This window comes from Pempheris klunzingeri, chromosome 17 (genome assembly GCF_042242105.1).
Source record: "Pempheris klunzingeri isolate RE-2024b chromosome 17, fPemKlu1.hap1, whole genome shotgun sequence".
Classification (NCBI taxonomy): domain Eukaryota; kingdom Metazoa; phylum Chordata; class Actinopteri; order Acropomatiformes; family Pempheridae; genus Pempheris; species Pempheris klunzingeri.
Genome location: NC_092028.1, coordinates 10,631,018 through 10,685,473, shown reverse-complemented (window position 1 = coordinate 10,685,473; position 54,456 = coordinate 10,631,018). Strand labels below are relative to the sequence as shown.

Genomic DNA, 54,456 nt, shown 5'->3' with positions numbered 1-54,456 from the left:
TTGTACAGTATTCTCTGTTTTCATTATCCACTTTGTACTGTTTTAGTAGGTTCATTTACTTTAACTACTTGAGGTTGTGCTGCCTGTAAATGCTGTTAGATAACAGTAAATGTGCCCAGTGAATGGTAGTAATGCTACTCTGTGGGGAGCTTTGACAGTGCTCTCACTGGATTGTGTTTCACTGTCCTCTAAGTGTGATTAGTTATCACCTACCTTAACAGTTCCGCTTCAGATCTTGCATGAACCATGAAATAAAAGATCCCCTCAGGTATTCATTCTGAGCCGCTGCTCTGTGCTTACACCTGTCTCAAGTAATGCAGCCTCATTGCCAGACTCAACAGGCTTTTTTTTTTTTTTATTCTCAAGAAGACTAATAGCCTTGCTTTGCTCTTCTTTCATCTCAACACTTGTGGAAGATGCTCTGCAGCTTTTGGAAGATATATGTCTTTTTGCACATCAGCACATAACACTGCTATACTTGCTTTAAAGAGGGCTACACATTTTTAAGGGTAAAGTCACTGCAGATTTCTTCCATTTATACTTAGAAGAGTTTGTGCTATTAGTGCTTGTTTTATTTTTTATAATGAAACTGCTTCTTATCCCCCTTGCTGTTCTTTTCTCTGCAGGATGAGATGATTGTGCAGGTTTCCCCCTCTGGACTCACCATGCCCCTCTCCGGCGATGAGCCCATCTGCCCCAAGTTCCAGCCCAACATATTCGACCCCTCCCGCTGCCACGACTGCCTGCGCCAGAGGCACCTGCACGCCGGCGCAGGGGAGATCACTGAGGCGGCACCACAGGAGAAATCCACAGCAGAGACTGGAAATGAGGCTAAAACTGGGATTGGCATTGGGGCTGGATCAGGCAAAGGAGTGCTGTTAACGCCGATCCCATCCCAGGCAGAGGAAAGAGACACCAGCAGTAAGGTAAGAAGAGAGAAGAGAGGGGAGGAGATGAACAGAGCAGCTAGGTAACAGCATAGAGATGGGAACAAGAGCAGAATGAGTGCTGGGTGATGGGATTAGCTGGACCGCAAGACAGGCAGGGAGGTGAGCACATTAGAGGTCACAGGTGAAGTCAGCAAGACACTGATATTACGTGTTAAGTAAAGGTAAACAGAGTGAGGTGCTACTTGTATTGTTTGACTCATTTTCACCTTTCCTGCAGATCAGAAATGATGCACAAAGTTTCATGACATAATTGAGAATAGAAAATAATCTATTAAAAATGTTTCTTATACAAAAGAACTTCTCACTTGACTTAAAAGTCATGGTTTCTGCCAGTGAGTAAAAAAAAATCACAAAGCTGCTCCCAATTTAACACAGTCCACATGTAAACACAGTTCATGAGATCATGTAATTGTCGTCGTTGCTTGTGAGTAAATTAAGAAAAGGTCAGAGACGGAGAATGGGAGGTAAGGGAGAGAGGAGCAGGTCAGTAGCGGTGGCTCTTATAATTAATTAACGAAGCTGGATCACTTACTACCCTCTTGGGAATCACTTGTAATAGTAGACAGAGAGACAATGTACAGAAAGGATGGAAAGAGTCTATACTGTATCAAAACTGTGACAACTAAGTTTTTTCCTATTCATCCTGCTTCAATGACACAACAGCAGTTGTCTTGTGACAGTGATTCAGTTCATTACATAATCTACGCTGAATATTCCCACTACACTCCCTTTGCAGTACCTTACCTGTAGTTTCCTGGAGGTTAAAGGGATCAGTGCCCATCTCTGGCATTTACATGCAGTTTAAGATTCTTTTTAAGACAATCTATTTTAAGAGATTGGCTTATGGCAGGAAAAAAAGCAATGAAATATTAATGAGGAAAAGCCACAAGGCAGGTCGAGTTACAGTGGTGTAACCCTAATCGAACAGTAGGCTGAACATGTGTGTGTCAGGGAGGACAGAGGGGACAGACGCTGTTCAGCTAACCCTGCACTCGAGGAGACGGAGCCAGACGGACACATCTAGGATTTTAGATGCATGTGCCTTCTTACTCTGATGCAAAGTCACTGTGTATTTTCAGAGAACCTATATGCTCAAAAAGCCGTGACATCTTAAGGGTGTCATATTGGCATTTTGGGGAGCGTTGCCTTTGGGTGGAGGTACAGTCATCTGGGCCTCTTCCTGACTGAGGCCTCTGTGACTTGGAGAGAGATGGAGGTTGGTGTGATGTTGTGATTGGCCTATGTCTTACCTTGTGATCCTATCAGGAGGATTCTGACGGTCTGTCTGTGGTGAGCAGCTACTGTGATGTTAACGGAGGCCGTCGGGGTTATGACGAGAGCTCTTTGTACATCCTGAGCCCCGACTGTGAGCTTTACATCTGTGACGGCGACGACGACGACGACAGCACTGACAGGTAGGCGTGCTGGATGGTGGTACTGATCATATAGGAGAGCTTGAAAGTGGAATTAGAGGCTTCTATGGGAAATGTTTTAGTAATTGTGATTACAGTACTGTACAGCACTGTAGTGTGTAATCAGATATTTTTAGTCTCACCAGTTCTGTTTACCGTGCTCTCTGACCCAAAGATTTCATATTGCTACTCTCTGAAATTCATATTATACTGATTTGTTTTCTCTCTTCCTTCTTTTGCCTCTTACTTTTCTCCCCTGCTCCCTTGCCCTCCCAATCTTACCTTTCCATTTCTACTCTCGTCACCCCTCTCCCATCTCCTCTTCCACGTAGCTGTCGTGACCAGAGTGACTACCAAGAGTTCAGTGGCTCCATCAGTGCAGTGGACGAATACCTGCCAATTCGTCGCCATTCATCCAAACTCGACATGACCCGGCTCGACCCGCCGTCCCATCGGCCCAACCCTCGGGTCTGGATGGACGAGGCCCGGAGCAGAGACGCCTTCAGTAGTCAGTCGGGTATGTGAAAGCTGACCTCTTATATTACCTTTTGTAAATTGCTTCTGTAATTCCTTTGCAGATGGGATACAGAAAAGATGCCCAGTGTAGTAGATGCATAGTAAGGAGAAGGAGAACTGTAACAGTATTACCTGATCTCTTTTTTTGAACACCCGTTCAAAGCATAAGTTCTGTGCACCAGTCGGTCGAGTCTTCAGTAAACCTATGACTTACAGCACTTGACCAATCCATATCCAGTTACAGCCAAAGGTGTTCTTTACTTGGCAATACTGTTTGATGTCACCAGCTGAGGTGTCCCAGAGCAATTATCAGTAATACAATATAGCCCCGTTTGTATCAGGAAACCTCTGGTAGTTGCTCAGAGGTTGAACTTTGATGTGTGCATCTCTCATTTCTGTTAGCCTGCCTTGTTTGTACTTCTGTCACAATGTGGGGCTTCTCTTTTCTCTCAGGGTTGAAAGAAGGCAGAGAGAAGCGTGAAAGTGGGTACTTCTCCCTGGGGAGGGCAGCGGGTGCCCACTTACTCCGTGATAACAGCCCATCCACTCCTTTCCGCCATTTTGAAAGAGGACATCCCATCTTCAACAACAGAAACGTAGAGCCCAAAGACACCATCCCCTTTAGAAATCCTAATCTTGGTGTGGCCTCCGAAAGGCAGGTACCGGAGGCCCTTAATGAGGACCTGCCAGTGGAAATCCTGCCTCCTGACCCCTACGAAATTGCTGTTGAGGTTGAGGCACAAGTCGGCCCCCGCTCTCCGAGTCCTACACCTTTTAAGATAGCAGAGTCACTGGCCTCAACTGGGCGAAAAGGTTTCAGCAGCTCATATGGCCGGGGAAACTCTTCTTCTCACGTCTCTTCATATCAACAATCAGGACGTTTTGATACCTCAAGGCCAGGCTCAGCTCTGCAGTCTCGCTCTTCCTCTCCCTCACGTGGAAACTTACCCTTCAGACGCAGTGAGTCCACTGCTTCCCTCAGCAGACATAACTTTGATGGTGGGGGGCGGTCTCGAGGGATCGAGCCTGGATCCAGAAACTCCTTGCAAAGCACGCAGGGGCGACATGCTGAGTCAGGAACTCTGCCAAGAAACTTTAAATCTTTTGCTAGTTCTGTCAAACCCCAGTCCAGCACTGTGTCTGATTTTAGAAGTGCCCTGAGGAAAACAGAACCAAGTGGGTCTTTGAGTGGTCGGGGTTGTGACAGCAGAAGCTCATCTCCCTCAAGGAGGAATTATAACCCCTCCAGCCAAACATCTCTTCGTAAAACTGAAATCACCAGCAGTTCATCTAATGGACGTGGACGTGACAGTCGCACTTTGTCTCCGTCTCAGAGAACTTCTACCAGTCTGCGTGACGGTCACAGTTCCTCACCGCCAAGGAGAAACTTCAGCTCGTCTAGCCAATCCCTGCTTCGAAAATCTGAATCAATCACATCTCTGAGTGGACGTGGTCACCATGGGCGCTGTGGCTTCCCAATAAGAGAAGGCTATGATATAGAAAGCCAGGCCCTGCTACGTAACCCATCTGCTCGGAATGGACTAAATGACCAAGAACATGAAAGTCCACCTGTGTCTCCATCCAGGCGAGGTTATGACACAAGTCGGTCTGTGCTGCGTAAGACTGAATCGAGCCCTGTCGGAGGCAGTCGAGCTCGTGACAGCCGTTGTTCCTCTCCTGGAAGAGGGAGAGGCTTTGAAACCCCTACTCCCTATCAACTTAGGAAAACAGACACCAGTGGTTCTTTGCGTGGCCACAGTCGTAACTCCTCTCCTTCGAGGAGAAGCTATGAAGCTCCTCAGTCTCTGCTGCGTAAGTCTGAAGTAAGTAGTCCTGTCAGAGACCGTGATAGTCACAGTTCGTTGCCTTCATGGAAAGGCTATGATGCTCCTGACCAGCGCTCATTGCGAAAGACAGAAACTAGTAGCTCCCTTAACAGCAAGAGTCCCAACGGTCGCAACCCCTCTCCCTCTATAAAAGGCAACTGTGACCCACCAGGCTACTCAATCCTCAGAAATGCCACTAATGGGGATTCCTTTCAGAGAAAAAACACTCACCATGACTCAAAATCCAGCCGCTCACAACTCTCCTGGCGAGGATCAACTCATTCCCTCCACAGATCCTCGTTATCTCGTGCTGCTTCACCCTCTAGACAGACCACAGATGGCAACAGAACAGCTTACGTCACCTTAGAAACACCCAGGAGCCCCGGCAGCATCAGATCTGGCGTTGGTAGACATGGCCGTGAGGATCGCTGTCCCTCGCCCAATTCCAAGAGGCTCTCCCACCGAGCGCGGAGCCCTTCCCCTTCACCTCAGATTCAATTGCAGAGGCACACCTCCTCCCAGAGCTCCATGGAGTCCTCAGAGTCGGGCCAGCCATCGGTGGGGTCCACAGGGCGGAACAGGGAGGAGTATGTCATGATGGCCGACGTGCCGAAGGTCAAAATGAACCATCAGAGAGAGCACATGGGGCGGCCTCAGATCCAGCAGCCCTCTCGGAGACAGGAGCTCTTCAAACCAGCCAGGTCAGACTCCTGTTACACCACAAAGAATGAAAGGAGTGGTGTTCAAAAAATATTTCAACGCTATGTCCATTAGTTAACATTATATCATGAAATAGGCCAGTTATATGTATTTTAAAGGTATTTAATGGTTGTGGTAAAGCTGGATGGCTTTGCCTCTTCCACACCATCAGATTGGATAATTTTGATCAAATCAGACACACTGATAACTTGTCCGTGCGGTTTCAGCCACTCCCTGAGCAAGCATCCCTCCAGAGAGTGGGAAGACACAGGGGACACTGAGAGGGACTGGCACTACGGTGGCAGCGGGTATCTATCTCGAGCTCACTCCACCACCTCGTTGCAGGTAGGCTGGCTGAGGCGAAAGAGAGTTTTATTAAAGGATGAAAAGGGTTTAGTGAGCGTTTTCCACTCAGCTTCTTCATTTAGCTGTCTAAAACCAGGTTTTATTAGAGTAACATTGATAAACCTAAACATTACATGGAGAATATTACATTTAGTAAAACTTCTAGTACACTGATCAAGAGTTTTGTTGGATTTTTGAGATTTCAAAGCTTTGAGGGAGGTCTTGGAGCAGAGACTGTGGCAGCAGTACAGAAAGGTCTGAGAAGTGAGCATTAAAACCCTCCAGTGGTATGTGCACTGCACTGAGAACCCTTTTCCCCCCCTTGCGCAATATAATCCATCCCAATGGAATTGTGGTTTGTGCTCTGTGGTTTTCACCTGCAATACATGTTAATGCTTAACCACCTCTTCCACATACCATACCCCAGATTTAAAACAGTCCGTGGATGTGAAACTCAAAAGGTTTCTATGTTTGCTCGGCCGGACATTGATTATCCTCATGACCACAAGCTATTCCTTTCCAGAGGTCCGGCAGCCCCACCGCGGATGAGAGCAGTCCTTGGAAAGGTAATCAGCACCGATCAGAACAAATGCAGGTATGTGACGCAGCCAGTCTGTTTACAGTAAATGTGTGTACTCTTTCTCTGTGTGTGTGTGTGTGTGTGTGTGTGTGAAAACAACCTCACCCCCACTGTGTCATGTGTAGACTGAAGATACAGCTTATTTTCTCTTATCAATATTTGTTATTAACACAATAAACCTGTAGAGCATATGGTTCAATACAAGTTTATTGCAGTTGAGCCAATTTCAATGAGCACTATCTTTCTGTTACATATTTACCAGACATGCCAGCAGCTTGTTCAGAGTTTACACAGATCCTGTCTTTAATTGTAAAGTTTTATGTACTTGGCACCCTAAACCTGCCAGCATATTTACAGTATCTCTACCTGTCTTTAAACCCCTTTTTAACAGCTGCTTGTTGTGTGTCTATAGACTTCACCTACACCCTACAGGCATTTCATCAGACTGACTGAGCTTTGTCAGTTGTGGTCTGCTGGGGCATGTGTTGAAATTCCTGAACTGAAACCAATAGCTACCAAGAGAGGATTTTGGAGGGGAAGGGGGTGGGGCACTTTGTTTGCAAGGCTAAAATATTTTAGTTAAGAAAATAAAAAAATGTGTGTTTGGAAAGTTGTGGATTAAACCCACCAAGTCATTCCATGTCAAAGAGCCCTAAAACTTTAGAGAGGTTTGGTCCCGGTTAGAGGGAGGGAGTGAGACTTCAGATTCAACAGTCATTTTTACTCGTTTTCCTGTCATGATAGCCAGTTGTGGGTGCTTTTAGTCGAGGGTATGTTATCCCTCATGTTGCTGGGGACCCTGCTGAGCCCCCCCTCAGCCCATGGGGGTCCCCGGTCCCCGGGTTTAGAGCCAGCATCGTGTGATAAAGAGGGTTGGCTGGCTTGTTTTCTCAAACGATCTTCGCGGATCCGCCCAGGAAGTGGCAGAGAGGGTAGCGAGAAAAGACACCACCGAGCCTCAAGTGTGCTGTAAACTCAGCTACCCACGGCTTGTCAGAAAGTTGTGAAATTACTTTTAAACACCAACAGTTTATCCGTGTTTAGTCGGTACTTCCCCCTTAAGACTGGATAGAGAATCTGCTATGGACGCTGGCGGTCCGCTTGATTAAGTTAACACGGGTATGAATGGCGGGGGTTTATCTGAGTTCGCGTAACGCCAGACTCCATAGAGAAAGTAAGGATTTTAGTGGAGAGGTTTAGCTAAGCTGAACAGTCTCCCTGAGAGCAAGGAAGGTTTTATTTTCGTGGAGTTAACGGTACTTTTCTTTCGTCTCTGTTTTACCCTCTCTGGATCCTGTTATCATGACGGTAAGTTGCACCTTGAAAGTTAGTTTTGTTTTTCCTGTCTGTCTCTCCTTCCTGAATGTATACTGTATCTTACATAAATGTATAGAAATATTACATGAAGTCTGGCCCAGGAGCTATTCAGGTATCTCACTTTGGTGTAAATGTTAATGGAAGTTACATAGCTAACTTTCACCCCAAGTGGACAGAAATGCCTCTGGAAACTGAAATGTGTTTTATTGTGGTGTTATTTTTCTCTGTGCACCCATGTTTCTGCTCCTATGACAAACCAAAAAAAAAGATCATGCTGGTTTCCAGGTGTGGTGTAGTTTCATCTGTTTACCCTGTGTTGTTTACTGTAGCAGCAAGTGTCCTTAGCCAGCAGCTTGTATTGTGTGTTTTTACTGTTTGCTCACAGCCAAGAAAACACTGGAAATGGTTTTATTAAATAACCAAGAGGCATCGGCTCTCTAAACCACTGTAATCCAGGATCTGTCATCATAATACACCTCTTCACACTGCACAGAGGCCACAATCTATTTTACTTAACGGAGACAAGTGAAGCCTGCGTGCTGTGATAGGCCGAAAGGACAAGGCTCACCAGACAATACTCTTCTATACTGATGTCAGACCAGCGTCAGGAAGAGTGGACGATGTCTCAAACTGTCGCCAGTGTTTGATCCTCATCCTTCTGCCTCTGACCCTTTTAAAGCAAGGTCACACATGACAAGGAGAGGCACTGTACCATCAGGATCATTCACAACAGATGCTGCCCTTTCTTCTATGTCCTCCTGTGGCTGCTCCCTGACCTTACTTATGGACATCTATCGACTAGATAGCAGCATTCATTTATGAGGGTTGACACATCATTGCTTACTCCAGTAGTTCATCCTCTCACACAGTCTGTGCGGTAGAAGGGAAACAGATTAAAACAGTCACCAGTGATTAATCCTCCTAATCTTCCTAAAACAAGTTTTCTATTGTATTCATAGCCAGCACCTGATGATCCAGCCATTTGCTGTGATTGTGATTTGTGTGTGTACACAATGTGTGTTTATTATTAAATGGAACATATGACAACATTAGTAATCCACTGATTTATTCTTAACATGCTGCTGCTTACTCCATTATTCTCTATTTTAAAATGCATTAGATCAAAGAAGATCAGTTGTGTAGGTGAAGTGGCTCATACAGAGAGAAACTGGGTGGTTACTGTAGCTCACGAGAACACAACTGAAGCCAGGAAGGGAGTGTAAATACAGAAAAAGGGGTGGTTAGAAATGAAAGAACAGTCAGAGATATTATAATGGAGTACAAACGGTGAGGGAGCAGAAGAAAATGAGGCAGCAAGGGAATAAAATGAATAACAAGTAGCTGCAGTAGAGAGAAAATAACTGAAGGGAACGAGACAGTGGGAGTTGAGATGACAAATGCAGATAGAGATTTAAAAGTGAGGAATGTACATGCTAGTGAAAGGAGAGATAAGCCAAGTGAGGAATGTACGGTGGAAAAAGTTGCCCAATCTTAATCCGGGATCACCACATTTTGAGGTACCTAACGCATGCTTTCCTCCTCCTGTCATCGCGTCAACAGCAAAAACGGGCACGTTCCTGGAGACGTGTAAAATATTATAAAGTGTTTATATTGTAACAGTGTTGAGTTACGGACAGAAATATTACTGTAGACGCACACAACAAATCGCTTGAGTCTCCAGATCTTTTCTCCCGTCACTGAGGATGTGCTGCTCCAGTTCATTATCTTTCTGTCTCTCTGTTAACTCTTTTGCGTCCTCATCTTTCACAGACACACTTGGCTGTTTCCTGTTTCTCTTCACACCTCATGCGATCATGGCTTTTTTTCATATCTCTGGTGCAATAGAGCAGCACCCTGTTATGTAAACATCTTGCTGAGATGCCATTAATAGCACAGGGCTTTGCTGAATGATCCTTATACATACAATATTATCATCATTTTTAAATATCAATACTTTTACAAAAATATGTACCCAAAGTATAAATATAGACATTTACTAGTACAAGTTTCAGCATGCATTTAAAGAAAAGTTTCCAGTTTCAGTTTCCCATGGGGGTGGAGTTCCTGCTAATTTCTAGTATAGAGATATGATTATATTGAGTGTGCCCCACCCTTCGATTGGGCCTGTAGTGCTCTTTGTCCTATTTGTTACATCTAGTGACATTTTTACATCTTTCTGTTTGCATTCACTTTCTCTGGTTCCCTTTTTTTTTTTTCTCTTTTTCTCTGCTTCATATAAAGGCGTGTATAAATGGATGACCTTGAACGTGACACTGTATACTCTTTGCCTCACAGCCTGACCTGCTGAACTTCAAGAAGGGATGGATGTCCAAACTGGATGAGAGCGGAGAGGTAAAGCTGAATGTCGTACTTCACTCGGAGGTCATATCTTCCTCTCCCTCCTACCTAATGAGAAAGGTTGAGTGTAAGGCGATAGCGGCAGATCGTCCTTGTTATCGCAGTAATAGCTCAGTGGCTCGAGGCACGACAGGTGTCTCCTCTCTTTGAATGATGCGCTTGAGTGAATGAGCTTCTCGCCTCACATGGCATACTGTACGTCTGCTGTTTAATATGGGTGCTTCTTTGTCTCGTGGTGATGTTTCACACCAGGCTTCAACCTAAGATCTGCTGATCTCAGTTCAGTCTTGACATTTCATTGGTATGTGCTGTCTTTCTGCAGTGGAAGAAGCATTGGTTTGTTTTGACGGACGCTGGACTGAAGTACTACAGAGACTCAAGTGCAGAGGAGGTATATTTTAACCTTTTTTTTATTTTTTATTTTGCATTAGAACAACATGGTATTAATAATGATAGCAACAAAGTGTAGCATCTGTGAAAGTGTTCCTGTGTTTTCTGTATAGAAAGATGACTTGGACGGGGAAATTGACCTGAAGTCCTGTGTGAAGGTGTCCGAGTTTGATGTGGAGAAGAACTACGGCTTTCAGATACAGGTGAGTGTCATCGCTCTCACAGACTGTGTATGCGGCTGATTTTCTTCTTTATATTCACCCCTGTTGTCCTCCTTATCACCGTTAACCACACCTTGTCTCAATTTCTGCTGCATTTTCTTGTCATCCCCGTTATCATGACTCACATCTCTGCCAGTATCTCTTCCACCTTTCTCTCAGTATCTCTCTCTGTCAGTTTGCCTTTATCGTTTCCATCTCATCCCAGTTCTGTCACATCTTTGTGTCTCCTTGACCCGTTTTCTCTTTTGTTGCACAGACACGGGAGGCCGCGTTCACACTGTCGGCCATGACAGCTGGGATCAGGCGGAACTGGATCGAAGTTTTAAAGAAGTGTATCCGGCCCAGCAGCTCTCCAGACCTCACGCAGTAATTGCCAGTTGAATTGTTTAACATAAAACTTGAATATAACTTTAAACTTTTAGGGGTAAAAAGCGTTTTTTTGCCTAAAAATTCTACAACGACATTTTTTTGAATGTTGAGTAGTTTAGTTTAGTAGCTCTGCTTCACGGTGTTTTGTGTAATCATGGAGCATGTTTAAATGCAGCAATTTAGTGGTGGGTGCACCTGCAAAAAGTTGCTCAAATAGAAGCAAAGAGCTATTTTAGAGGCAGAGTAGCTCCCACACACTGCCCACAGAGGCAAGTTGACATTTAAAAACTTTGGCTTAGGTTGCTTATATCACCGTTTTTTAAGTTTAAAGCAGTAGTCAACAATTTATTTACTTGAAAAATGTTCAGTTAATTCGCTGTAATGACTGGCTGAGCATCCTGCCTTAAAAATCAGCATCAAAGGAGGTTTTGTGCTTCGTTCTTCAAGTGTTTTTCACATTATTTTAAGACTGGCTCTCTCAGTGTTCTTGAATTGCCCATTTCAGGTCCTGCTGCAGCTCTGCCTTGGCTAAATACAGTCAGATAAGCGGCTCTGTTACTCACATGCAACAGCAGCTTTGCCCCTGAAGAGTTTCAGCTGCTGTATACTTTGGCTGTCGAAGATCAATCAAAGTTTGATTAGTCACTTGGAGTGTGAATGTATGTTCTGTTTTCATAATGACTCACCGCCAGCTGTGCCTTGAGTGTTCATGTTGAGGCTTTGTGTGCTATTTACTTATTTTATCAACCTTAATGAATTCATGATTGATCGATTATTTTATCTGTATGAAATGGGATTCATGAGGTTGTCAGACAGGAGAAGAGGAAATCACACCTTGATTTATTTATATTTTATTCTATTTTATTTGCCTCTAATCTTCTCTAGATTACCTGACAGCAGCAGTGACAAGGAAAACTCCCATTCACGCTTCCTGCCGTCCTCCCGTCGCCCATCCTCGCGCTATACCGACGTCCAGTCAGATGTTTCGACCTCCGCCCCTCCCACTCACCGTAGGTTTGACTATGTTGAGCTGTCCCCTGTCCCTGCCTCATCCAGCCCTCTCCCAGCCAGTCAGAGAGAAGCAGGAGAGGGCCAGGGGAGGGAGCACAGCCAGTGGCAGGAGGAGAGGAACACAAGCAGCCAGTGGGAGGCCGTGCTGTCCAGGAAGGGCACTGGCGGGGGGTCGAACCAGAGGCTACGAATGGAGGATGAAATAGAGAAAAAGTGGGCTGAGTTTGAACGTATGCCGTTAAAGGAGATGAGCTCCTTACCGCCAATGGGATCACGGTCTTCCAGCCAGTCAGCCAATGAGGCGCTGCAGAGGGAGGTAGTGCGTGGAGATGATTTTCCAATTTGCAAATTAAATAAATGCAAATTAACTCCTCATCTGTTCAGATGAAGAAAACATTTTCCTGTTTCTGTCTGTTAACTCTCAAGTCACTATTTTTCTGACTTGTCTCTGCCCTTCAGCAGTGTTTTCATATTTTTTTCATCTAAAAATGAAAAGTTAAATGTAGAAACTGATGATTCGCCTGATAAGATTACAGATAGTGAATGGGAAATACTGCTGAAACTCCTGTCTGTTCTGTCTCTGTGTGCTGTGATTTGCATCTTGGGTTTGAATCTGTTTGTGATCTGTGACCCTGAGGTTGTCTGCACCCTATCAGCAGATAGCTGCACCACAGGGCTGATGCTTAACGCTCATAATTCATCACACAGTTCATTTAATTTGTCACATAATAGAAGCCCACCTGCATTTATTGAATGACACTGTCATCACGCTAATGCTTCCTTTGTGTTTAAGCCTGATTCCAGTCAGGCTTTGAAAGATCAACAGCGATTGAGGTTGAAGTTCAAGTAATTTGAACTTTGAACACCAACAATGATAAAAACCAAGAGGTGAACAATGTCCAAGGTTGCAGTGGAGTTCTGGCATCCTTAGTCTGTCCATTTGAAAACATTTGCTCAAGCTGGTGCACAGTGGTTCCGCCAGTGATCATGTGCAGATCACATGTTGGCAAAGGGACACTGCAACAGCTTAATTAATTTGGCTAAAATGCTCATTTAGTCTATTCTGTTTGAGTTATTGAGCCTGAATGAATTATTCCCTCTGTTGGTTAAGTACTGAGTTGTCCCTCACTCTTGGCCATCCAAAAGCATCACGTTTTCTCGTATCCTGCTGTGCTAACCACACTAATCGCATTTTAGATCAATAGGCTTCTGTCCCCCACCCCTGTGCTCAGTGGGCTTTACCTCCGCCTTCGTCTTTTCTCAGGTGGCGTCACTGAGGCAGCAGCTGGAACAACTACAAGGAGGGAGAGGAGGGGGGAGAGGTGGAGGAGGGGTGAGGAGTGGTTGTGGCCCTGAGGCCCCCTGCGGCCGCAGCCTGGCAGCCATGGAACGTGCTCATCGACAAGCGCTGGAGGAGCTCCAGAGGCAGCACGACCGCCAGATCAGGGAGCTTGAGGGCGAGAAAGACAGGCTGCTGCAGGAGGAGACCCAGGACACGGCACGAGGTCAGCATGGTAGAACAGAGTATCAACACCAAAATAACCATGCACCTATACATCACTGAGTACAGCTTTGATTTCACTAATAACTGTAACCAAGCCATTACATTCAGAGGAACATACGATAAAGGTATTGAGTTCTTTTCCCCCTGAGCTTCCCAAATCAGGAATATCTTTGATGTGCTGTTACAGGAGATCATGTAGAAGTTGTGTCACGCCTGTGTGCTCGTGTTTTTTCAGTAATGGAGGCTTTGAAGAAGAAACACAAAGAGGAGCTGGAGAGAGAGGTGGAGAAAGTCAAAAGGCTAAGCAGTGGGATGCTAGATTCACAGACTTTGCAAGTCCAACAACAGTAAGTGACTAACTAGAGTCTCTACCAAGGTCGTAGAGATGTACACTCCCCACCTTGATACCAGAGGGCACAGGAAACTGTCTAGCAACGCAATAAACCTTAATAAAACCTTACTGGCATTAGTGGCAACCATTTGTTTAGGCAAAATGTTGATGGTGTTTTAATAAAAATTTGATGATTTGTGAAGCGACAGGCTAAAAATACAGTTGACATACATTCAGAAATACAAGCAAGTTTGTAAACTGCTTAAATTCTTGCACTTTGTACAAGCACCCGCATCTTGTGTAAGCCTTTAGTCCATATTGTCTTGAAAATAAGTTCTTGATTGTAGCCTGGCTCTTAGTCTCTGTCAGTGCTGACCAGCGTTGGTTATTTATGTGAATAGCTCTCTTGTGCTTTTAAGTGGGAGCTGGTTGGCCACAAAAGGATTTTCTGTGAAATAAAAGGTAGAATTTGCAGACTCCGAAACAATCCAGGCTGCCTTGTCTAAGCAAGGCCATTACCACAGCGGCCAGCGGGTCCTGTTAGGCACTTAAGGAATGCAGGAGAATTTGGTCATGGATTAGTTTTCCTTTGTAGGCTTCACAGGGCCTTTGATACAACGCTGTCTCAGTGGCTGCAACTGGAACCTGCATTTTGGGGCTTATCTGTGTTGCCTACTCTGCACTTTCTTTTCGCTCTTTGCATGCTCTTCCTTATTTTTCTGGTTATTGGTCATGGGCAGTAAAAATGTTTTAAAACCACAGAAGGAAATACTTGCCTCATGAAAATGGAAAAAAACACCCTCATATATATATATAACAGCATGCTGCTGTTATTTACTGTAATCAATATTGAATTAATATTGAATTATACTTAAGAGGAAGTTTTCTTACCAAATTACCTTGTTTGAGCATGGTGTGAAGGATTTCATGCTAAAGCAGTGCTTTAGTAATATAGTTCTGCAGCTAATCCTGAATTTGATCAGACAGCATTTCACTTGTTATTTCTTATTTCTGCGGTTTTGTCCATCAAGGTTTTTTGTGTTGACAATCCATTTCTGCAGGACAGAAAGCCAGGCCTATCAGAGAGAGCTGGCAGGTCTGTCTGAGCGCTACTCTCAGAAGTGTCTGGAGCTAAACCGAGCTGAGCAGAACAACGCTGAGAGAGAGAGGGAGATCAGCCGCAAGGAAAGAGATATGGAGCTGCTGAGGAAAGAGAACCAGGTGAGCTATCGGCAGATTCTATGTAAATGTATGAATAAGAACAGGACAAGTGTCAGAGCAGTCTTCTTTGGTGACTCAAATCCAAAGATTGCTTTATATATATATATTTATTATAAAGGAGGGAGGGTTGCATATAGTATCTGCTACTTTGCACCAGCCAAGCTCAAAGGTTGCTGACAAGATGCAGCTCTTGGTTGGCAAAGTGTGAGTTTGTAGGCTGGTTATATGTAGTCTGACTTGTGATCTATTGTCTGCAAATGGCCACCATACAAATCATGAAGACAAAAAAAATTCCCCTGCAGGATTTAAAGTCGCGTTTGATGGAGGAGATCTCTCGAATGCGATCTACCATCACAGATCAGGGCACAGAGGACAACAAAGACAGGACGCCCTGTGAACTAGAGGTAACAGCTCTTTTAATGTACACATCATATGTGCACAGTGAAAATATCACCCACTGCATTATACGATTTTTGTTTCAACACAGAGAAAATGGCAGACAAGATGCTCTCTGACTGCTTCCAATTAATCTAAGAACAATTGCTGAGTGATAACTTCAATTCTGATCTAGCCCAAAGATATCTGCTGTAGAAGTGTGTAGTTAGTGGATGTAGATTACTCAGTGATTGCATAGTGTGTATCTCATCTGATGCACATTTTGATTGGTGCTAAAAACTAAGCTAAAAAATACTTGTATAAGCTACAGTGATGATGATTTGTTTTGGTATTTTCAATTACTAAAAGCTATATTTTCATCTGCAAGTACCTATTAATGAGAATATCCCACTGGCTATTGTCGGCAGCTTTGAAATGCATGAAACAAATCTGTGTCCGCTGCTCACAGTAACCCCTGTGGATTATCCAGAGGAACAGAAACATCTTTTTTGGAAGAGTGCATTGCTTTTGAGTTTTTCAAATATAATCTATAATTGCTTTACTGCAACTGCAGCAAAAATCAATTTAACTTGGACAAATTAAACCAAAGGAGAAATGAAGTGAGTCCTTTCTAAGGGATGGTTAGGGTTGTTAAAAGTGGGGTTGTATGGTACTTATTCACTTACTTACAGTAGATTGGGCTCAGCACGCCCCTAGTTTGGAGGAGCCTGCAGGAGTCCTGCGATATACTGCTGTGGACCACCTAAAACAAAGTTTAAATATATGCTAAGTTTAGAATATTCTCACCGCTTTATGTCACTGTTAAACAGCCCTTTTGACAGAGAACTTAAGCCTTTCCCTCTTTGTCTTTGGGGTAAGTCCACTCACAAAAACAGTAATTTAACTTTGCTTTAGTTGTTGTGAGACTTTAGCATTTTAAATGGTTAGTTAAATGATAACAAACTCCCATGTTCTGTGAGGTAAAATAGCTGTTTTTGGCAATGGAGGCTGGTGCCCCTGAGGCAAGTGAATGGAAATATTATATAATATTATTAAAATGCAAACATTTTTTGTTAGAGTGGCTAAAGTGTGTTTTCCTGGTGACCCTGTCCGCAGCAGTTCATTGTGTAGCGTCCATGCCAGTACTCCTGCCTGCTCCTCCAAATTGGGGGCATGCTGACACAATCTAAGTATGCATAAGTTATACACTAACTACGGACAAGTGCCTCGTACAACCCCACTTCAGTCTGAGGTCTTGGGAAGCTAGCTGGTTAAGAAAGTCTTAGTTAAGTCGTAGATTGAGCAATAATAGAGGTTGCATCATGTAGGCGTGTAAAGCGTGATGTACAGGGTTTGTGTCACAGTAGGCGTTTGCACAACTATTAAGGAATACACTTGAAAGTACAAACACTAAAAAAGTAGTACAAACACTATAGTTAGTAAGTTAGTTATGAAGTTTTGCTCAAGGACAGTTAATTAGAAGACACTAATACTGCTGCCTTCTAGAGGAGCAGCAGTGTCAGAAATAAGAAGCAAATGAGTCTAACATGTCAAACCAGCCACTGACGGTCATTCTAAAGCTAAATCTAAAGTAGCAAAAATGTGGCCGTTCATTTATGCTCTTTCTGGTTGTTTTAGATGTCAGACCACAAAAGGAATGACATAATAAACTGTAAGTGGCCAAAGCCAAATACTATATAAATTACAGAGGACGCCCACTGTCATAAATCAGCCAGAACACATTACTCTGCCTTTTTGGTGCACTGAAGTGATAATTATATGGATTCGGGGTAATAAAAATATGTGTTGTGTGTGTTGTTTCTTTCTTTTTTCTTTTGCACCAAATGAGAACCACACTGTGTTGTTTTGTTGTTTTTCTCCCAGGTTCTTCTCAGGGTGAAAGAGAACGAGATCGAGTACTTACACAAGGAGATCAGCTGTCTAAGGAACGAACTGCAGTTTCTTAACACGGTAATGTGTGTGTGCCCATGCTCTGTTAGATGAATAGTGTGCAATATTAATCCTCACATCCTTGAACAAGGTCTTGGTTAACTGCTTTATAGTCTGGAAGCGTTCAGAAAATGCAGCGCAACAAATTCCCAAGTTTTCTGGCTTATACTGTCCCTAGATTTAGCTAGGCTAAGGTGAATGCCATGTTATGCTGTACGAATAATGTAATTTAAGAAACACAGGTGTAGCATGTTTATACAGGGAGTACACATGGTTCTTCATCGTGGACGTGATGTCACGCTGAGGTAGCCCAGGAGCTGGATGATGTAGCAGTAGATGAGGCAGGCTGAGGAACTTAAACCTGTCTAACGCTGTTTGCTGCGCAGGAGAAACGGCTGGCCTGTGAACGATACGAGGAGATGCATGAGGAGCTGAGTGGGATGAAAGGCAGGAACGAGCGAGAGATCCAGAGTCTAAAGGAGCACTTGAGGCTGGCCATGGCTGCTCTGCAGGAGGGACAGAAGCTGGGTAACAGCCTGGACCACTGAGAGCCTGCCGCTGGTACCAAACAGGTGTGGAAATGGTACGCAAAGTCACACTAATGCAGCCAACAACAAGTCACTGTCTCTATTTCAGTCTTGAGAGGCAGATATTTGTCGTTTTGTTTCATTCTTTCTGTATGTCTTTTCTCTTGCAGGCGTGTCAGCACTGTGGCGACTGAATCAAAGAGGGATGCAGAGAACCGGAGGAGATGGTTGTTGGACTTGTACAGTTCCAGCTGTGTGGGGACCATGATAGTGCCTTAGTTTTCAATCATTCTGTCAATGAGCAGCATAGAGTAACTATTAGCTGGTTTCATTACACTGGCCACACATTATGTATAAAACTGCACTTTTTATTTTTTATTATAGCCTTTGCTTGCTTTTAGTGCAAGCCTGTATGAGTGCGCATTTGGTCTGGAAACTGGAATATTTGTTGAGTGACGTTTTTTTTTTTTTTTTATCAGGTATTGTAGATAAAGAGTACATCTGTTTTTTTGTTGGGTCATCTTTTCATTGCCTCTGTGCCTTCCGCCTGAGACAGCAGGAGTCAACACATTTACAAAGAGCTACTGTCATCTCAGTTTTCTATGTTGTACATCTTTTGAGTCATGTTTACTCTGAAAATGGCACACGTTTCTTTAGAAATGGGAGCTTATAATTTGCTTTAATTATTTTTTTTTTTACCTGTAGTGTTCTTATGTAGGATTGTGTTTGTGAATATGAACTTCTGGAAAAATTATATTGGGATTAATACAGGACAAGACAGCAAATGCTTCTAATTCCTGGCAGGCTGAATTGGAAGTTGATTGAAGAGAAGCAAATTCAGGCTCAACTTTCTTTGGGGATGCTTGTAAAAGCTGTTGAATGAATGTTGTCCCACATAACAGATGTCTTTATTTTTAAACTATGACTGAAAAGCAGGAACTCTCAAGCTTCCAGTCTGCCCCTGACTACTGGCATTTATGTGCCACCCCCACCACAACAAATGACAAGAGTTGCATTGATGAGCCAATTTTTTTTATTTGACAGTATGAATTGTGATAAACTGACTTATCTACCTGCCTTTTGAAAATATTTTCATATTTAATGTACTGTAGAGCCTGTATCATCTTTGTAAATTATACACAATTTTTGCAATCAATAAAATAAGTTTAACAGGACCGCCTGTGTGCTATACATCTAATTTCATGCTGTGCACACATACTTTTGTATGTCCTTCATTTGTCTTATACAGACTGTCCACACAGAGTAACAATCTGTTCAAAATGTATGCATTACAGTTCAGAAATATGAAAAAAAAAAACTATGATGTGTGTCTCTAAGACATTGCCACTACATTAAAATGTTTGAATGGACTGGTGGTGACTGGCGGCCTGTCGTGACCCAGTCCTTCCACAAGGGGGCACCACTACCGCTCTTGTCACCATGACACCACAGAAGAAGAAGTAAAGCCGGAAACGCTGTTACGGCAGTAGTCATGGCGTCCACAGCGTCAAGTCGAGCAGTAGCTGGTGCTGCTAAAGTGGTCAAACCGATTTTTAGCCGGGACCTGGATGAAGCTAAGCGCAGGGTCCGGGAGCTGTACCGAGCCTGGTACCGAGAGGTCCCCAACACAGGTATGTCTGTCCGCCCTGGCGGTTAAAAGGAGTTTAAAAGCCAGCGCTAGCGTCAAGGTCGTGTCTGTGTGGAGGTTCAACATAAAGTCTAACGTTAGCTACTAGCAGACAGAAGCAAACCACAACAGAGCACATTTTAATAATATTAAACATTGTTCCACAATAGCAGCCCTCATACATTCACGTACAGTACATTTCCCTTCAAATACTTCAAATACTACTATTTAGCTTCTAAATAATAACTGAGCTAGCACCTGTGTTTGCATGAGCTATGAATATAAAGCTTTTGTGGTGCTATGAATGAAGCACACTGATACTGGTGTTAAATTAACAGCGCTGTATTTCTCTATGCAAAGTGTATTTTTTTCCTAGTTTATGGCGTCGATCATCCTTTGTGGAAGGCATGTTTATATCTGACACACGAAAGGCTCAAACGGGCTGTCAAATATTCCATGTGTCTTGTGTGTAGCTAAAGCCTGTAATAACATTATTGTCCGAAAGTTAATGATTTTGGTCTTTTCAGTTATGTTGATGGCAGTGAGAAATATGTGGACTATCACCAGTCTTATCCTTAATGTAAAAACAAGTTAGATCATAACGAGTTCCTGGATGAAGTTGATTTGGTGGAAACATTTTCTTTATACCTCTACAGTGACATTGTTTCAGCTGGATGTCACAACCCGCCAGGGAAGAGACAAAGTGAGGGAGATGTTCGACAAAAACAAGCACGTCACTGACCCCCGTGTGATTGACATGTTGGTCATTAAGGTAAAAACATCCCATCACTGATCTGTAGACTACAGTTAAATGGATGAAGATGTAGGCTATTATTCAGAGCACTACTGCTGTGTCTTCCAGGGTGTGTTGAAACCTTTTTCCATTTGTAATCCACAGGGGAAAATGGAACTCCAGGAAACGATCCACATCTGGAAGCAAAAGACCCACGTAATGCGCTATTTCAACGAGACCGAGGAACCGCGTCCCACTGATTTCCTGTCCAAATTCTATCGGAGTCATGACCCTTGAACTGTGGAGCTGTCTGCTGCCCTCTGACCCCTTGGCTCGTGTCTGGTGTGACAGATGTTCCCCCTTACTGTAAATACACACTTAACGCTCACATACCTACAGTTGTGTCTTTTATTCAGAATCATGGTTTCACTGGGGTTCTCTTAAAGGCAAAGACAGTGTTGTGAACAGTTACTTCATAATCTGCCAGTAGATGAGACATTTGGTGCACAAACTCAAGTAAAATTCATATTGAATATGTTCACAACAATGTCTTTTGGTTATTGTATGTATGTGTGTGTGTGTGTGTGTGTATATAGAAATGACAGACAGACAGAAAACTCTTTGTGTTACTGATGTGCACAAAGACCACCAACTTGCACGTCGCTGCACTTTGCTGCAATTTCAATTGTTATTTCCTTTATTGAGACTTCAGTAGTGCATGCAAATACAGTATGATTCATTCACAATGGGACAGCTCTACCTCGCTATCGACATCAGCAAAAACCCTGCATACAGAGGCGACTTCAAAACACAGCAGAGGGAACTACGGGAAAGCATTTATGTGCTCAGAGGCTCATAGACTCGGCCCGCTTGTAGTGACAAAACAAGAAGACCTGTGGAGGGAAGAAGAAGTTTGAGAGTGAGAGGTGATTTAGCATTTGCTATCTTACACTGCCATAACCGACACAGTTTCTTATCTCTGACTAAAATGTGTTTGTCAGCTGCTGCAAAATCCCCATCTGATAAAGCTCACCAGGCATTGCAATGAATTATGCTGTCTTCCCCTAACAGTGCATTTAAGATGCTAATATGGCGAAATTAAAGCTGTACTGCTTTTTAATGTTTTATTTAATAGTTTAAAACTGGGAAGGTGTTTGTAGTAACAATTAAAAAAAAAAAAAAAAATTACCACTTACATGCCATTTAAATTAAAGGGCTGTTACACAGTTTTTCATTTATTCTGAATGGGAATAGGAGATTGAATGTTTCTAATGCAGCTTGTGCACATACACTCAACAGGCTGAGAGTGAGTGTGTGTGTGTGCGTGCGCGTGTGTACTTTGCCACGAGTCACAGCGAAAGCCCATAATCCCAGACGATGATACCTGATTACCAGGAAGCCTACAGACCCCTCAGTCATCATCGTCCTCCGCGACGAAGATGTCGTGCTCCTCCAGCAGCGCAGCAAAGTTCTTGCTGATCCGAGTCCCCACATACAAGAAGGGCACCAGTACCAGAGCGACCCGGACGAGGCCGAAGGGGGTCTGCTCCCCGGTGCCACACACCCCAGCACAGAAACAACCAGGTTAGTTCATGCGAAGCAGCTTCTCCGAGGCTGACTTCTATTTCTGCAACACTGACGGTCTCACGGCAGCGCGCCGACCCGTCAGAGCAGCACTCACCTTCTTGGGTTTGGGCAGAATGGCGCCGGAGGAAGTGTTCACGCTGGTCCGGCTCGGTGTCACGGTCCTCCCGGCCCCACTGGAGGGGGTGTGCCGGGAGGAGCGGGCGTTTCTGAGGGCGGACAGACTGACCGAGCGACCGAGGAGCGACGCCATGTTGACAGTGTTTGCAGATAACTTCGGATAAATTGTGGATGCGGCGCTCCAACAGCGCCCCCCTGCGGCGCCGTAACGCCACACCGCTCTACTGTTCTAATAACCCTCCACTGACTGGATGTCGGGTGAGGTTGAAATAAATGACACATGATGCTGGAAAGATTGGTTTTCATAAATTCTCTTGCAATATGTGAAGTTGCAGATTACATTTAAATGCCATACCTTTTAGAGGCCACATATTCAGAAAAAAAAGATTAATTATATATATCAATTAAAAAAAAACGGACAACATAACTCCAAAACGTTAAAGCAAATCAATAAATACTGTACAGCATCAGATATTTACAGACTCCCTATACTACTGAACATAATGATGGACAGGAAGAACACTATTAGTGGCTTAATGATAAAAAAAAAGAAAAAAATGCATGTGACTGAGGGATGACACCACTTGAATATACTGGCCCTGGAAGAGTTACATGAGTGATGCATACTGTAAACATATTTACATGCTCTTTCATCGGCATTGTTGTGCTTCACTGTCAGTAAGAAACTACAATATAAAGTTGCTCTTCTGCCATCAAGTCCAAACAATCATAAACACTCAATAAAATGTCAAAGACTTCCCCAAATGCAAGTTAAATAATTTAAATAAGCTTTGTACAAACACAATGTAAACCAGAACAATACGAACAAAGTCCCTATCTACAAATGATCTTTTTATACAGAAAAGCAAATCTCTTTCTCAAGTAACAGAAATGATATTCATGCTGAGTGAACCAAATGAGATGTACAGAGCTCCGAATGAATACTCAGCGTCTCCTTAGTGCAGAGCTGTCGTGACGTTTGTCCCTTTCACCCCCACTTGAGTCCTCTTAGTCGTACCGTTTGCAGCGACACAAGGCATGACGGCAGCGGTGGCTCATCACTGAACAAGAGCAACACAGTTAAGACAGATTCACCAGTGAGTGTAATCAATCAAATCTGATTTGACTGACTGTATCTCACACTTCTCACCTGGTTTTTAAAGGACAAGCGCCTGAAGAACTTGTTGACTTCAAACGCGCCAGGTTTGACAGGTTCCCCAGTCTTGTTGCTTTCCACTAGTCTGACAATCTGTGCCTTGGCGATAGCAGCTCTGAGGCTCATGCTCTTCACTATCCGAGCGCCGGGCTCTGAGTCCGGCGTGGGTCGGGAGGACACGGTGATGTAGGAGGCGTCTTTCTGGCGCTCCTGGTAACTCACTGTCAGAGATGGGAAGTAAAACATCGGCATTACCTACTGTGTAATCACATCCTTTCTCATCTGCTACTGACATGCTTTTCAAGACAGCTTGGCACTCAGACGTTTTGGAGAGTGAATGATAAATAATCTATGCTTTAAAGCAGATATTGCTGCTGCAGGTAGAGTAGATTTTAACCTTTACCTGCAGAGGTGACTGCAGTGTCTGTGGTACTGGTGAGCTCCAGCAGGATTGTGGGATACGCAGGATGCAACAGGAAAAGTTTTCTAATGAGCGGCTCTCCTGCAGCAACACCTGGTGCCACCTACACAGCCAGAGTGCACAGTTTAATCACCTTTCCTACATGAGTTCCAGGTCATACTCAACAGACCAGATAATCTTCTTGTTCTCAATGGCAGACTCACAGTTGTCTTGATAACATTCCTCTGTGCTTTGATTGGCTCGCTGGCCCAAAAGAGGAAAGCTGATTGGCCGGTTGAGGTGGAGATTGCCGAAGTTTCCAAAACAAGACGAGGACACACGAACTCTGCCGTCCAGAGAAGATGCCCTTTGGCCCCATCAATGACCTGGGCCTGAGAGACGGGGGAACAGGTACAATTAGAGCAAACATGGAGGTCAAAGGTAAATAATTAAGTATACATCCTCAAGAGTCTATATTTTGTTTTTTTCTGTCACATCGCCAGACTAAAAAGAGCAGTTAAACCTGTGATTTGTGTTTGAGCCCTGTATTAATGTGATGTCTGTCTGTCTGTATGATTAATGTCTGTAAAAGTGTGTGTTTATTTACCTGCATGATCCCTTTAGCTGAATGCTGAATGAAAAGATCAAGGACTCCATCATCATTGAAGTGTCCTGGGGCCGGTTGGCTGTGAAAGGCAAAGAAATATTTCAGGGAAAACTCAAAAAATGATACATGCATTGTTTTTTCAGCACTTCAAAAGCTTAAACAGGGTTTTCATGTTGGGATTTATGATACATGAATGACTGACACTGATTCAAAGTGTAACGCTGTGGCTGAATTTGATACCTCAGGTTAATTCTGTTTTTTTTGTCTCATCGTAATGGTGGCATTGCTTGGCGGTGACACAGTGACGTGCAGGGCTTGTGTACCTGTGAATGGGGGCTGAGTTGAAGGTCCATTCTTTATGGATGTCCTTCTGTCTGAGCACTGACAGTTTGCTGGAGCCATACACCAGCACCCAGTCACTTTTGGTGGAGTTGAGGTTAGAAACGGTGTCCAGGCTGTTGTGGTTGTTACCAAAACCAGCCACAAGAGGGAGCAAAAACTCCACACGCTCAGATCCTCTAGAAAGAATATAACAGAGATGGAATTATGACTTGTAAGAGTCTAAACTGTCTAATAAACTGACAGTGAACTAGTCATTTCCACTAGTCATTGTCACATTTAACAGAAATGACAGAAATATAGTGGTTCACACTTGTAGTGGGTCTTGCATCAGAGTGTCATATCAACTGATCAAAAGTTTGGTATTTAACATAGAAGCGTCTGTACAGAGCCATGTGCCAGTCACTGAGGCGTACCTGTAAATGTGGATGAAGGAGGAGGAGTTGGCTTTCTTGAGTCCCTCCCATCCTGGATCCTTCCTTCTAAGTGCCTGAATTATGGGCAGTTTGCCAGTGGCACGGATGCAGATATCACACAGAGAGATGGCCTCTACATTACCTGGTGCAAAAGACATCGACGCAAAGTCGTGTAAAGCCACCTTTAAAATTATTTAGAAATAATGTAAATTAACTCAGTTATTGGTGGTTTATTCCTTCACCTAGTCCAAAGAGGATGTAGTGTGCCCCTTTCTGTGTCTCATGCAGCACAGGACCGATCAGCTTTCCTTGTCCCGTGAGGTTGAAAGGCACGGGATGGCCGAGCTTTGCCCCCGTCAGCCCGGAGATCAAGGTCAGGGAGAGATCCAAAGCCTGACAAGGAACATGGCACAAATAGGTATGTAGTCACTGAATGCAAAGGCCTGGAAACATGACATCACTGTGATGCCAAACTACAGCACCATTGTAAGACTTATAGATGCTAAAGGGTCTGTCACTGGAGGCACCAATGCACAGCTTCATTTAGCTGTAGAAAGTGATCGAAAATGAGTGAAATTATTCTATTTCAACCTATAAACTGGCTTTTCTCCAGCTCTTTTAACTCTTAAACTGTATTTTAACGTACAGGTAAGTAACTAGAGTAAGAAGTGACTTTATTTGCGTGCTGTTAGTAGGAGTGATTAAACAGACCGTGTAATCGATCATCGTTTCCAACAAATGGCAGCCATTTGTGTCATCTTTGAATGCCTCGGTGTAACGTGATATAGGTGAGGAAAAGAGGGAGTGGCTGTAATGGTTATACCTCGTCTGCAGGCAGGGTGGCTATCAGCAGATCTGGGACTGAGTCGCCCTGGAGGTCTGGAAGTAACACCGCCTGGGATTCAATGTTCTTAAGCAAGACCGACCACAAGTTCTTCCCTGGGGAGTGAAAGGAAACCTCTTAACGGGTGGACTGCCCTTATTGACTTGTTTTTACACGGCAAAAGAATTTAACCTACAGACCTACTTATCTAGTTGTGGCTGAGAGTAACCAGACAACAGACTATGACACTATGAGAACAAATACAGAAGGTTTGTCCAGGTAGTTACTAATCTAATTTAAGTACTGTGTTGATCTACACATCGAAGAGACTGACTGACAGAAACCTAAGTAGCTTGAGTGGCTTGTCCTCTAACCTGTGGTGCCATTGACTGCCGTGATGATGGATTTGCTGATGAGGATCACGGGTGACGGCTGGGTGCCGTACTGCAGACCACACTGGATGTACATCACATTCTCCTGCATGACTTTCCTCCACAGCACCTGACCGCTGACTGCAGACAGGGCCACCGCACTGTAGACTGTATAGAAGTAAAGGACATAATTACTAGAAACAAAATCAGGACTAATTGGCCGAGCCTTTTCAAAGAATCCCTCACATACTTTTGCTCCCTTGTGTGAGATGGGTGTCATTGGTCCATTCGGTAACACCCAGTAACACGTCCTCCACCGAATCACCATCAACGTCCCACAACGCCAGCGCGGGCGGAGTGACACCTGGACAGGGAAAACAAAATGAACACCGCCCACCGGCAGAACCCAAAACAGCTTATATGTATACCAGCTGCTTTGACAACTATCAGCGTGAAGTTGCTTTTTAAATGACGTGTTCTGACCTACAGTTTGTAACAGCAGGAGCGATGGGAAAAAGATGTGAGAATCATGAAATGCAGAAGAGTAATCGAGTATAAAAACCTTGATAATTACATTTCCTGGATGAGTTGTCCATGTTTGATTTCTTAAATACTGGTACAAATAATTGTGTGGTAAATAAAGACACAGTCCTGTCAACTTTGTACTTATTGCCACTCTGCAATGCTTTCATGGTGCATGTTCAAACAGAACCTGTGGTTCACAGTTGACTAATTAATGGGTGAGCCAGCATTGTCTAGCCACAGAGACTCCTCAGTAAGCCTTTATAAAGTGAGCATTATTACTGTTCACTGACACACTGTAACAAACTGTTTATTACATTAACTTCCATTAAATGACAAATGTATTTGAGCCAGTGTGTCTGTAGCTGCTGTGATGTATCTACCTCCTGCATCTCCCAGTGCTCTCTCCCACTGCGGCCTCTTTTCCAGTTCTCCCTTCTGGCAGGGAATCAGAAACGCACACAGCAGCACCAGCAACATGGCGCAGACCAGAGGCACCAAGAAAAATGCACTTCGGACAGCATTCTTCATCCTCAACCTCTTTTCTTCCGCATCACTACTATGGACCCCTAGCCCGGCACCCCCCAGCGCCCCAGACCCCCCTCTGTCCTCCCCGGCCCTGTCCCTGCCCGAGTCCCTGTGGCTCCAGTACTGCACGCCTTTCATGTCGTCTCTGTCCTGCCTGGATTTGCTGGGGAGTCGTTCCCTCCACTCGTCCTCCTCTTCCTCCTCGTCCTCCTGCGCCTCATCTTCGGCACCCACATGTCTCCCAGACCTGCCACCCCGGAGCTTCGAGGAGCCCGTGCCGAGGCAACTGTCCCTGCCGAGGCCATTTCGAGGGTAGTTGAGCACGAGGTCATCCTCTTCGCTCTCGTCCTCGCTGTCTGCTTGGGTGAGGGGGTCGTACTCCCCGAGCTCCGAGCCCTTCTTCCCTGCAGAGACACAGGCACTGACGGTGAGGATGACCTGCCTTGTGTGGTCACTCAGTCAGAGTATGAGTGGGAGCAAATGATTGTTGTATTGTGATGTGTTATTGATGCATAATTTCTAATATATTCTCTTGCAGGTACACTGTGGATGTATCTCCTTTATTCTGGGAATTTTGCAATAATACTTTTAATGCCTCTAATGGTCTTAATGTTTAAAAATGCATTTTACTGAAATTCTGTCTCAAACATGTGACATTTTTTACACTAAGAGTGTAATGTGTAATTAAAGCTAAACAGTGTATTATATAGATCTTAATCTGTTTTGGCACACAAAATTATACACGTTATTAAGCTGTATGTACTGCAGTTTATCTTATAATAGATAATAGGCAGTAGAAACAGGATAAAGCTGCTTTTTAACCATCTCATTTGTAACATCCTTTTACTCCTATAATAATAATACATTCCATAATGATTACATAGATCTTATTTTGATGTAAGAGTAATGGATAAATAAATATTGTAAATTGTAGACCTTTCAAAGTATAGCAAAAGCAAACACATGAAGGTGTAAAGCACATAGTATACATACAGTAGAATATTCATCACATTTGTGATGATGCTTTGCTTGTTTACTCTGCAGCAGCACGTTGATTTGTGTTGGGTTAACATTAGCTAGCAGCTAGCTAAAGAGGCAGGAGACACCAGAGAGGCTTTGGCAGAAAGATGTCACACAGAAAAAACAGACCTATCTCATGTTACGTCCTGTGGAAATCACATCCGTTAATTTGGGATGATGTGGAGCAGAAGCTAAGTGTGTGTGAGACCGAACCGCTGCATCAAATGAATCAAATGTTTGTGAAGAGCAGAGTGACATCAGAGGAGCCTCTGAGACCACCTGGTCCGGACTGATAGCGGTCTCAGTAAATTATCCGCCGTGCTGTTTCCTCTGTCTTTCTGTCTAACTGAAGTGCGCACAGAGCATCTTACCTGGCAGCTTGAGGGCGCGGGACAGAGCTGCGGCCATTTCTCCTCTAACGGGTCCGCGAGACAGCGACGGTAGGCAGCGGTTATAACAGCTCGAGGGCACCAACCCAGCAGGTTGGATCTGCGCCTGTCCCAATGCATCATGGGACTTGGAGTTTTCCCGTCATGCTCTGGGACCATTTCTTGGTGCGTGTGCATGCCACAAAACTAATAGAAAAACGAGGCGATATGCGGATTAAATGACAAATTATTTTTGAGGTCGAGTTTTTGCATTTGTTTCATGCACCAAAAGTGACAATTACGACATATAATATACACTAACTGTGCAATATACTCCTTCTGAATAACCCCACTTGTCATGTATAATATCTCTTTACATTTCACCCTTTCTTTTTTTTATTGTAGATCGTTCCTATTTAAAATCTCCTTCTGTTTATCTCCTCCTAATTTAGTATTCATTCATTTTCTAGAACACTACTTTCTCACCAATTTTTCCACTGAAGCGCTACAACTTTGCCTATTATAAGACTAGAAATTGACATAGTGACTCAATAGATTTTTTAAGTTTGGTTTTATTTTTTTACAATCATGAGAGTTGGGGAAGGCCCTGGTCCTGCAAGGCATCTCGCAAAGTAGGCGAGTCACCAGTACAGGCAAGCCTTTGCCCCTTCAAAAATTCTTCTCGATAGTTATTCGAGGACACGGGCGTCACCCCGCGTCGTTATTTTCCTTACTCATCAGTTTAAGGCATACTCAATCAACTTTCGAGGATCGGCATAGGCACAGCGTTCAGGTGCTCTCGGTGAGGGTGCCAACAAGGATTGTTGGTAACAGTTTATTTTAGATTCCACAAACAGTCCCGTTTGTATCAAATTAGAATGAGAGTTTACGAAACCGAAACGACGTTTTGATTATCTTAAACCAACATTGTGGTGCAAAACCAGGGTAAATGTTGTGGCAATTTAGTGCAAAGGATCATGGGTACCGCGGCATTTACGTTCATTTGTCAAGAGCAATCAATCGCAGATTTATTCGTTTGTAACAGGGCAGGGGTTCTCTTTATAAATCCATGCAGCGGTTATGTCCCTAATAAATGTAACCCGTGTGTATCATCACTACTTTAAAAGCATATGGTTAACAAACAACATTTTAAATGTTTAAATATTTAGTGAGTTTTCCGACAGCCAGTTTGCGTTTCTGGCACCAATCGGCTTCCGTCGTCGTTGGGTTTTTTTCATGCACGCAAGCGTTGTGAGGTTTATTGAGAAAATGGCAGACGTCTCTTTGGATGAAGTTATACGCCAGCGCGGTATTAACCTCAAGGCACCGGCTAAACGGTATTAAACCTATTATTGCACTGATTAATGTTTGTTTACCAAGGACGTGGCAACTTGTACTAACATTTCTAAAACCATAGCGGGAAGAGAAAGCCGCTGGCAGCTTGCTGGCCACCGTAAACTAATGTTAGCTCTTCCAGCCAGCAGCGGGTACATCGTAAACCATTGGCTAAGTAAGCTAGCTAACATTAGCTGCAGGCCTCTACGTCTGTAGCCATTCGACGCTTAATGTGGAGGATAAGTATTAATTATGCAACCAAATTCCGCTTTGTAACCGAACTCGCGGTTAATAGTTGCCAGAAAATAAGAATTTGAAAAGCTGCGACCAGTTTCGTCATGTTTTAGCTTCACTCGCTAGTCGCGGCTAAGCTAGTTAGTATGCTAATGTTTGTGTTTTGCTTTTGTATTGAACAAATCTTATTACCGGAACCACCAGGTAAAATTAGGGTGGTGGCTCGTCCAAATCAATGTTTAAAACTTCTTAGCATTGTCCGTCTTCCACTCCGCAAGAAAATACAGCAGATATCATATTCTTGCATTGAGCCCAGTACGACAACGATTGAATGCGGTCCTCCTGTACTTTGTGAAAAAATTATTTTGTTAGTGGTTATGAAAGGCAGTAAACATACTTTATACTCAATTACTTCATATATTTAACGTGTATATGACGAACTTAAAAATGTGGAATGGAGCACTGTCTTCAAAAAATCCCGATGGGTGTTCCATCGATTGTACCATCTATGAATTAAAACTAAGGTTTTTCTTTCTCAGACCCATGTTTGGACGTGGTGCAGGAGGGACTGTCAAGAGCTTTGATGCTCGGCAAAAGATTGGGATTAATGATGTCAGACAACGGCTTGGAGGAGGAGCAGGTAAGCCTCCATTACTGAATAGCAGATAAAAATGGCAGACTCCTTATGCCTCATGCTCACTGTAAAACAATAGGTCAGAGAATTAATACTAAATATGCCCTGAATCATCTTCGTGTCCCCCTTCAGGATTTCAAGTGAAAGATGCTAGAGAAAAGCTGGGTCAGAAAGATGCTCGCTTCAAAATCCGTGGTAGGGGAGGAGCAGGTGGAGTGCAGGATGCTCGTCAGATGATCAACTCACGCAAACAGGGGCAGAATCAGTTCAGCGTTCCTGCACAAGTGACGCAAAAGGCAGCAGGAATGCACCAACTACAGAGCCACGCTCTTGTGCCACAGATACAGATTCAAACCAACAACAATCTTGGCGGTGTGAACTCAAGGCAGTTTGCCCCTAATGTACACGGACTGAATGTGAGGGGCGCTGCAAATCCTCAACTGAGCAATAATAAGAGAATGATGGATGCCCGTGATAGGCTGAGCCTCAAGAGGAGCATTGGAGGGACTCAGGCACAGGCAGCAGCTGCTGCACCACCCTTAAAAATAACCAAGACCATCCAGGTAAGGTTAAAATGAGTGGCTTTGAAGATCAGCGACACAGCCTGCATGTATGTATACTTGTTGAAGTGTAAAAGCACATAGACAGACTGACTGTACTCTAATGATGATGATTGATGCTTCTCTTTACAGCAACGTCCAGTAGGGATGTCAGGTGGAATACGTGCAGCTATACAGGTATGTTTAAACATGACAGATGGAGAGATTCCTCTGAATAACAATGTTTCCTGGTATCTTGGCTAAGATTGTAAAACTAAACTAAATAGATAATTTTTTCTCCCACAGCCTGTCTCAAATGAGCACGATGGCATTTCCAGTAAACAAATAAAGATCACAACAGCTAACACTATGCTACAATCACGGGTAAGAGCTGCTTCAGTATAGCTGACCTGATCTGATGTTGCACACTGTGTCAACACAGCGACACAAATGCGTACCACTCACATTAAAGGAAACGCTTCATTTCCATTTTTTACTTTATACAGTCTGGCACGGCAGGCTCTGCATTCTCCATGTCAGCCCCAATCACCAAGGTGGTAAAAAATGATGCTTACACAGCCCCACGTCCTCCCGTCCCCGTGGCTCCCACCCGGCCCAACACCAGCATGGCTGCTACCCGGTCCTCAGCTGCAGCACTACAGCCAGTCTCTAGGACTCTCCAGCAAAGCTCAGCAGAAACCAGCACAACAGTTCCTACTCCCCCTCAGGTAAACATTCCTGCTTGCTCACTATGCATTTCTCCACCCCCTTTTGTAACTTGTCTTCATTTGATATTATTGTTGAGTTGAATTTGATTTTATGCTGTATACAAATCAGTAACATATTTAAATGAGCTTTAGTTAAACAATCATGGTAGCTTAGTATTTTAGCAAGCCTTATGAGAAGAAATGGGTGCACTGAGAGCTGTTTCTCCTAACTGATCATTGAACTTTGAATGGTGCTGATTGTAATTTTTCCCTCAGTAACAGTGATTGTTTATCAAAAGACTTGTTTACCGTATTACAGAAATTTCTGCAATGTAGTGAATTCAAACAAAGCAGCTCTTTAAGAGTTTCAGTAGACCTACATTTTCAGGTTATGCCTCTGTGGGACAAAGATCAAAGAATTAAGTCACATCAGGTTTTATAGGCAGATCAGTGACAGACAAAAAGAAGTTCTTGTCTATTTGTCATACAAGCTGTCAGTGACAAACACCTGGCCATCTTCTCTTTTCTCTGTCCTCCATACAGAGTTTTCTGATTTATTTCAGAGAGAAGGACTTGTAGGTTTCTCACAGGAAGGTGCATGGTTGTTCTAAGGCCTCTACACCCTGTAGGTCAACCTGACCTGTGCTCAGACCTCACTGGGATACAGTGTGTGGAACCTTGTCTAATATAAAATCTAAAATGGGAATAATATAGGCAATAATACAGAATTTCCCCCACATTAACAATATTTTTTACTTACTGAGTAGTCCCCAGATTTGATCATTTTGTGACCAATAACATTCGCTACTGCAAACATTTTGTAGACAGGCTCTTAATCGTCCCAAATTAAAAACACATATATCTTAAAATAATATTTTAATGATTTATGTTATATAAGAAGATATACAGTGCAATAGGAGATTTCCAAGATAGGAATTTAATCCTGTCCCCTGCTTTACTTTTAATCCCAATACGCCTCCCTCCTCTCTCTGTCACAGCAAACTAGTTGATTTCCTGCCAGTATATGGTGTTTGCCACAGTGATTAAATTTAGGGTTTAATACAGGTACCTCAAAAGAGCTCAAAGAATATTTTGCCGCTTACTTGGTTTTTCCACACACAGTCAGTCAAGTGTTTCATAACACAGTTAGTGGTGGAGGGTTGTGTTAGATCTGAAACCCAAATTGATTTTGTGAGGTGATAACTTCATGATGACGGCAAGTGAGATTTTCATCAAGATATTTGGCATTTTCATTGCATATGTTTGATCGTGTGGTGTCGTCATATTTCTTTCTAGCCTGCTTTCAGTCCTTTGGAGGGCACAAAAATAACGGTGAACAACCTGCATCCCCGGGTGACTGAGGAAGACATAGTTGTGAGTAAATCACACTGATTGCCAATAACCTTTTTGTTGTGTGTGTGATATTCAGTGACGTGCTGTAGTGCAGAGATGACTCACTCAGTGCTTGTTTTGCACTCCATCTATTTGTCCACAGGAACTGTTTTGTGTGTGCGGGGCCTTGAAGCGAGCACGACTGGTGAAAGTGGGTGTGGCTGAAGTGGTGTTTGTTCGTAAAGAGGACGCCGTGAGCGCATACAGGAAGTACAACAATCGCTGCCTGGATGGTGAGTGCCAGTAGCAAGGACGCACACATCAAATGGCTCTCTGGTTTTTGGGCTCTGGCTTCTGTTTTGCATGCAGGTCAATGACTCCAGTACTGACAACAAGCTTGCCGGTTAGGGATGTCATAGTATGTCTGTGTATGTTAAAACTGCATGTCTTTGTTCAACTGAAGAGCAGCCAAGTTAGATGTCAGCAGCACCACTGAGACTGCTATTAATCAGATTGCTAGAGTTTAGCTGTTTGTGTGTATAATTTGTTTTTTATTATCTTCTTTTCTTGTCCCGCAGGCCAACCCATGAAGTGTAACCTTCATATTCAGGGAAATGTCATCACTTCTGATCAGCCCATTCTATTGTAAGTGACCCCACAGGGCTTCATTCTTTCATTTCAAATTAATCTGTAGTTGATTGTGTTTACATGCATATACTTTATTTTGCATATTTCCCATGAGCTCTACCCCAACTGACTGAAATTCATGTCACAGTAATTTCTGTTAAATATAAAGAACAGTGACAGCACTATTATTAAAATGTTGTTCTAATTACTTGCAACGACGCAAGCAGTGACAATCCAGGCAGGATTAGTTCAGTATCTTATTTAATTAAGCATTTGAGTGTTTGGTAAGCTGTTTAGTGGTGCACTGAGCTGCCTTTGACGAAACAGTTGCTTAGATAACACATTTAGTGACAGGATCATTCTATTCAAGTTATTGATAGTGTTTTAAGTAAACCACTCAATACGTGAAAAGGATTGATGTAATTAAATTGTAAGTTTAAATTGAAATGTAAATGCACTCGTTTGTTGCCCTATTCATTTTAGTCTAAATAATTTCAATGCTTTTTTCAAGACAACTATCCTTTTCTAAATATAATGTGCAGAAGTTATGGATTTTATTAAACAAAGCGTGTTGGTTTTGTTTTATCCCTCTGTGATCTTGAGGAATTGTGACATCTCCTTGCCTCCTGCAGGAGGCTCAGTGACACTCCAGGCATAGGCAGCGGCACAAAGAAAGACGGTCTGCCCTCCCCCTTGTCTCGCCCCGCCGGTCAGAGAGCCTCCTCCCAGCCCACTCCAGAGGTGGACCCCCAGACCATCCTCAAAGCTCTGTTTAAGTCCACTGCGCAGTCCACCTCCACCACTGAGCCCCCCAGCTCACAGGCCACTGCCTTTCGCATCAAGATATAGCTCATGTGTAGTGTTTATATCCATATTACTGCATTCTCGGTGTTAACATACAAACTGTGTTTTTCACATTGACAGCAGGCAGCCCGCATTCGCTGATTTTTACACATTTGATAAACATGGCATCTGAACATAAAACTCATGGACACAGAACATTTTTGATTTTGTGGTATCCCAATGTCACCCTTTTGTTCCTGAGATGGACCACCAGGAAGAAGTGTAATGTGATTTGTTGTTTTAATCCAATGTGGTGGGGGATGCCAAATCAAACAGGATGTGTAGGAATTTTTTATTTTTATTTTTTTTTTTCTTGATGTGATGCCAGCCCATTTGGATATGTTGATTTTTTTTTTTTTTTTTTTTCTTTTAATATACCAGTTCAACTCTACTTACCCCCATGTCGCAAAAAACGACAAGAAGCAAATAAAGACCTAAAAAATTAATTTTTTTTAATTAAGCAGCATTGTCATTAATGAAATACATTTTGTTTAAGGCCCTGTACATCCACCTCGATGTGTTCGGTTATATGGTCTGTGTCAGATGTGTATCTAGAAATGGAGTAAAGACCAAACAAAACAGAAGAAACAATACAGTACAGTAAATGCCATATCTATCTGATTAGGCTGGAAAATGAAGTCCTCAGCAAGTCCTCTACCGAATTTCAACCTGAGAAGAGGACTTTGTAGCCAAAAACATTGAAACCACTCGTGTGCAGAAATCAGGGATGGACAGAAACTATAATACCATAATTTCAGTTAACCAGTTTTCAAACAGTCATATGCTTATTTTGTTTTTACCATCCATGTAGCATCCACGATCTTGTGTGCTCTGTTTGTGACTGGTTTTATTTGGTTGTTCAGTTTTGAAGCAATGTATGTTTATTTCTAGTATACATTACACTTGACATATGTTCAGTCTGTAAATTACTTTCTGTTGCTTTCCTGGTATGTCAGTTAAGAAGAAACTAGAGAGATCAGATCTGTCTTGAAATGTCGCCATTAAATATTTAGCTTTGTAGCTGTCTAAGACTCATCTTTTCTGTCTGCCATATCATGCAGATTACTTTTCTACAGGTCGAAGTCATTGCGTCTCTAAAAACTGCAGACAAGTCATGAGATTATACATCTTCTCATGTGCCATCACAGTGTGTTCTTAGAAGCCTGATTTTATTAGTTTTATCTTCACCTTTAGATTAATGGCTGTAGAGCAATTCTTTTGTCTTTGAGACACGTAACTCCATATTTACAGCCCAACAATCACAGGTATTAAAAATTATTTTGAAGTTGAAATGTTCTATAGCTGTTTTGCTGAAAATCAAACACTAGTTACAATGTATACCTCAAAATAAAACGATTCATAAAATCAAATTAAATTTTCATTAGATTTTATGACTCCTGTTTATTGGTAGCCTACAATATTTGTTGTGCTAACAAAAGTTATTATATTGCTGAGACCATTTGTGTAGGACGAACTAAAAATAACACATAGATCTTGAACTCTTGGCTCTTCAAACATATCTGGTAAAAACGTGAACATCCATGACATGCAAATATTACAATGCATGTTTTTTTTAGTAATTCTCTCTCTATATATGTATATACACATATATGTATACATCTTAAAAAGATTATATTATATATAAAATGATTCATTATATATATATATATATATATATATATATATATATATATATGTATATATGTATATGTGTGTGTGTGTGTGTGTGTGTATATATATATATATAAATATGTGTGTGTGTGTGTGTGTGTGTGTGTGTGTGTGTGTGTGTATGTATATATAAACGTTATATATGTAAACGTTCGGATTTCAATGTTATTTGGACTGTTTCTATTCACTAGGGGGAAAAAATTACTTTTAAATTCCGTAATTGTTTAATCAATGTACTTCCGGTGTGAAAGGTCACATCAAAATGGCGTCGTCCAAGAAGAAACATGCCAGTAGCCAGCCTTGTGTTATTCCCGGAGGATTTACAGGTATTAATTAACAAAGCTATGAAGATTAATTTCAGCTTTTCGCTATCATACTGTTTCATCTCCCTTTTTGGTCATTTGAAACTATTTACGTGGTCGTCACGTCGTCTCTTGGTCACTGCCGAGACTGTAAGTTACTGAGTGATGTGTCGGCTTCAGGTCAGATTGTTTTTCTGCTGTCTCTCTTCGCAGTGTTGCCCTTACAGTTTAGTTCCGACAGCGTTGCGCAGCACAAACTGTATGTGAAAGAGCACAAAGTACGAGCAGAGAAGAGTTCACACAGACCTCTGGACCGGACTTTGTTTGTGCTCAACATCCCTCCATACTGCTCACAGGTACCGTGTGTGTAGCTGTTACTACCTGTCTGGTCTAGGTGGTTGTTTGTTTGTTTTTTATTATTACTTCCTGCCTGTTTGTCTTCCAGGATGTTGTCAAAGATTTGTTCTCGCAGTTCGGCTCCGTTCAGTCCGTGGAGATAAGAGACCACCCGGGCTCCTCTCAGGACTCTGGCCCCATGCTGTCCAAGTTATTTAAACCAGCTGAAAAACGAGTGAGCTCTCCCTGCTGTGACACTAGGAGCAAACTTGTTATGTACATCAGGTTTCAGGTCACTATTCAACCTCTCGTGTCTCTGTCCATCCCTCTCAGGGGTTCAAAGTGGGCTACATCGTGTTCCAAAATTCCTCCAGTGTAGCAGCAGCTAAGTCCCACCCACATGATGTGCCTCTGGTGGTGTGCACAGAGCAGCGTCCAGTGAGGACAGGAGTACACAGTGAGTAAAGCCACAGAGATGGATTCCTTTATATTAATGCAAGATTTAATATTTAATCTCAGTTGATGGCTCTTTTGTGTTGCTTTTTTTATTTATTTGTGTTATATTTTGCTTCTTCTCGTGCCAGAATGGATTCAGCAGTACACACAGTCCTTTATTCGGTCAGACAAACTGCAACAATTGGTCGACTCCTTTATGGGAGGATACGATAAGCGGAAAGAAGAGGTGGGAACTGTGCATCTCTTCATCCAGCATCGCACGCCTATCTGTAATCCGTGTCACATCACCTTGGGTTGTCTTTTGTTTTGTTTTTTTTCGTTACAGGAAGCAGAGAGGCAGAGGAAGGAGGCCGAGCAGGAACAAGAGGATGAAGAGGGCTGGGTGAAAGTCACAAGAGGACCAAAGGGCGCCAAGGCCCGCCCCCACAGTGAGAAAGCCAATAAGAGGACTCTGCAGAAAGAGATTCAGAAGAAGAAGAGGAAGGAGCTCATGAACTTCTACACCTGGCAGCACAGAAACACACAGAAAGAACGTAAGTTGCGAAATAAGTTTATTTTCTATATCTGCAGGCTAGAATTTGCCCTTGATGTTTGAAAGGGATACAGAATCAATCAAGCTTTGTAAAACAAATGGTTAACTTAACATATATACATCTCTTTTTCCAGATATTGCTGAACTAAGGAAAAAGTTCGAGGAGGATAAACAGAGAATAGCTCTGCTGAGGGCACAAAGAAAGTTCAGACCGTACTGAGCCAACCATCCTGATATCCCTTCGCTTATTTCACTGCTTGTGTCTTTTTAACTACATTTATAAACCTGAGCAGTTTTGTGTTAATAAAGTATTATTCTGATGGACTTATTTTCATGATTATTGAAATACCAGCATCACACAAGAGATGAATGACATTTGGGAAATCATTGATGTCTGTAGAGGTAAGTATCTGATGAAAGGTGACTTAAGGATCAAGTTCAATGTTCACAAAATGACAATTCGAGTCATTTTAAAAACTAGCTTTTGTACTATTTTGAACCAATGTTTTGGCCTCAATTTTGAGAAAAGAAAAAAAAAAAAAAAAAAAACCATACTGAACGACTTAAATTGTGGATTTCACGATCAAGAAGTACAAACATTTTTATTTGACTGCACATCATAGACTGTGACTTGTTTTATTGAGATTGTTCACTATCAACATGTGCATCACATGCTTGCTGCACTTCTGGCTTCTTCCACTTTCTGAGGCTTGACCATACAGCGTACAGCAGGATCAGTAGCAGGGCAGCACCAACACCGCACAAAGTATACACGGTCACCTGAAACACTGACGAACAGAAAAACATTTCATTCACTTATTGCCATTGTTCCATCACACGATAACTACAGTTTTGTGCTGAACAGGACTTACTGGCATTCTGTTTCACACATGGATTGTCATCCAGTTGAGTGTTGTTCTGTCTCAGCGGCCCTAAAGAGACCAGCTGGACCTGGTGGGACTCAGACGGTGCCTCTCTTCTTTGCCTTTCACCTTCAGATGCTGTGGGAGGAGATGCAAAAGTTTACCACCACAACATAAACGCGGCACACAGTGTGAAGGTGCAACACTAACATACTCACAGATTATGGAGCAACGCTGTGCACAGTTGACATCGTTGGTGCAGATTTCCACCCAACAGTAGAAGTACATCTAAGTGAGAGATTACACACAGCCATGTCTGCGGAGACGCTTGATTTATACTACTGAAATGTGTAGATGTGATGACCTTACTTCCTCCACACTCGGGTCGCCTGTATGCGGGTCCAAGAAGGCAAAGGTCTTGACATCGAACCTCCTGACTTGGGAGTGGGACATGGTCCTTCCCCGGTCGTCCACGGGAACAGAGCTTCTCATGTTATCCAAAGGGTTGGGGCATCTATCCAGGAGGAGAACTGCTCAGTAACCTATGTGCATAATTTCAAATATCTCACCTCAGGTTGCCACTGTGATCGCTTCCAACTTACCCATCATAGAGGAGCGTCCACACGGAATGTCGAGACGCAGGGTAGGCGAAGCAATCTCGCACACGCAGGGAAAGTGTGGGGTCTGGGGGCGGCTGGCCGATAGAAATCTCCACGTATGCAGCTGAACGCAAGGGCATGGTCAGTGGAAACTGGTCTTCAGGGAAGAAGGATGTGAAAGATGCATCTAGGGGGACAAATTATGAGAAATTCAGTGACTTAAAAGTGACTTAACCCCACTCTTGATTCCATACTGTGCCCCACTTCATTACCATGGGCTATTCTCATCTGCACTTTGATGGTTCCCAGTGCAACCACAGGTGGTGGGTTGGTCACTGCATACCAAGACTGGAAGTTCACTGCACGCTTTAAATCTGATGACTTGTATTCACACTGGACCTGGAGACTTAAAGCCAGATGCATATTATTGCATTCGTCAAACAAACTGTCAGATTATTCAGCTTTACAGTACAGTGGATGAAAAAAGAAGAAAAAATACCTAAATGGTGAATTTTTGGTTATACTTTCAGTATGCCGCTCCTCCACTTCCACCTCATAGATCATCTCATCTCCATCTACCTAAAAGCCAGGAAGAGGAGGAAGGAGTCAGACTCCAGCAAACACACATCAACTATTTACTGATATTCAGGTCACATTCAACAAAAACACTTCAGTGAGACAATCACGACTCTATAAAGTTACATGCATTTAGATTCATTTCCAAAATGCTGTGTTTAAGTAACTGCAGATACATTACATCCAGGTAGCATTACATTCATCTTTGCACCACATTCCATGACTCCTATCTTGAAAACAGCCGTGTCTGGGGTGGTGACCACTGGGAAACAATGTGGATGATCCTTGACTATGAGGCTGCTGGGTTCACTGGGTGGGTCTGTGTCTGTAGCCTTTACTGAGAACACAAGGTGTCCATCCAGAGAGCAGGCTGCAGGGAGGAAAAGGCAGGCTTGTTTATACTGAAACAATGAAGCTGAGGTCAATTAACTAATTTACTTCATCACAAAAATCACTTACATGTATGCAGCACTTTGACAGATAAGGCAAATGTCAATCTTACCATTGAGTTTGTAGTAGCAGGTGAAATCATAAGCATCGTAGCAGCATCCCAGTTTGTAGCAGGCATTCCTAGAAATGCTTTGGTGGCCACAGTCCACTCTGAGAGCTCTTTCTATGCCACAATTTCCTGGTAACACTGGAGAAGATGGAGTAAACCGTGTTGTGCCAAAACCCTTTATTGTAAATGACAGATAATATAACCCCATGGCATCACCTGCGTGCTAAGAAACCATTCAGAACTCTGAACCAGGCTCCAAAAGGAAAACGGTGCCACTTTAAGTTTTGGCTGACTTCAGGTAAAGAGATAGAACGGTGTCAGTGAGCTTGTTTAGGCTCATCAGCCGTCTCCACTCACTTGTTGGAACAGGTCGAGTCCTCTCACTGGATCTCTTTATCAGAGGACAGCTGATATTTACCCCAAACAATCGATCCTCTCCTTCCAGCTGGACCTGCAGAGGGATGACCACTTTGCTCCCCTGAGGATCAAAGGTCAACACAACATGGCTGTGAAGAAACCTTACAGACAGGTGTGCATGTACATGCACACACCGTGCATCTTTTTTTTTTCCTATTCAAGGGGAAATATTAAGCATTCACAGGACTGTTTTTGAATAACAGAAACATAATGTTCAGCCACTCTTCCCACCCAAATTACCATTATTTAGTCTTTTTTTTTTTTTTACCTGAATCTGTGCATAGCAGCTGTCATATCTGCTGAGAAAGGAGAAGCCCTTGTTTTTCTGTCTGTCCACTCTCACTCCACAGGACTCCTCAGATGGAAGCACTGGGATTCCGGCTCCTGTCATGTCTAAGAAAACAACAAAGCACACACACACTATTCTGATGGATCAATGCAAATATTGAGAGCCGATTTGACAATTACAGGATTGAGTGAGCGTTTTTGTGCCACCACCACTTTCGCCATCCCGCTCAGAGGTTGTGGCACTGCGACAAGGAACGCGATCTGACCTTTGACGTGAATATTACTTTGGACCTGCGGACCGAACACAGCTCTGATCCATCGGGGAGAGCAGGTGACTCTCGGCAGGACGAGCTTCTCAGGTGTGTTTCTCACCTGGGCGGGTAAGAAACACCAGCAGCGCTGAGCCACGGCGGCTAAAATCAAACAGAGGTTTGCACAATGATAAATCATCTCCGTATAGTTTAGATATTTTGGCTAGTTCGGCTCTGCCCCCCCCAAGTTGCAGGTCCTTTGACGCAAGGTGGGGGTCACGTGACCCCTGATAATTAGCGTTAATGAGCGTAAGGCTTGCAGAGATCTCCACCACACTAGCAGAGTCTCACTACGTGTAACCTGAGTAAGTGCTTATTGTCATTGATGTGATGATAAAGTTGCAATGATGCCACGTATTTTATTGTCACCTGTTCGCCCCGAGAGCTGCCGGGTTAAAGCCGACAGAATGAGCTGGTAATTAGGAAAAAGGTCAATGTTTAAATAATATATATCATGCTGAGAGCGTGCATGGCCAGATGTATCCCCAGGGAGCCATTAAATGAAATCATTGCGTAACTCAAAGGCCTTGCCAGCCTCAGCCCCCCACCACCTTCCCCTATGGCAAAGTCTGTACCCATCTAATTATTACATAAGCAATCTTAAACCTTTATTCGCTGCTGTATCCTGTCGGGGTTTCAAATGTGTGTCCATGTATGCTGTCCTGATACATAACTATTAAAAAGTCAATTAATCCTTCAAGTTATAATGAGCTGCTCATCAGCTGAGTACATTTAAATTAAGTGAAGACTGATTGTTTTTGCCTTGGACACGATGGATTTCTGTCTTTTGACCATGATGCCAGAGGACAAAGAGCCCTGAACTCACACTAAGGGGTAAAAAGTTGTGCTGGACCAAACCTGTAGCTATCTTTTCACTAGATGTGCAGGTTTCTGCAGGACACAGGATGAGGTTGTATGTTAATGATGTTTACTGACTAAATCACGAGTTGTCAGACGGGGTCGTGACGTGACGCCGGTGACGTTTCTGGGGCACCCCGTCGGGCTGACAGTCAGCATTCAACACGGGCGTCAGGACCGCTGAAGTCGTCTCCCAAACATGGCTTTAAATCGGAATCATTCTCAAAACGGCGGCGTTTTGATAAACAACGGAGAAAGGTATGTGGATTATATTTCGTCCTTGTGGTTAATTGTATTGTCGAGCTCGCTCGTGTCTCCGTTTAGAGCTTGTTTACCTTCAACTTTCTGTTGCGTAGTCAACACGATGCTATCCGGGAGCTAGCCTCCCGCTAGCCGGCCCGGTTACCATTAGCATAGCTAACACAGCTCCTCCATTGTTTACGTTTGCGTTAGCTCATCTCAGGACAATTAAAATGTCGTGTTTACAGTTTTAAACTGGGGTTGTATAATAATACCACATTAGACTTTATAGGCACCCCGTATCTTGACATTTGACTGAAGCAAGATGGCTAACTTAAAATGTTAGCCGACTACCAAAACAGGAAGTAGCAGCAAGCTTTCGTTCGGATCTTAACATCTTGTTAAAACAAAAATGTCATCAAATGTAGTGATGTTTAAAGTGAGTTAGCTGCACGTTGTGAAATACAGTAGTTTCAACCATTTTTAATGACATTTGTAGGGGTGGGCATTGGAAATTAGCAGTAGCTCTAAATGCTGTGATACATTACACTGAATACTTGTTGTGCAATGCTCTACGTATACTGTGTCTGTCCTTATCAAATATTAAACAAATGATAAACAGTTTCTCACATGCATATTTATATTCTATCCCTTGATTACACCAGCTATGTTTTGTAGTGGCTGTATCACATTGGTTGCTTCATTTTAAACTGTTTCTCTTCTCTTCTTTTTCTTATTTCAGTGTTTTAAGGGAATGTAAAAATGTGGAGCTGTCATTCAGCGATGTCACCTGCAAGACAGACCTGCTGAGGGGGACCAAGAAGGGCACCGTTTACCTCACACCATACAGGGTGCAGTCCAAATTACATAAACTATATCATACATATATAACATAGTATTGCTGCTGCTGTCTTAATTGCAAAGTTCATGTTCTCCTCCATTGTGTTGTAACTCTTCCCCTGAATATCTCTCTTCTCTTCCCTCATTCACTTTCTTAGTTGCTGTTTGTGTCCACTAATACCAAGGATTGTCTGGGTTCAGCCATGTTCCCATATTATCTTATGAAGGGCTGCAGTATTGAGCAGCCAGTCTTTGCAGCCAACTACATTAAAGGGACAGTGTCGGCTGAGGCTGGTGGTAAGTATCCTTTTGGTTTCACTCTTAACCACTAAGATATGATTTGATTTGTTAGATTTTGTGTCGATGATAGGGATTTGTGTCATAAATGGTCACAGTCATAGAAATATTAGCCCCTTTGCATTGTCTTAGTCGTCTTACCTCTGTTGATTTTTTTTTTTTCACAATAAAACACAAGTGTAGCTTTCTTTATTTGTTCTAAATGTAGTCAACTCTCTCTCATCAGGTGGCTGGGAGGGCCAAGCCCATTTCAAGATGTCATTCCCCAGTGGAGGAGCCATAGAGGTGGGACAGCATCTCTTCAAACTGGCCACAAATGGTTCGTATCCTAGTTTCCTAAATGGCTGTGTCCCAAGTTATGTAATACTAAATATTTATTGAATACTACTTCATGTGGGGGTGATAAAAATATCTAAGTCGTTCACCAGAGTGATTGTGCCACATTGTAAAAACACTACATCTACCTACAACCTACAAAGTTAGGAAGTATAGGCAACATGCACTGTAGCTCTGCCCCCCCCAAAAATGACTTAAAGAGTGACCCCTTTTTACTATAACAATATAGTAATGATTTAGATAGACATGTACATACTATATAGACATAGATAGACACTTGTGAAAATACTGAGCCAGTGAACACATCCATAACCTTTGGAAAGTCCAGTTTATGTTTTGAGAAAGTTTTCTTTTGGTGTACTTCAGCTTCTCGTGCTGCTCCTGCCCAAAACGGTGCTGCTTCCTATGGCTATCCCTCACCTGGAATGATGAATGGCTACGGGCCACAACCACCTGCCCCCCCAGGCTACCCTTACCCACCGCCCCCTCAGCAGAATGGATTCTACCAGGCCCCTCCTCCTGCTGCTGGTAACATGGGCTACCCCTGCCCAACTGCCACCGCAGGTACAGAATTCAGTCATTTGCAATTTGACATTTGTACATTTGTATGTCAGGTTATGCTGAAGGTACCCATGGCCCAAGATTTATGCTTATTGGTTGGTCAAACTGTAAATGGGATTTTCCGAAATAATCTTGACTCAAGGTCCACTTACTGGCTTTTTTCTGTGGATTTCTTTCACATTCCTTCACAGTTTGTACCTTTTTAAGATGTGTACAGACTTAGTTTTTAGCTTTTAGATAATATGGTCTTTGCATGTGCATGTATATGCATGGGGGGCACACATTTGTTTTTGTATTCGTGCTTTTAATATTTTCATAATTGCCCACAGAGACCGTGACCTTCTTTGACCTTGATTTTATTTTCATCTATTGGTGTTCTGTGTTCCAGGAATGTACCCATCTGGTTTTGACTACATGGCCCCACCTCCCCCCTACCCTGGGCCACCTCAAAATTGGGCTGCACCGCCCCAGAACTGGACAGCAACACCACCACCACCACCTCCAGGTCTATTTCTCTCCCTCTCCCTCTCCCTCTCTCTCTTTTATTTTTCCTCTCTGTATGTCTGTGTCACTGCACCCGTCAGATCTGATCTGTCTGCCTCAAAGTGAATCACTTCGAATCATGCCACCAAAAAAAGGGGGTGCTGATGTCTCATCCACTACACATCAAAGTTACAATGGATAAACAATCTCCCCTCTCCCTCCCTCTTTTTTTTCTGGCACCTTGTGGATTTTGGTGAAAGCAGTCCCACCCTGCACACGGAGTGAGCTCAGTGTTCTGTGCTGAAATGTCAGTTTGGCATTATCTCTATTTCAGCTCGAGTAGGACGTTTGCCTCTGTACATCCTCAGGGTGCGCCAGTAGATTTACTCTTGAGGATTCCTGGAGCTGTCAGTTGTTGTGTTTCATATGACTAACACTGTGCTCCTCGCATCAGCCCCCTTACAATGTTGAGCTGTAGCGTCTGTTCCTAAATATGTTCAGCAGTCATTACTGTCTGTCTTTATCTCTCTGTCTATGTCACATCTCATTTTATACGCAGGTAACTCCAAGGCAGCGGAAGCAGCTGGCAGCGCATATTACAATCCCAGCAATCCACACAATGTCTACATGCCCATGGTAAGCTGCTTTGCTTGTCTTCTCCTCTGTTAAAGTTGTCAGCATGACATGTTCTGAGTTCTCCTCTTCAATGGCGCTTGTACACAATTTTGTTTCCTTTGTTCCCACGCAGGAGCGGCCTCCACCATATGCACCTTATCCAAACTCTCCTGACAAGAAAACCAACTGAGGCTCAGGTTTCATCACTTCAGTGACACTCCTCTCTCTTCCTCTTTATCTTAAACATACTCTAAGGCAAGGATGTTGATGGATACCTACTTGGTTGTCGAATACAGAAAAGAAAAAGCAAGTAATAGAGGGCTCAAAGATGTCAGTGATAATTCGCCAAACGAATTAATAAGATTTTGGATACTGGAATAGTTCATAAAGCAATCACATCTTTAAAATACTGTTTTTCCTTTTAGTTGAGTTCATTTAAAACGATTGACAGTTTGTAACACTAGCTTTTCTGAAACTCATCATTATTAACATTCTCAGTTATTCTGTCTAATTCTCCAGCACGTTGGGTAAGGGCACCGAAACTGTCCTTGTTGAGAGCCGAAATGGGATGATGAGGAATGTATTTTTTAAGACAGATTTATTACCAAAACATTTTGTAGCAATTTCTTGATTGCAGTTTCTTAACAATAGCGACTCCTATTAGAAAAGCTAAAGTATTTTTGCAGTGTCATTGAAGGTACAGAGTGTTTCCTATACAGTTTTGTGTTGAGTAGTCGTCCACATTACAAAACCAGAACTTGGTTGAATAATGTTTTGTAATGCAATATCTTACCGATTCTCATACTATGACTACAAAAACCACGAGCTCAAGTTTCCCTTCATATATGACCAGTGTGATCTTGTGCTACATCGGTTTCATCGCAGTTTAAGTAATTCCATTCATGGTGTGACCCAAATCAAGTAGTCCCCATCATTATGTAATATATGTCAGTGAGGTTTTTTTGTTATGAAAAGGAGCTGTGCATTATTTGAAAAAAAAAGGGGGATCAGAGGGATTTCTTACATAACAAGTCTATGTGTGTGCAATATTTCAACCTGACATAAACAAGGTTAGAGGTGTCAGGCTGGGGTTACTTTAGTGACCCTGTGCTCTACACCTAGCTTCTATTGTATTCATGTATGCAAAGCCAAGCTGAAACCTGAGCTCTACACTCTTTGTGTAATTACACTAGTGTGGGGTTACAGGGCCACAGCTTTACATTAAGGGCCCATCAGTGTTTTGCCCGCTGTTGAAACTTCTGAATGCAAACCATTTATTCCTGATTTAAAGTGGGGTGAGGCGTCAACAGGCCGTGTAATTGCATCCCCTACCATCGTGCATCAGTTCACCCCTGTTGGTGGAACTATTTGCACACAGTTGTAGTGGATAGAGGTTTGTTGGGGGGGGGGGGGTTGATTTTTAGTTTGCTTGAATTAATCAAATATCTGTACATTAATATCTCTTTTGCAGTTCTTGTTGCTCTTGCTGAATTTTGTCTGTCAATTAAAATCTAATAAATAAGTCATTTATTGAATGTTGCATTTTGATATTTTTGTCTTTTCTCTCATCTTCATGTTTTAAACAATGACTGACTTCAAACACATCTAATTAATGCTCATATTTTAAAACCCCTACATATTTAATTGACATTTACTGAATTAATGCTGCTTTTTCTTAGTCATTGGTTTTAATCCTTAATTTGCGATGATTAAACATAAATATAACCTATAAACATGAGCATTATCTAATCTACATAAATGCATGCGATTTACCATATTGTTTAATCTAGCCTTTATTACTTAGACTTGCTGCTTATTGCTTGCTTTGTTTTGCAAACGTATTTTCCAAATTAAAGGCTTTACATGGACTAACTCAGCCCACACACAGGCTGTGTCAGTTTTGTGTAATTTCTTTCCACTGGCTTATCAAAACAAGAAACTGTGCAGTCCAACACTTTCTATATCAGTTTGGTCTGACAACGTTTCACAAAATTAATAAGACCATTAGAATTATCCACACTCTTATGGAATAACATATTTATTAAGTTATGAAACACTATCTCACCCAAACATTATTTTCACACTTACCACAGAAAATCACACTGTACAGGCGTATCGCATTAACACAGTTTTAGGAATCGGAATAAATAAAGATGGCATCGTCATGCACTAAAACACACTACACTCAAAAGGATCAACACATAACCACAAAGTCTAGAACAACACTTATACCTAACTAGCTAATGTCCACTCAAAGCTGTCTACCCATGAATTCATAAACACTAGTTCTACTTTATGGCTCAACTCCTGTTTCTTTCCAGTTCCGTAATCAGGAAGAGGAATTGTGCTTTTTACCGCCATGTGTCTTAAGTTAGTTCTATACATTTCTCTGTGGCCACCACTAAATTGTAAACTAGATTAAAGATGTACAAAGCCCTACTGTGTGTTCTTCAGGGAGATGAAAGCTCTACAGGGACAATATCGGCCCTTTTATGACCAACATGTAGTTCTAAAAGGAATGAAAAAAACCTATTCGGATGTATTTAAATACAGATAAATGTTAGATTATTCACTGATTTACTTAGATAGCAGGTACTGATGATGTAATAATGAAATGAGAAAATGCTACTGCACTGAATTCTAAGTTGTCCCATTGCTTGAACATCTAACTTCAGTGTAGCTACTGTAAGTGTGACAAGCAGAAGATCAGATGGGTAAAGGCAACATGGGTAATCTCTGTCTGTGCATTTGGGTTCAAAGGTCTGTTAAGTCACCATTTTGCTCTTACCAATCGAATACTGTTAGAGCTGCAGGATTGTCGGTAGTGAAGTGGGGTAATTATGGTTGAATAAAGAATTCAGCATGAGATTTGACTCAGATCTGACGGTACGGCTCCTACGGCTCTTCCTGCAGAAACCACACCTCATTGCGGCGTCCGTAAGGCTTGAGCGGTGGGTCGTAGCTGCAGCAGAAGTACTGCTTGCGTTGAAAGGGGGCCGTCTCCCCCAGAGTGCGGGTCAAACGCAAGGCCTCTGCTCGGTACTCGGTCTCCCCTGCGAAGCCTCCAAACTGACTGTGCACAAAAAAAGAAATGTGGGGAGAAACTGGATGATTAGAGTGTTCGTTTAATCGGCTTGACTCGTGGACTTTTCTCTGGATGTGCTGCCTCATTGGAATAGAACAGGGACCCAAAAGGCACACAAGCCCACTGATATTTCGTGCTTCAGTGAGGTCAAGTAAACTGCCTTAGGTACTGTTTTACCACAATAGCCCTGCAGGTGACTGCACCTATTAAGTAATGTTAAGTAATAAAATGCATTTGGGTGAGGTGGGGTAACTGTGCTACAAGTTATATAATTGGCTTCAAAATAATGACTAGTACAGTGAGAGAGCCTTTAACACCTTAAGTCTCAAAATCTCTTGAAAATGGGAGATATCTAGAAGTCTTGTATGAATATCTACATAAATACTTAGAATAAAGTGAACACTTTAAATGGCACCTACAGAGCATAGACAGTCATGCCGGGCCGCTCCTCAATCCTGATGGCACTGTCGGTGGGAGTCGGAGGGCTTTGCTGGTAGGCGGTGGGAATGCGGATGGCGACCATCAAACGGCGAGACAGAACGCCGTCATTCCGCGGGTACACTGTGATGATGAGGGGAGCTGCCGTACCCATGGCCTCGCCTTAGAAGATGAAGTGTGAGACAGAAAGTCAGTTTATTAAAGGAGGAATATAGAGGAGACAGCAGAGAAGCTCCACTAACCTCCCTCAAGCAAACGAACCAAATCTAAAGGTCAGGATTTGTGTGATTTTGTGTAGAGTACATAATACAATTATGCAAACGCCAACAGTGATGGTTTTTGTCCAGACGCTGCAAAACAGGCCATGTGAATCGCACCTCTATAAATAGCAGACAAATTAAATGTCCATTCTGCACTGAGGTCTATTTTTCTGCACTTTTAATTGGCTGAGGTCGTATCTGTCTGACCTCAGAGGACATTAGTGTCTGAGCATTATTCAAATGTGTCCTCCAGTAAAGCTGAGCAATTTAAGGGAGCCAGTTTAAGCTGTAACAATAGTTTGTTTATTTGAAATGCGGATGCACTTAAAAATGTGTTAAACAAGGAACAAAACTACGAATATGATTTAAAACCATAGAGCTTAATACCAAACATGCAGAAATTTTGAAAAATATATTTAGAGATTTTTTTATCCTTTTATAAACTGGAGGATTGACTGCATAAGCATCCACGCATTATGTAAATCTTTGTATATCAATGATTTACCTTCAATATTTAGCTCTTCTGTGGCCTTCATCAGATTATGAAATCAGCGCTCTTGGCTCATACTTAACTTATGCATGTTATTTAAAAAAAAAAACAACTATGAAATTCATTGGTGGTGGAGAAAGCAGAGGCAGGTCACAACCCTAAATGAAGTCCTATAATGTTAGTGAAGATATCTCAGCACACTCATCCACCAGCAAGTTTCATTTTCTGCTTACCTGGTTCATTGCTCCCGCCGATGTACATGAGCAGCTTCCTCACCAACTCCCCCGTCACTTGGTCGAAAGTTCGTCCCTCAGAGGAGACAACAGCGTATTTGGCAGCATCGTACCGCCGCACCTCAAAGCTCACTCCATCCTGGGGAGGGAAGGGAAATCAGGGGCCGGCTTAGGAGTCTGCAGGCCTCCGTCAGCTCCGTCTGCAAAAATGCAGACGGAGCTCCTGTGCACATACGCCCACACACAATACAACAGTTGTTCTCTTCCTGGGGATGGATGCAGGGGAGATGTTGAGCTCAGATATGATTCACCTCTCCCACATTGATGTTGACAATCTACTCCTGAGGACGAAAGCCTTGAACTGGCCCGATTTACACTTGATAGAGGGTTGTGTGTATGTGTGTGTGTGTGTGTGTGTGTGTACGTGTGTGTGTGTGTGTGTGTGTGTGACTGCCCATACGTGTGTGTGTGTGTGACTGCCCATACGTGGGTGTGTGGAACCAATGTGGGCGGCCAAATATTAAGATGCACATGAAACATTATTTACACTGATTTGATTTAATTTCTTCTTCTGCTCTGCAGTGTTCAGTCAGCCTACAGAGAATAATGGGCAAGAGATGTACGGTCTTACATAACAGCGCAGAGGCAAACACACACACAACTCGCCCCCTCCCCCAGACACACAGCGTTAATATGATGCAACAGTTTTGCATTAAATATGAGTAAGGGGGTTAATCTGGTGCACAGTCACTCAACTATGCTGCTGAGCAATAACTTTAATAGGTTTTGAAGGAATCTGGTCACTGTAGAGACTCCTCGTTCCAAGAATGTGATTTCAGTGTGGTGTTTTATAGTGCAACGCTCTCTGTGTGCATGTATAGTGTTTTTAAGTACTGTAATTGAATTTTATGATGTTATCGTCATTTATTGTTTAACATAAGTGTGTAAAAAAACAACAACTGCTGGCTGCTGTAAAACATACAGTTCAGTCTGGAGATGCTGATGGTTTTTTTTTCCAACACGATACCAGCAGCAAAATAGACAACAGTGGAAATACGCTCGAGGCATCATTCCCCCTGCATCTTCTCATTCTTTCATGGGCTTCTTAAGCACATTTTCTCTTCCTTTATGGAAAACTCAGATCTAAAATATATCCTGCAAATGCTTTTTATCTTCATCTTGTTTATGAATTTGCTCTATTTTCCATTCGTGTGGTATTTAAATGTCCTCCAGTTGCTATATTTGTCTTTCTAGCCGCCTCCATCGACCTAATCTTATTCAAAACCCACCCAAGTGGTAACAGAAACCTGAAAAACCTGTAAACTGGTCCTGTACTCTGGGCAATGCAGCCATGTTCATTCTTCAGCACCTACAAGATAACGCTATGTTATCATGAAGTTCTAACTTGTGACAGGTACCCACGCTCCTGCTTTGTAATTACAAGGCTTCTCCTCTGCATGGCTTGTCAGTGGGACCACCATTAACATTGTGTATGGGTGACATACCAAGAAAGCAGAGCTTGACTTCACTTTAGTCGTGCAATTAATTTGTCTGTCATATGTCTGTGGCTGTGTGTGTTTAGCTGCTGTCTTATGCCAGCTTGTACAGTGATAATTACTCTGTGCCTGAACTCAGCACACAAAAGGTATTATCAACACCGTGACTGTTAAATTGCCTTGTCGTGTCATGTTCTGTTAAAAGAATCTTTTACGCTTATTAGCAAACTTCTGACTCCACCTATATGTCGCTGTTGCTCTGCCGTGAATGTGCGTATGCGTGCACACAGCAGCGTGTGAGTGCACTGCCTGGATTGTGTGTCAGTTTTAATTAAGAGTGTAAGGTGTCAGAGTCAGGCGGGTACTCCACAGATCAGGTGACGAGCTCTGATTTCAATACCTGCTGTTTAAAGTCAGTCCGGTCCAGAGATTTGAAGAACCTTGAGATGCGCCTCAGGTCAATAGTATCAATAATATGTTAACCTTTTCGTAAAGAGCTCTGCAGTAGAATGCATTCTTCTCCAGACCAATCACTGAAATCATTAAACTGCAGCTATTTGTCTGCACACCGCTGGCTTAAACATTTGTTTTTTTCCTAAATTGCAGCTTCAGACAATAGATTTTAGTATGCAGTGTCAGAGCAGATCTGCCTCCCTGTGCCTGTGTGGGTAAATGTGTCGGGTTGGGTCATTTGATTCCCTGCCTGTCTGCTCGGTTGGGCTGAAGTCCTCTTTGTCCCAGTCTGTCTGCCTTTGTCTCCCTGTCAAAAGTTAGCTGCTATTCAAAGATGAAACGCACAAAGCCATTTTTCAAAACCCCGGTGCCAACCTGGACATTACATGGCTGCATGCACATTTACAGTAGTGCACTGTGGGTCAAAAGGTCACGAGAGAAGAACCTGGAAAAAAGGCTGATGGCGCTGCTTCACCTCACAGCGCAAATCACTGAGTTTACTGGAATCTCTCCAAAGTGCGCATACATTACATGTAGGCAAACCAAATACACGTGCATAAACACAACAAAGGGTGGGGTGACACGGAAAGGGCATGCCCTTCCTCTTCTGTGACGTCAGTTTTCTATGTCACTGTCCTCCTCATCAGCGACGGTCCGCGTATCAGTGTGCACACTCAATCCATATCTGAGCTCATGGGTTAACCACAAACACGTCTGTTCTGCGTCCTCTTCCAGGGCAGGGTCAGTTAGCTTGTCCCCTCTGGTTTCACATGCATGCATGCGCGCGCGCACACACACATAGACACACGTGCATCTAAAATGTCACGGTGGAAAAAAACGGTGACCCACAGCTTTGCGCGCAATAATGAATGGGGTATCCTTAAAGCCTTTCTGACTTTAGTGCGCTGTGTGTGAGTGCGTGTGTGTTTCACCCACAACATCACCATCTGTATCCAAGTCTGCCTTGTTGATTGGCAGAGGACCTCTGGCTGGTTAACCCCTCTGCCCCACACTGCGGCTCAGCGGGCATCCTTATAGGTCACAAAGCAATTAACCGCCAGGCTGTCAGTGAAGGTTAAAGGGGTTGTGATAACTGCAGGAAAAACCCTGCAAATCCTGTGACAGTTTAAAACAAAATTGCCATAAGACAGCCTAGTTAGAGTGAAGTGGTGGATAAAAATATCCATGCAAACAGGAGGGGAAATCTGGCGCCTTTACAGTACAGCAGGATTGCTGTGCGTAATCATAGCTGCACACGCGCAAAAAAGCCACGGAGAGAGGCGCATAGGAGTGGAGAGAGTATGCGGAAGATTTTAAGACATCACCGTGATGAAGTTTGTCTGGCAGCTGCCCGTCCACCCCACCCCCACCACCTCTTACCTTCGTCTCGCTGCTGAGCAATTTATATTCCGTCTCCTCGGTGTTTCCGAAGAGCGAATTCTTGATCATGCCAAACATGTCGCTTCGGCCAGGTCACCTCTCCTCTCTCCGCTCCTTTGGCTCGTTTATCACTCCTCCCTGCCTTTTGCAAACAACTTTTTCTCTCGACTTTACGGCTGCCTGATGTGGTCGCCCAAATCCTGGTTTAAAAAAAAAAGAAGAGGTGACGTCGAGCAGTATCCAGATGCTCTCCAAAGCGCAAATGCTCCCTCGGAGAAGAGTGAGTGCGCGCCTTGTGCCACAGAGCACAGTCCTGCCCTCAACAGATGCTTTTCCCTCCCGGAGACAGAAGTTGATGCTGACTCCTCGCCCCTTTGCCGAGCCAAGGAATGAGCAAATCAGCCTCCACTGTGGCGGGTGGAGAGTCTCCGCCCTCCTCCGTTTTTGCCCTCACCGGCTTGACGGTCACGTATATCACCACCTTTCACCCCTGAACGTTTTTAGTTCTCTCTATGTAGGGCATCACACTGACTGCATAGATCTAATTCTTCGTGAGTCATTAGTCCAAGATGAGTTCAGATTGCGCTGACATTTAACATACATTGACTAAAGTCCCCCAGTATGACATGTGGCATTACAGTCTATATAGAGTCATCTCTAGTAAACAGAGCCGGCTCCACCCAATGTGGCGCCCGAGGCGAGATTTTAGAAGGCGCCCCCCTCCATCGGCAATTTACATACACTTACAAAAGAAATTGAATAGCATTACTTTTA

The 54,456-nt window shown here is 43.1% G+C and overlaps 9 protein-coding genes and 1 non-coding gene across 12 annotated transcripts; 5 read left to right on the top strand and 5 right to left on the bottom strand.

Moving 5' to 3' along the window:
* Positions 1-6,187: 6,187 nt before the first annotated feature.
* Positions 6,188-19,077, top strand: triobpb (TRIO and F-actin binding protein b). Of its 3 annotated transcripts, none has more exons than XM_070847516.1 (13): positions 6,188-6,343; positions 9,941-9,997; positions 10,326-10,394; positions 10,507-10,596; positions 10,871-10,980; positions 11,869-12,310; positions 13,259-13,499; positions 13,734-13,845; positions 14,891-15,050; positions 15,353-15,454; positions 17,310-17,396; positions 17,762-17,947; positions 18,073-19,077. In XM_070847516.1, exons 1-12 carry the CDS (start codon positions 6,338-6,340, stop codon positions 17,921-17,923), a joined length of 1,638 nt encoding a protein of 545 aa, XP_070703617.1. In that variant the 5' UTR covers positions 6,188-6,337; the 3' UTR covers positions 17,924-17,947; positions 18,073-19,077. The 3 variants fall into 3 exon arrangements, with proteins under 3 accessions (XP_070703617.1, XP_070703616.1, XP_070703618.1); XM_070847515.1 differs by lacking the exon at positions 6,188-6,343 and adding an exon at positions 7,248-7,636; XM_070847517.1 differs by lacking the exon at positions 6,188-6,343 and adding an exon at positions 7,248-7,636 and having other exon boundaries at positions 17,762-17,958.
* A 287-nt stretch (positions 19,078-19,364) lies between these two features.
* ndufa6 (NADH:ubiquinone oxidoreductase subunit A6) lies at positions 19,365-20,650 on the top strand. The gene is made up of 3 exons (XM_070848248.1): positions 19,365-19,533; positions 20,186-20,301; positions 20,428-20,650. The coding sequence occupies exons 1-3, from the start codon at positions 19,395-19,397 to the stop codon at positions 20,557-20,559; spliced, it is 387 nt and encodes a 128-aa protein (XP_070704349.1). The 5' UTR covers positions 19,365-19,394; the 3' UTR covers positions 20,560-20,650.
* A 283-nt stretch (positions 20,651-20,933) lies between these two features.
* Positions 20,934-22,099, bottom strand: LOC139217271 (essential MCU regulator, mitochondrial). The gene is made up of 3 exons (XM_070848590.1): positions 21,944-22,099; positions 21,647-21,805; positions 20,934-21,155 (listed from the first exon to the last, which is right to left on the bottom strand). The coding sequence occupies exons 1-2, from the start codon at positions 22,097-22,099 to the stop codon at positions 21,674-21,676; spliced, it is 288 nt and encodes a 95-aa protein (XP_070704691.1). The 3' UTR covers positions 20,934-21,155; positions 21,647-21,673.
* Positions 22,100-22,378: 279 nt separating this feature from the next.
* Positions 22,379-28,575, bottom strand: fam234b (family with sequence similarity 234 member B). Its single transcript, XM_070848368.1, has 13 exons — positions 28,520-28,575; positions 26,984-27,532; positions 26,329-26,442; positions 26,082-26,246; positions 25,708-25,823; positions 25,127-25,277; positions 24,885-25,026; positions 24,453-24,647; positions 24,130-24,208; positions 23,747-23,914; positions 23,526-23,646; positions 23,117-23,343; positions 22,379-23,027 (listed from the first exon to the last, which is right to left on the bottom strand). Exons 1-13 carry the CDS (start codon positions 28,554-28,556, stop codon positions 23,025-23,027), a joined length of 2,067 nt encoding a protein of 688 aa, XP_070704469.1. The 5' UTR covers positions 28,557-28,575; the 3' UTR covers positions 22,379-23,024.
* A 538-nt stretch (positions 28,576-29,113) lies between these two features.
* LOC139217397 (U12 minor spliceosomal RNA) lies at positions 29,114-29,267 on the bottom strand. Its single transcript, XR_011585608.1, has one exon. It is a non-coding gene; the product is annotated as a U12 minor spliceosomal RNA (small nuclear RNA).
* Positions 29,268-29,784: 517 nt separating this feature from the next.
* Positions 29,785-35,787, top strand: poldip3 (polymerase (DNA-directed), delta interacting protein 3). Its single transcript, XM_070847652.1, has 10 exons — positions 29,785-29,853; positions 30,625-30,725; positions 30,852-31,282; positions 31,412-31,456; positions 31,565-31,642; positions 31,765-31,986; positions 33,262-33,339; positions 33,461-33,590; positions 33,876-33,942; positions 34,557-35,787. Exons 1-10 carry the CDS (start codon positions 29,786-29,788, stop codon positions 34,771-34,773), a joined length of 1,437 nt encoding a protein of 478 aa, XP_070703753.1. The 5' UTR covers position 29,785; the 3' UTR covers positions 34,774-35,787.
* A 908-nt stretch (positions 35,788-36,695) lies between these two features.
* On the top strand, positions 36,696-38,388 carry rrp7a (ribosomal RNA processing 7 homolog A). Its single transcript, XM_070848364.1, has 7 exons — positions 36,696-36,764; positions 36,954-37,096; positions 37,186-37,311; positions 37,410-37,533; positions 37,661-37,758; positions 37,858-38,065; positions 38,199-38,388. Exons 1-7 carry the CDS (start codon positions 36,701-36,703, stop codon positions 38,282-38,284), a joined length of 849 nt encoding a protein of 282 aa, XP_070704465.1. The 5' UTR covers positions 36,696-36,700; the 3' UTR covers positions 38,285-38,388.
* Positions 38,389-38,700: 312 nt separating this feature from the next.
* On the bottom strand, positions 38,701-41,756 carry LOC139216325 (zona pellucida sperm-binding protein 4-like). Its single transcript, XM_070847418.1, has 12 exons — positions 41,573-41,756; positions 41,287-41,411; positions 40,959-41,079; positions 40,605-40,739; positions 40,300-40,472; positions 40,026-40,105; positions 39,799-39,932; positions 39,530-39,713; positions 39,297-39,441; positions 39,146-39,215; positions 38,937-39,065; positions 38,701-38,852 (listed from the first exon to the last, which is right to left on the bottom strand). The coding sequence occupies exons 1-12, from the start codon at positions 41,754-41,756 to the stop codon at positions 38,701-38,703; spliced, it is 1,632 nt and encodes a 543-aa protein (XP_070703519.1).
* An 832-nt stretch (positions 41,757-42,588) lies between these two features.
* On the top strand, positions 42,589-47,382 carry wbp2nl (WBP2 N-terminal like). The gene is made up of 8 exons (XM_070848316.1): positions 42,589-42,733; positions 43,458-43,566; positions 43,714-43,852; positions 44,079-44,171; positions 44,555-44,752; positions 45,138-45,254; positions 45,792-45,868; positions 45,981-47,382. Exons 1-8 carry the CDS (start codon positions 42,675-42,677, stop codon positions 46,035-46,037), a joined length of 849 nt encoding a protein of 282 aa, XP_070704417.1. The 5' UTR covers positions 42,589-42,674; the 3' UTR covers positions 46,038-47,382.
* A 1,360-nt stretch (positions 47,383-48,742) lies between these two features.
* On the bottom strand, positions 48,743-53,760 carry LOC139217381 (heme-binding protein 1-like). The gene is made up of 4 exons (XM_070848722.1): positions 53,683-53,760; positions 50,354-50,492; positions 49,352-49,532; positions 48,743-48,920 (listed from the first exon to the last, which is right to left on the bottom strand). Exons 1-4 carry the CDS (start codon positions 53,758-53,760, stop codon positions 48,743-48,745), a joined length of 576 nt encoding a protein of 191 aa, XP_070704823.1.
* Between the last annotated feature and the right edge of the window lie 696 nt (positions 53,761-54,456).

Excerpts from the sequence above, each read along its gene's own strand:
- rrp7a (XM_070848364.1), top strand. The coding sequence starts at position 36,701 with ATGGCGTCGTCCAAGAAGAAACATGCCAGTAGCCAGCCTTGTGTTATT. Across the intron at positions 36,765-36,953 it reads TATTCCCGGAGGATTTACAG|TGTTGCCCTTACAGTTTAGT; the intron begins GTATTAATTAAC and ends CTCTCTTCGCAG. Across the intron at positions 37,097-37,185 it reads TCCCTCCATACTGCTCACAG|GATGTTGTCAAAGATTTGTT; the intron begins GTACCGTGTGTG and ends TTTGTCTTCCAG.
- wbp2nl (XM_070848316.1), top strand. The coding sequence starts at position 42,675 with ATGGCTTTAAATCGGAATCATTCTCAAAACGGCGGCGTTTTGATAAAC. Across the intron at positions 42,734-43,457 it reads TTGATAAACAACGGAGAAAG|TGTTTTAAGGGAATGTAAAA; the intron begins GTATGTGGATTA and ends TTCTTATTTCAG. Across the intron at positions 45,869-45,980 it reads ACAATGTCTACATGCCCATG|GAGCGGCCTCCACCATATGC; the intron begins GTAAGCTGCTTT and ends GTTCCCACGCAG.
- LOC139217271 (XM_070848590.1), bottom strand. The coding sequence starts at position 22,099 with ATGGCGTCGCTCCTCGGTCGCTCGGTCAGTCTGTCCGCCCTCAGAAAC. Across the intron at positions 21,806-21,943 it reads TTCTGCCCAAACCCAAGAAG|ACCCCCTTCGGCCTCGTCCG; the intron begins GTGAGTGCTGCT and ends ACCGGGGAGCAG.
- triobpb (XM_070847516.1), top strand. Across the intron at positions 10,395-10,506 it reads GAGACTCAAGTGCAGAGGAG|AAAGATGACTTGGACGGGGA; the intron begins GTATATTTTAAC and ends TTTTCTGTATAG. Across the intron at positions 17,397-17,761 it reads AACTGCAGTTTCTTAACACG|GAGAAACGGCTGGCCTGTGA; the intron begins GTAATGTGTGTG and ends TTTGCTGCGCAG.
- fam234b (XM_070848368.1), bottom strand. The coding sequence starts at position 28,556 with ATGGCCGCAGCTCTGTCCCGCGCCCTCAAGCTGCCAG. Across the intron at positions 27,533-28,519 it reads CCGCGCCCTCAAGCTGCCAG|GGAAGAAGGGCTCGGAGCTC; the intron begins GTAAGATGCTCT and ends GTGTCTCTGCAG. Across the intron at positions 23,344-23,525 it reads CACTGCAGTCACCTCTGCAG|TGAGTTACCAGGAGCGCCAG; the intron begins GTAAAGGTTAAA and ends CATCTCTGACAG.
- poldip3 (XM_070847652.1), top strand. The coding sequence starts at position 29,786 with ATGGCAGACGTCTCTTTGGATGAAGTTATACGCCAGCGCGGTATTAAC. Across the intron at positions 31,643-31,764 it reads ACACTATGCTACAATCACGG|TCTGGCACGGCAGGCTCTGC; the intron begins GTAAGAGCTGCT and ends TACTTTATACAG. Across the intron at positions 33,943-34,556 it reads TCTGATCAGCCCATTCTATT|GAGGCTCAGTGACACTCCAG; the intron begins GTAAGTGACCCC and ends TGCCTCCTGCAG.
- LOC139217381 (XM_070848722.1), bottom strand. The coding sequence starts at position 53,760 with ATGTTTGGCATGATCAAGAATTCGCTCTTCGGAAACACCGAGGAGACG. Across the intron at positions 49,533-50,353 it reads CGGCGGGAGCAATGAACCAG|GCGAGGCCATGGGTACGGCA; the intron begins GTAAGCAGAAAA and ends TCATCTTCTAAG. Across the intron at positions 48,921-49,351 it reads GGCATGACTGTCTATGCTCT|TCAGTTTGGAGGCTTCGCAG; the intron begins GTAGGTGCCATT and ends TTTTGTGCACAG.
- ndufa6 (XM_070848248.1), top strand. The coding sequence starts at position 19,395 with ATGGCGTCCACAGCGTCAAGTCGAGCAGTAGCTGGTGCTGCTAAAGTG. Across the intron at positions 19,534-20,185 it reads CCGAGAGGTCCCCAACACAG|TGACATTGTTTCAGCTGGAT; the intron begins GTATGTCTGTCC and ends ATACCTCTACAG. Across the intron at positions 20,302-20,427 it reads TTGACATGTTGGTCATTAAG|GGGAAAATGGAACTCCAGGA; the intron begins GTAAAAACATCC and ends TGTAATCCACAG.
- LOC139216325 (XM_070847418.1), bottom strand. The coding sequence starts at position 41,756 with ATGATTTATCATTGTGCAAACCTCTGTTTGATTTTAGCCGCCGTGGCT. Across the intron at positions 40,106-40,299 it reads AATGTGGTGCAAAGATGAAT|GTAGATGGAGATGAGATGAT; the intron begins GTAATGCTACCT and ends CCTGGCTTTTAG. Across the intron at positions 39,066-39,145 it reads ACAGCGTTGCTCCATAATCT|CATCTGAAGGTGAAAGGCAA; the intron begins GTGAGTATGTTA and ends CTCCTCCCACAG.